The sequence below is a fragment of the Myxocyprinus asiaticus genome, chromosome 47 (genome assembly GCF_019703515.2).
Source record: "Myxocyprinus asiaticus isolate MX2 ecotype Aquarium Trade chromosome 47, UBuf_Myxa_2, whole genome shotgun sequence".
Lineage (NCBI taxonomy): Eukaryota > Metazoa > Chordata > Actinopteri > Cypriniformes > Catostomidae > Myxocyprinus > Myxocyprinus asiaticus.
Genome location: NC_059390.1, coordinates 10,216,371 through 10,288,459, shown reverse-complemented (window position 1 = coordinate 10,288,459; position 72,089 = coordinate 10,216,371). Strand labels below are relative to the sequence as shown.

Below are 72,089 nucleotides of genomic sequence, written 5' to 3'. Positions count from 1 at the left end.
ATGGTAAAGTTTCAATATGAACCATATTATTATTATTATTATTATTATTATTATTATTATTATTATTATTATTAAATAATAATAAAAATAACAAAAGTGTTTTTTATTATTAATAATAATAATAATGACATTTAAGTTTTATTATGATGTTCATATAACAAAGAGAGTTCTGTTTGAAAAAGATAATCAGTTGTATTAATAAAAATCAACCCCTGAGACATAAACGTTCCCGATGTTGAAGAAACACCCTATTGTTGTACAGTATCTAGACAAGATGTTTTCTCTTTAATTCTCCTAATGATAGTGATCGGCACCTGAGGGCCTGAGTTTCAAGGCAAGACTGATACTAGATCTTTAAAACGATGATATCCCATCTTACTCTGTCGGAATAATGATATGTGTTATGTGTATTGTTTATATAGAAAGGTACAAGTTAAATTGTATACTGGTAAGGTGTAAAAAAGTGGTTTGTTTTTGTCAAGGTTGTGTGTTTATCCACACCCAGGACACTTGATAAGAAACTGCCATCTTGCTCAACCAGTTTTGGAAAGTTAAACAAAGCGGCAACATTTTCTTGACATTGGATCAAAAAGCTATCTAATGCTAACGGACGACACTTAATGGTCACGGCATTTGAATGAAGTTTCACACTGTTCACAGGAATTACTTAATGTGATCAAAGTAGTCATTTAATGGAGACCTTCCAAAACGTTTACAGGGACAATCCCACTGGAGGTAGCTGAAGTTAAGTGTCTTGCTCAGTGCTGTTAACTCATTGCTCGCTCCTTATGGGGCTCGAACCAACAACCTTACGGTTCCAGTTCCAAGCTTTATGTATTACTCCACATAGTGGGCAGAGTTCCATGACTAGACCCCTCAAGCCCCAGATCTAGACCAAGTCCTAACCCAAGACCGAAGTCTGGACCAAGATCTGTTGGTCTAAGAACCAAGCAATCCAATTTAATTAACTGGCATATGCCAGTAGGATAATATGTTTCACAGGTCTCAAAATGGGAAAAAATGTATCTCGCATTTAGACATAAACCGTTGAATATCTACTTCAAACTACAGGCCCCTACACTTATCAAATGATCATTACCTGCAATAAAAAGTCTTGTGATGTGTTAGTAGTGTGGGGGCATTTAAAAAATTTGAATGAGTCATGAAGGACATTCTCTCTCTATTGCTGGTTCGGTGTCCATGGCAACATGTTGTTATTGTTTTTATTCTACCAGTACAGGGTAAAGTGTTGCACCCATCAAGGACAGTGGGAGGCCCAGTATGGCACTGTTTAAGCTTGAGATTCCTGAAACTCTGATAAGTTTGAACATACACAGACTCATGCATTGTTCTGCATAGAGAGAGAGAGAGAGAGTGAGAGAGAGAGAGAGAGATGTGATCTGAACCAGGTCTTGTTGTTTTATCTTTTTTTTTTTTTTTTTAATCCTAAGTAATGTTTCATATGCTGTTTACAATTATAGTCCCCCAATACAAAATGGGTTAAGAGCCTTGCACAAAGGCACGGTTCTAATAGTGCAGGATTGTGATTCTAGTAAATTGGTCTAAAACCTGCAACTTTTGACTGATTTATTTGTACATGACATATACTTTTTATATTGTAAAGCATGTCTTGTGGAGGCTGGTATGTTGTGTGTTGCCCATAATATGTCCATAATGTATATTGTATATTAAGTGTGTAGTTTTCATAGTAAGTATATTATATATTCATGACATTTTATGCATTTGGCAGAAGCTTTTATCCAAAGTGACTTACAGTGCATTCAAGGAATACATTTAATCAGTTTGTGTGTTCAAACCCACGATCTTAGCATTGCTAGCGCCATGTTCTACAGGAACCCTATTCTGTATACCTTGTTATTTTCTTATATCTACATAACTGCAATGTTGGTATACCATGCATCCAAGATTTTCACTCAGTGCTACACTTATGTATATGATGTAGTGACAAAATAGTTTGATCTGATCCTAGAACCCTTTGGTTCACAGCCCAACCTAACTATTAATTTTCTTGTTTTTACAGACTGTCACATTCCTTCAGTATTTTCATTTAGTTTTAAGAGAGTAAAGTACAGAAGCTAATCTGAACGTAGTCTAAATATCAATTTGCACACAGGAAAAGAGTGGCAGATCTGTTATCGGCACATGGCTCAGGATGTAATCAGTACTGTTAAAGCCAAACAGCCTTTCAATATTTCAAACGTTGTTGCTATTTTGGGTTTGTTGCTGCTCTAAATGAAATGTCCAATTATAGAATGACCAAAAGGTTTATTTTCATTTCAGAGATAAGGATGTCTCCTTAAACACAATGACTTTTGTAACTACTTTGTTTCACCCTATGTATTTGGTCTTTATGATATTTCTCAGAAAATCTTTTTTCACATCAGAATTTTTCAGTCAAAATATCAGACCCTCATGGACTTGTGTTGACGAAAAAGTTGTTTGTGAGATCTTGCAGATGTTGCATTGTGAAGACATGGAGGTCACTTCAGCTGAAGTTGAGCAATCATGCTTTAAATTGAGAGCAGAAAAACTAGGTCACAGCATCCCCTGCCTATTCACTGCAATGGGGAGTAAAACCCTCTTAGCACGCAGGGCAAAAGTCCCTTCAGCTGAAATTACACCTGGCCACCCTTACAGGTGGGAATATTTCCCTTAGGATGCACCATTGTGGTTACTGTTATGTTGAGAGTTTAACTGCGTGTCCTGTTCATACAACTTGCATTATATAACTAGCTATATATTCATACCATTAGAACAGGCATTTCAACGTAAAATAAGGTAATCTGATGGTGGAGTGAGACTGTGAATTGCCTATTGTGTGTTTGTGCATTTTACACACAGAACAATAACAATTTGAGACTGTCCTCTGGTTATGGGTCATAAAACGGATAAAAAACTAGATTATACTAGTTTAGTTATACTATATTTAGGATAAATATACTGAATAACTATACTAGAGATAGAGAATAGCAGTTAGCAGGCCCATAACTTGTGGAAGTTTGGTCAAATCTAAGTGACTCTACAGCTGTGCAATGTTGTTTAACTTGTAGGGGTGAAACTAGAAGCAAATATGTGACTCGCCTAAAATAAAAGTGTAATCAGATGCAATTGCCATATTTTTAAGTAATTGACCCAAGCAATAATAACAAACATTAAAAAGTGTTTCTTTAAAGCAAATGAAGAAAATCTACCAAACTCATTGCGTGGTACGTAGATTTTCAAATAAAGGGAATTTGTATACCTAGTCAAATACTTAAGTTGCAAGTCCAAAGAAACATGAGGCTTTGAATTGAAGTTTCAAAATCAGATAGATTTATTATTAAAATGCACATGTGATTGAAATCAAAAGGTGTACATGACACACACACACACACACACAAAAAGTGTGCAGATCCCCATTTTGGTGTTCATTTTGATTATACACACCCAGGTACCACTACCGGTTAAGTTTATTTTTGTCTTTTTGGATGCACAGACCATTAATTTAACACAATTTTTAAAATAAATTGCTAAATAAACCAGTAAACTTTACAATAAATTTCTATGCTTTAACATGAGTTATTGCATTAGGCATTATGAAGAGCAATGACTTTTACACCATTTGTATAGGGTCATGTTCATTTATAATATTATTTCTATTGTTCATTGTTAGCTCAAATGAGTTTTGTTAACATACACAACTTTTGATGTTAAAAATAAATGTTGCAATTAACATTTACCAAAATTAATTAATATTGTAAAAGTATTGATCATTGGTAGATCAAGTTAACTATTGTGGAAGCTATTGTTAATACATACAACCAAAGTGTTACCATTTAAATCCATCTTTCAAATGACCAAAAGTGATCAGAAACTGATCCCCAGGTGACATGCCAATAACATGGTGGAAATGTCTTCACAAACATGTTTGTCTCCAGAACAGCACAGATGGAAAACGGTAGCTTTCCAGACTGTTTTGGCTGCTGGCTTAAATCTGAAGGTTGCTGAGAAGGTCTCCGTCTTATTATTGGAAAGCCAGACAATGGGGAGGACATTGTTTTTGTAGGAGCACTGAGGAGCTGTTAGATAACATGATCTGCTGTTAGTTTACACTTCACATTGCACTACTGTGTGGACAGATGCTGAAGTGTTTAGGTGAATTGTTTGTATACGTGGGCGACGTGTGCACGTAGGAGAAGTGTTGAAAGTGTTATGCAATGTTATCAAATGGTCTTAAAGAGATGGTTCACTCAAAAATGAGTTTCAGATGAGTTTTAAAAGGAGATATTGGGCAGAATGATAGTCTCAGTCACCATTCACTTTCATTGTATGGAAAAATAAAAGATGCAGTTGGAGTGAATAGTGACATTCTGCCTAATATCTTATTGTGTTCCACGAAGAAAGATACAAACAGGTTTTGGAACAACATGATGGGGAGTAAACGATGACATTATTTTCCTTTTTGGGTGAACTGCCCCTTAAAACAGTTTTGCTGTGGTAATCGTGCAACAGCACCTGTTCTCTCTGTGCTGTTTCTGGGGCCATATATCGCTTTTCTTTTCACAATCACTCTTTCAGCTCTCACACTGTTTTTGTGGTCATTCGCTCACTCTCTCTCTTTGTCTCTGTCTCTATTTTTCTTTGTTTGTCTTTTGTCTGGAGTCAGTGTGAAGTGAAATTGGAGATTACGAGTGACTGGCTGACTCAACAGGTGAGTAAGGTAGAATTGTGCTCCGAGCCATGGCAGTGGTCCAGTGAGGTGAACCTTTCACACGCAACCCTCCATAGCCATACTGGGTGCCAAGCAATGTAATACACCTTGCATTTACCCAATTTAATGCAAAACAATTCAGTAATAATGGTTTTGTGAATGATTTACATAGAATTTTTTGGGGGGGTTGCACGTTCACATCCATTCTGAATTGGAGTTGGAACTATTTGTTTTATAAATCTATTTGCGAACATACAGTATATGATATTACTTAGAAAAGCTAATTTCCAATTTAATAACAGATCTATTAAATCCCTTGTAATTCACTGATGCTTTTTACCTCTCTTAAATCTCCTCTACTTATCCTACTTGATAAAGCTTTTTCTCAGTTGTTCTGTCTCTCTCTCTTTTGGTTTTCTTTGAGTGTCTTAGTGATATTTCACCATTCTCACACAGCTCTGATGTGTTCATTGATGCAGCAACAGAAATCATGGATCTAATCTGTTTTCCCAGCTCTGAAGAGGCATGATGGGAGGTTTTCTGGGAATCAATGCTGTAGGCCGAACTTTTCAGAGCATAGCAGATGAGTCTGCAGTTCAGCTCAATGACTGCTGACCACACAGACACAAACACAACAGCGGATGAGTCCACACCTCACCACATTGACAGCTCAACGTTACCTCTCGCTCTCTCTCTCTCTCGCTCTGTGTTTTGTCTTTTTTTCACACTCGCACCTATACAGAGGAAATAAGCTAGATGCACAATGTTCTGGCCAACTAGATCACAGATACATAACCGTATTGTCACACAAAAGCATTATATTACTGTCGCATTGACCAGGTAGCAAATATCTTGCCAGATGACCTTGCTGTTACTTTATGATCACACTTCCAAATGCATGTGCCTAGCGACCTAACAGGACCATGAACAGTTGGTCCTGTGAACGGTGAAGGGGTCATGGCACCATTTTTTTTTTTTTTTTTTTTGGAGGGAGGAGAGAAATATAGACAGATTTGGACAGTGTGATTAATGATTGAACAGAATACTAGAAAAAGGGAAAAATATTAAGAGAAGAGAGAGAGAGAGAGACTTAATTATACAGACACACCAGAGCCAAAACATTTGAGACAGCTGAGTAACTGCTAAGACAGCTGAGAGTCATTCAGTCTTGTCTTTGTTCGTACTGCAGTCACGTCAGGAACACATAATTTGAGCTTCAGGACTAATTCTTCTCTCTTTGATGTTTTCTGAGAGACAGGGATTGAGAGCATTGACCTGGAAGAGGCTTACGACCACTTGTGTAACACACCTTTCAATCCTTAACAGGAGTACAGGGAGCTTTGAGAGAGATTCCTTTGAGGTTCCTATCTGTCTTGCTGGGAAAAATTCCCTGACTGTGTATAAGGGTGTGTCTATGGGCACACATGTCCCGGGGGTTGATTTTTATTAAAACAGATTTTTTTTTTCTTTTGTTTTTTTTTTTTTCTTTTTTGTTATATTAAGGTCACATAAATGTCTTTCTAATTGTTTTTTTGTTGTTGTTGTTGTTGTTGTTGTTTGTTTTTTTAAGTTGTCCAAGGTGAAAATTTTGAAATCTTTAAAAAAAAAAAAAAAAATAGTAGTTTAAAACACGACAAGTTTGTAGAAATGTAATCTTTGTTTCCAATGAATACAATAAATAAATAAATAAAATATTCATAGTATTTTAAAAAAATTCTTTATTAGACAATTTCATCCTTAAATTCAAAAAAGTTTTTAAACATATTTTTCTTGGTAAAATATGGCTTTTTATTAAAATATGATATTTTTTTACATTTCACACACAGTCTTGAGAGTCTAAAGGGGGACTTTCTTTATTTTGTGGACAAAAGTTTTTTAAATATTACTTTTTTTAAACAAATTTGTTTCACTGCTTATTTTTCAAGAAATAATAATATTATTCTGCATGCACTACTCAGGCCAACATTGTAAAAAAAAAAAAAAAAAAAAAAAATAATATTTTAAGATTTTAATGAGACATAAATCCCAGAACAAATATCAAAATGAGTTTGAACTCAGTAATTGAAAACATTTTCATAACAGAAGACGTGTATTTAAGTAAGTGTTTTATGTGAGTTTATTTTGTATTTAATGTAATGTACATAATGTATTTTCGATTAACTTAATAGATCCGGAATTTAAAATGAGCGTCACATTGTTGACCCATGACCCTTGTCCCAGACCCATACTTTCAATCTTAAAATATGAAAATCCATTATAAAGTATTAGTAACATTTTAAAAACTATTAGAATTTGATTGTGAAAGAAAGAAATCATAAATCATTTTAATAGTTATTGTGCGAAAATTATTAACATGAATTACACCAATAACAACTGTCCAGTTATTAATATTTTTATTAAGTGCCATTTCCAATTTACCTTTGTGTCAAATAATTCAGAATGTGAGAAAATATTGTTTAAATGTGAGTGTTTAAGATTCATAAAATGCTTGCTACAAAATTGTGAGAACAGACTAACATATACTGTGGGCTCTAATTTAAAATGTGGTGGAAATGACATTGTGTTGTTCATGACATTTCAGAAAAATGAGAGATTCTCCTGTGATGCATGTATATGCATGAAGTTTTAGTGGATAAATTAAATAGGGAGAGTGTGAGTGTTTTTAAGAGTGCTTATTTTCTAAAAGTGTACAGGTCCAAAAGTGCCCATAGTTGAAGAAACACTGAGATTTCTCTCCATTTTCCTGGATTTTGCAGGCCCTCTGGGCACTCAGGGCAGACAGATTGGAGTCGGTAGAAGCTGAGGTCACAGGAGAACAATAGACCAGGGTCTTCATCACTTTCTAAAGCTCTAAATCTGTTTCAACAGGAAGCTAGAATGATTCTCTTACTGGAGAAACTGACCCCCCAGTGTGGTGCATGTTCGATTTGGACCTGGTTCACTCACCAGCTATCTCTACTGTCCAACAACTCCACCCAGTCCCTTGTTCCCTCACCTCTCCACCCACAGGGTGAATTATCTAAACTGTCTACTTTTGGCATTTTAAAGAGCCGATTCAGGTGTCTGGATCACAGTGGTTACCGTACAATCCCAGTAAAGTATGCAAGATTATAGTAGATTGCTGTATCCTCCAAAACCTAGCACTCAGAACTGGCCAGTAAAAATAAGGGATTATGGCATGCAAAATTTCTTTCAGTGTTACTATTACCTGATTTGAATAATTCCTTGAATCAGGCGGTAAAATACAGCAGACAGTGCATGCAATTAACAACGTTATCAACCAGTGCAATTCATTCTTGGTGAATTCCCCCAAAACTGACAATCTGAGGCGTGCCATCTCGGCGTTCTAATTTGACTCTTTATTTTTGTCTTTCAAAAAAGCATTTCATTCCATGACAGTATTTTAAGAACTGATAATTACGGAATACTCTGAAATTTGGATGTGTGGTCTGGCAATTATCAGAGTTATCACATGCAAACTTTTATAGAGTAAACATGAAGTTACTGGAAGCTTTTTGGCCTGTCTAGGGTGTTTTAAGAGCCGTGTGTATTGGTGTATGTGTATATATGTGTTTTTGTGCCAGCAGTGCATTTAAGAGGAGCAAAATGTCTACAGCTGTAAATGGGAGGCACATTGCTTTCTTGTTTATGAAGTGAGGCATTCAGTCCTGACCTTACATTTACACAGTCATGAAACTGACACACACTGTTCACATAAAATATCCCAACATGCATACACGCCTGTGGGTAGATGTTGTTTGCTGTCCAGTGCCCTACCGGTGCAAGTAACTGTATACAGGAGCAAGGCATCACTTGAATTCATAGGGCATGTGACTTGGTGGGCCATGAGGTGTCCATCCCTTTCTCCATCAGTAAGTGTGTGTGCTTAAACTGTGTTTACCAAGGTCATCAAGTGGTTGTCTCCAAAAACCATTCGACTGATTTTCACTTGCACACGCCAACACTATCTTGTTTAGCGTCTTATTTGTTCAAATGAGCCTACCAAATTACATTTAGTTCTCATGCCGAAGTATATTTTTATTTAACTCTGACCAAAATTACAACAGTAGATAAGGGCCTACACATACACAAAGCCTCGCATGCCAGTGCACAGGAAACTAGCGAGCAAACGCAGTCAAAATATAAGCAGAATTTTACATAAGGCAAAGCTAACATTCAGAGGCAGATAGAGTGCACTTGGCTACGTGCACTTTCTGATATTCTAGATAGAGACTGTCAGTCAGAGTGTAAGTGTATGGGCATAGAGTGATTTAGCTGTGTAACTGATGGTAGATAAAACAAATCCTTGGTACAAAACCTTAGAACAACCTCAAAACTAGAGCTGTATCTTTACATTTTCTTGAGACTTCAGGCCTTTGGGAAGAAAATGAAAGCATTGTATTCTCTGGTTGCTTTTGTAATAAAAAGCATAATTCACTCGACAGAAGCCACGGAATATTGTGTTTTGCGCAATAGCATGCACAGGGTGATGAATTGCCATCTAAAAATGCTATCCTTTCTCATAATGGAGTCATACCAAGTGATGTCATACTACTAAATTTTGTTGGAACAGGCACAAGTTAGAGCTGATTTTACTTAACTAAAGGAAAACAAAAGGCTAATACTATATAAATAAGCTACATCAGAATGTTTCAATAAATCTTACCTAACGTGAAATGTATGTGGACTGGAAAGAATAGCAGCTAAGCCTACTGGCACTTTATGTGGTATGTTAATGGAATTGTATTTTATGAGTGTCCATGTTCTGTTCTTTCCTATCTGAAATCAATTATCCTGAAGGAGTGGAAATCTACATTTATAAGTTGATTTTTTTTTTTTTTTTTTTTTTTTTTTTTCCCCATAGATAAACTTCCATGAAACATATTGCTTCCTTGTGTATGTTTACATATATCTCAGTTGGAACCCTCTGGAGAACCTGTAGGCCTCTATGGAAAAAAGGACAGTTCTTTTAGGAACTTACCCAAAGGTTCTTGCAAAAACTCTAAAGATTGTCAATGGTTCCTCCAGTTTTCCCATCATATGGGAAGGGTTTTGTAAATGGAGGATCCATTGAATTGATATAAAAATAACTGCATTGCTCTAATTTAAATGAGCATAAATAGATTAGCAAGCACAACTCTGTCTTCAACAGGTCAACCAGCCCATAAACTGCTCAGTTCCACACCATTACCAATCAAGTACATATATTTTGGTCATTGTTTCAGGCAGCCATTGTGCAGGCTGTTTAACCGAGAGTAGCTAGCATCTTGGCAAGCTAAAATGCACATTTACTGGTAGGTGTGGCTGAATTACGCTGACTGTTAATTACATAACAATGGCATCATTCATTTATTTATTCAAGTTGCAAGTACATTTGGTGTGGTCCTGTTGTGTTGTAAGAATGTGTTGCATGGAACAGCATTGCATGGTAGCTCACAGTAAAAAAATAAATGAATTAATGTAATAATCTAAAAGGCTTTAACATGGAAATTAAACCAATTTATCCTGATGCCATTTGTCATATGTTGCAATCACTTTAAAGAAAGGGAGAACTGAAAATGGGAGATTCCCTGGAATTGTGACAACAGTGTCAGCCTCGCTGACAGAATTGACTCACGCTTTGGCCATAACATCTCTTGTCAGGAATGAATCCTCTTGCATAAGCTGAAAAATTCATGAATGTTAGAACTTCCAATCTCTTTTACGGTCACCATGGCCTGTAAACAAATTTCACATTTCTGCAATAGGTGAAAGTTGGGAACAACTTTTTCAGATGGTAGAAATCTCAATTTAATCTCTTAAATTAACTTTTTTAACATCTCTCAGTCTTCGATAACCTTCATTGTATGATTGACAAGCATGGCATATTTTTCAAGTTTGGATTACAGAAGGGTGAGGCAGGTCAGTGTATTAACTATGTTCATTTGGGAATGAGGGCTGACAAGTTTAATCCAATACAAGCTCTTCTCCAGATTTATTTAAAGATTTAAAACTTTTTTTTTTCCTCTCTGTGTGTCACTATTACAAATGACCCAGCAATGTTCTTTACATTTTTGTTATTATTTTGATAAAATATCAATGAATGAAGGTACCTCATAAGGAAACTGGTTTCAGACCAGCTTATAAGGCACCCATACTTCATAACTTATGATCTAGAACAAAATCAAGTGAGCTTTAAAGAAAACCAAACAAATATTAATTGATTACAATGCTTTTTCTCAGTAGAAATTGAATCATAAGCTGAACAAATTGACTGGAATGAATTTAGTTGAATTAATAGATGGAATGTTACACAAACATTGAATTTGGACTTGCCTTAATGCCTTCCAACCTGTGGATACTGCCTGCTATATTCATTTAATTGATTAATCAGGCATTGTCCTTGTACTGTGACTTTTGGTTGACAAGGAGATTCTCTTTTATACAAGCAATTTTAGCACTTTGAACTAATGATCTGATGCTGATTCTTCTCAAAATTGTGACTTGTTTAGAGCATAATTTCTTCATCTTTCATAAATGTCATCTTCATGTTTTTCATGAAATCACACCCTTCCTAGACCTTGAATGCATGATGTACACCAAAGATCTATTTCGCCAAAGGTTCGTGTTATTCTGTCACTACCTACAACAATTTGGGATGCTCCCTGCCTAATGGCTCTAAATTGCAAGAGTAAATGTTGTAAAGTTTTTGTCAAACATTACATAACCCCAGTCATTTAAGAAGTAAGCAGTGAAGGCACATTCTGTTATATAATCACAATGATTTAGTAGTTTCTATAGTTTAGAGCCAAGAGTGCTTACACTTATTTACAGATGCAGGGGGGTACAGTGCTAAATTCAGCAAATGTTTGAACAGTTATTTAGAAAACATATAACTCTCTGCAGGGTAGGGCTCAACAAAAAGGATTTTTAATGTTGGCCCAATATACTGGAAATATGAGTATATTCGAGTATATCCAGGAGGAAATATTTCAGATTTCCTCCTACCCCGCCACAAATAATAGCAAAATATTTTTTGCACAATATTTTTTTGCACGTGCTAGAAAAAAGGTGTGTGTGTGTGTGTGTGTGTGTGTGTGTGTGTGTGTGTGTGTGTGTATATATATATATATATATATATATATATATATATATATATATATATATATATATATATATATAGATACATATATATATACAGTTATAAGCAAAATCAAAAGTTTGCATACCCTGGCAGAAATTGTGAAATTTTGGCATTGATTTTGAAAATATGACTTTTATTTAAGGATAGTGATCATATGAAGCCATTTATTATCACATATTTGTTTGGCTCCTTTTTAAATCATAATGGTAACAGAAATCACCCAAATGGCCCTGATCAAAAGTTTACATACCCTTGAATGTTTGGCCTTGTTACAGACACACAAGGTGACGCACACAGGTTTAAATGGCAATTAAAGGTTAATTTCCCACACCTGTGGCTTTTTAGTCAATAAGTTTGTTAGCTCTCACGTGGATGCACTGAGCCATGGGGAGCAGAAAAGAAATGTCAAAAGACCTGCGTAACAAGGTAATGGAACTTTATAAAGTTGGAAAAGGATATAAAAAGATATCCAAAGCCTTGAAAATGCCAGTCAGTACTGTCAACCACAGAACAGATCGGCCCCAATGCAGAACAGCGCTCATAGCCAGCAAGCTGAAGTGATACAGAGTGGATATAGCTGCACTCAGTGAAACTAGGCTGCTTGAAGAAGGCTCAATTAATGAGGCTGGTGAAGGTTATAGCTTCTTTTGGAGAGGGTACCCACAGACTGGACAACACCAACTGTTGGTGTTGGCTTTGCAGTGAGAAACAGCATCATGCCCAAACTCATTGAGACACTGGTCGGCGTTAATGAGCACCTAATGACACTCCAAATCCCTCTTGCTAAATGTCGTTATGTCACTCTGATCAGTGCTTATGCACCAACCCTGCTATCTGACTGTGAGGACAAAGATCGGTTATACCAGTCGCTGGATCAGGCATTTAATCAGATCCCAAAGCAGGACAAAATCTTGCTGGGTGACTTTAACACAAGAGTAGGGAGGAATATGCAAACTTGGAAAGGAGTGATTGGACATCATGGCATTGGGCAAGTAAACAACAATGGCCTAAGGCTTCTTACCCTATGTGCAGAGCACAATCTCAATATTACCTATACCCTCTTTCAACAGAAATACAAATATAAGACATCATGGATGCACCCTAGGTCCAAACACTGGCACCTTATAGACTACATCATAGTCAGGCAGGCAGATCTCAAGGATGGTTTGCTTACTCATGCAATGAGCGGAGCAGAATGCTGGACAGACCATTGCTTGGTGCTGGCAAAAGTTATGGCACTTTTCCACTGCACTTTACAGTTCGACTCGACTCTGCTCGCTTTATATTTCTGAGCTTGCTTTTCCACTGCAGTTTAATGCCGCCTCAATGTGGATGGGATTATAGGCTGATCGTCATAGTTGCGCCGCCTCTACTGCCGTGACATCATCTTAAACGCGACACAAACATTACAGACCAAAAACAATAGCAGGACCGCTAGCTGTTTTTAAGCAGTTGTTGCATGGTGATTTTGCCTGGTTGTTTTAGAAGCAAGCTTTCCAGTAGCTGATCAACTAAATAAAGTGAAGATTTCAAGCAGAATATAGAGTTAACATAACAAAATGTACCATCCTCCATCGTGGACTCCAACAATGCCGAGTCCAGGGCACTCTCCCTCCCATTGCTTGCCGGTCTATTGCCAAGATAGCGTCCATTTGGTCAAACCACTTCCACTTTCTTTTGTTTGAACCACTCCGGCTGTTGTGGTCCTTGATGGTTCTGTAGTCGCATTTAAGTTTTTTTAACTTTTCCCTACACTGTTGGTAGGTCAGGTGGTAGCCGTGTGCGGCCAACAGCTGAGACACTTCCTGAAAGACTTTTTCGTTTCACGTCGTTTTGTTCGTCGCTAACGAGAGGAACGCCTGCACCTCGTTTATTGACCACGGCGTGGTTTTGCACACAGCCATTTCTTTTTACAATTCGAAAGTCGCGTGAACAAATGATATTACTGTCGCTGTTGCTAACTTTAAAACTAGTGGGATGATGTCCCGTGTCACAAATCCAGTGATGCTGGTAGTGACGATTCTCTCTGACCAATCAGTGATCTGCAGGGTTTTGACATCACATTTAATATCGGCTCAGCTCGCTTGGAACCTCGACCGAGGTGGTACTAAAAAAAGTACCAGGTACCAGGTACTATCCACAGTGGAAAACCCCCAAAAAGCGAGCAGAGTTGAGTCGAGCTGTACCGTGCAGTTGAAAAGCCCCATTAGACTGCAAGTGCGCCCCTTAAGAAATTAAGAAATTAAACTGCCACAAACTAGACAACGTCAACATCGTGAATGACTTCCGTCATTCTGTAGCAGAAAAACTGGACACCTCAGATGACAATACGACATCAGGGGTTGGCATTGATGAATTATGGTCCACACTTAGCTCAGCTCTCTGCCGATGCCATCGGCTCCCTCCTTGACAAACATAAAGCTTATAGAGCAGCCCTTAAAAATCCACACTGACAAGCACTGAAAAAGCAGTGGCAGGGTCTAAGAAATAATGTACAAACTACCCTTCGAGACCTGCAAAATGAATGGTGGATTGCAAAAGCACATGAAATTCAAATGTTTGCAGATAGAAATGACATGCACAATTTCTATGATGCACTAAAGACATTCTATGGCTCCAGGAATTGCTCAATGTCCCCTGTTAGGTCAACGGATGGCTCAACCCTCATTAAAGACCAGACTTTAATAGAGGAGCGCTGGAAGGAACACTTCAATCAATTGCTAAACCACCCTAGTGAAGTGGACCCGGAAGTTATGCAGGAATTTCAGGGATTACCCACAATCGGCCATCTTGATAAACCACCAACGTTCAGTGAAGTCAGAGCTGCCATCAAAACCTTAAACAAGAAGTCATCTGGTCCTGACAGTATTCCAACAGAGATCCTTATAGAGGGTGGTTACCTCTGCACAAGAGTACTGCACCAGTACATCACAGAGACCTGGGACCAGGAATGCATTCCCCAATGCTGGAAGGATGCTAACATAGTGACCATCTACAAAAACAAGGGAGATAAATCCATCTGCTCCAACAGTAGGGGAATTTCACTTCTATCCATTGCTGGAAAAGTTTTGGCTAAGATCATACTCAAAAGACTGATTCAGTCTGTGTCCGAACACATCATGCCGGAGTCACAGTGTGGACTTTGGAATGACCGAGGTACTGTTGACATGATTTTTGTCACCAGGCAACTTAAAGAGAAATGTAGGGAACAACATCAAGACCTGTTTATTGCATTTGTAGATCTGTCAAAGGCATTTGACACCATAAACCGAGAACTACTTTGGGAGGTACTTCGGAAATTTGGTTGCCTACCTAAATTCCTTGCACTCCTCCGCTAGTTCCACACAGGAATGATGGCCCGTGTCGCAGTTGGGGACAGAGGTCAGAGACTATCACTGTGAAGTCTGGAGTCAGGCAGGGTTGTGTGCTGGCTCTTGTTCTATTTAATATCTTCCTTGCCTGCGTGACCACATTGTTGCATAGGGAGATTGAGGGGAAGGCAAGAGTCACCATTAATTTCCATCTTGATGGCATCATCTTTAACATTAGAAGACTGCAGGCTGTGACTAAGCTCAGATCTGAGGAAATAGTTGAACTGCAGTATGCTGATGACTGTGCCCTGGTGGCGAACACCCCAGAGGCCCTTCAAGCCACCATCTGAACTGCTGTCACTGCATACCAACGAATGGGTCTGGCAGTCAATGTTCAGAAAAATATTGTCATCTGTCAATGGCACACTGCACCACCATTCCTCACCTGCACACAACTGCACACTAGATGAGGAAATTCAAAATCGCCTCAAACAAGCATCTGCATCCTTTGGTAAGTTCAGAAAAAGAGTTTTGAAAACCTCAACCTCCATACCAAGGTGCTTGTATATCATGCAGTCTGCATTTCTACCCTCCTGTATGGGTGCGAAACATGGACTACATACAGTGCCTCCAGAAGATCCTTTCAGTCACATGGAATGTATACAGAAATTCTTTGTCACACTAACAGCACCAGCATCGAATACATACTACACCAACACCAGCTTAGATGGCTTGGACACATCATATGCATGCCTGATAGCCATCTTCCCTGTAGAATCCTGTATGGCCCGTTACACCATGGTCAGCACTTGCCTGGGGGACAGAAAAAGAGATTTAAATACCAGCTCAAGACCACACTGAAGCGGTGCAACATCAAACCATCTGCAGTAGAAGACCTTGCTGTCTGTCGTTTGCTCTGGCGATCTGAATGCATAAAGGGCATTGAAAAAATGGAGGAAAATCATAACCAACACCTCCAAGAGAGATGGGCACAAACATTTTCTTTCCTTAAAAACACTAAAAAACAATGATAAAGTAGCTATATAGCTGACAGCTATAGGTATATTCATAAACTTTGATGGACAACAATATCATACAGTTAAAAGCATTACCGATTTGTTCTGACTGAAATGGGCAGCTGAATAATACTACCTGATATTAATATTATGATACTGTTAATTATGCTGATTTAAAACTAACAATGTTCAATACATAACAGAAATCCAAATGTTTTTCATTTGCAAGCCACAAAAAAAAACTTGTAAGTGATCATTGGAAGTAGGATAGTAGTGATAACACAGCAAATGGCCTTAAACTCTCTCACACTAACTATACTAATTATTGAGCCCTGCATGATCCTTGTTGCTGTAATGTGTACTGTTTTTAGAAACAAAATGAGATCCAAAAATATATTGTTATATTGGAGATACTTCTATAAAAATGTTGTACTCTCCCAAGCCCCATAAAATGCAATCAGTGACTGGTAAATATTAAGACCATTTGCAGTTGTAAAATGACCATCAACATCATTGTTTGACTTCCTCCCAGTCAACTCCTGTACAGCGAGGAACAATACCTAGAGTGTTGCCTCACAATACAAACCCCCTTTATGATGACCCAACTTGCTTGTAAATGCTTGTGTCCATTGATTGACTCTGGAGAGGATTTGCTTGTCAACATGACCTCTTTATTACAGTTTATTAAGGTAAATCGGCAACAGCAGCCAGGCTCCCCGGGCAAAATGAGCGAATGTCCGGAGAATTCAGTTATCCCTAAAAGGTAGACATGAGGCAATTTATCCATAAAACCTGAACCCCCTAAAAAGTTGCCTTGCCAAGCACAGAAAGGCCAATTTGGCCTACAGGGAGCCAGAACTATTAAAACAATGGCTCGTTGCATGCGAAATCAGTCCAGCTTATGAAGCTCTAAAAAGAACTGATCACATTCTTTGGAATAATCGTCAGTTTTTAAACAAACTTCTGATTGATTGTGAGATGCAAACAAAGCAATCGTGTGTCATATGAATGCAGACTCTAAAGCACGTCAGTGAACGTGCTAAGTGACTCTTGACAGGCCATTCGATTTGTGGCCTCCCACTAAAGAGATTACCCGAAGTAAATACCATCAGCGAGGGGGTTTGCGGAGATAAATGAAGGTATTTGTTTAATAGACTTTGGTTCTTTATACAGCTGCCAAGTTCTAGAAGAAACGGAGAGGGGTTTAGGGCAGTACAGGTGGATAAGACAGATTTAGAGTAAAATCAGCTAAATACTAAAAATGGGAGATGTTTTGGGCACGTTGCCCACGTGGAGATTTGTTACAAGCATACTTGAATGATTCATTGTTAACAAACAAAAACACCAAAGCACTTCATGTAAATTAGAACTAATTGACTTGAAATTGTGTTTCCGTCTTTTTATTGAGCATCTGTCTACCTGGAATTTATGGAATCAGAATTGAGGCTCCAGCTTTCTGATAATTAGGTATGTGTTATACATTTAGATTTTGTTACCATTTAGATGCCATACTGCAGCCAAATACTACTATTCTGTGTGCTTAATCCTGTTTTGTCCACAAAAGTTTGGTTATTAACAGGAGTAACAACCACAATCTATAACGATTTTAACTCCTGAAAAATTCAGGTAGTGAAAACTGCATTTACAGCACGCTGTTTAAAAGCATCAGCATAAACAAAACACATTGGCGCTTGCTGATTAAATTTTTTTAAAAGATGCAGAATGTTAACATCTCTGGCCACTTTCTTTCATTAACTTGGTTTAACTGGTCATTAACTGTCCAGGGTTTAACTGTCTGAATGAATGAATCTAGTTTGCAATTTTGAGATGCCGAAACGTTGCTATGGATGTCACTGTCATCTCAATTTAAGTAGTGAATCTAGGGATTCACACCCAAACCTTTGCAATGTTGTTTTTGGAAGACTTCTGATGTTTTGTTTTTTTACTGGTGTATTTATACTTTTTAGAACAGGAATTCAAATCAAAAAGAAAGAGAAGAAACCTGTTTGTCAGATGCAAATCTTACACAGACCTTTATTGTTCATTTAATAGTTTTTTTGTACCACATACATACAGGAACTGCAGTCCATCTCAATAATGTACAATTCATTCTGCCTCCTTTACAAACTTATTTTTTACAAACTTACACATTATGAAGTGGTCATGACATTCTTTAACCTTCAACAATTTCTCCTCTTCAACATACTTTTCATCTTTCTTTTTCAAAAACATTCACATTGGCTTTATAGCAGTGTGTCAAACCTTCCCACTTAATGAAGACACCACAAAAATGAAATAACAGCAAAGCAAAATGTATGAATGGTTGCTCATTTCTAGTAGTGCCAATCATCAAGTCCATCTAGTCTTATCCAACTCAACTCCAAAGTTTCTTTCTTGTTTCACATCAACATTTCTCAAGCCCTCATTCAACATACGACTATTCTTCTACGTGATGGTCCTTTCTACGTAAACTTCTGCTTTGACAAGCATGTACATGCACTGGGCCCTCATGATAATGCAGGCAGACTCAACAAGTAAAGCTCCATGCAAGATGCAACATTTGAATATTCATCCATTTCATTTTTTGGTAGGGTAAAAAAAAAAAAAAACATGGCTCAGGTTCGATTTTGTATGAGTACGAATTTTCCATTTGGACATTTGAAATCATATTGCTATTGAACGTAGCTAGTTTTTCTATTTTCTTTAGAGAAAAATAATGCCATCTGATTTAAATATAAAATGGAGCTGATAAAATGGGAATGTACTTGTAAGACTTGCCTTCCAGTAAAGCAATGAATCAGACTTTTTTTTACAAAGTATTCAGTGCCTTGGATATTTCATCTTATTTCTCAGTGGGTGTTTGTCCCTTCTGTCATATTTCTTCAGCTAAAAGCTTACCACAGTGCTTTTAATAAAAACAAAAAAGAGCTACAGTAAATGCCTTGATGTTTTAAAAGAAGTAAAACTTTTAATTACATAAATTTATATTTATAATAAAATAACAAAATTTACCAAACTAACAGTAAACAAGACTATATGTGCGATCTTACGTATTCACACAAATCAACATTGACTGTGATTTAAAGTGTGCGGGATGTGTCTTCCATCTTTGATCCCTTGAGATCCACACATTCACCTCACAAATACTGTCTTTCTGGTATTGGTTTAGCCCATGTGGACCAGGGAAGGATTTGGGTTGGGCCATGGTAAAGATAGCTGCCATTGTGGACAGTAACACAAAAACACTGCTGTAGAAGCACAAAGTACATACACACACATAAATACAAGTCCGCCGCATGATACAACTCCATCTACACCACTGCACCCTGGGATAGCACAGTCCTCTTATGAGTCTGCCTTTTACACCATAGTCTCCTTCCTCTTGCCCAATGAGCAGAGTGAGCGCTTGTCCTTTTTGGATTTGCGGGGCAGGAAGGGGGCGGAAGACGAGGATGATGAAGAGGAAGATGAGAGGGTGGAGGATGTGGAAGGTGTGGGGCTGGGAGGTGACTCGGAGCCGGGGGACGAGGGGGCAGAGTCTGCACCCTGTGGGCAGTTCTCATCCGATTCTTCCATATGCATGATGGTGAATATGGAGGATGAGCGGCGTTTGATGCACACGTCTGCAGTGGTGGGGGTGGATGGGGAGTCATTCTCTGGGATTGCTGAGTCTTTCTGGGAGGACATAGCGGTGCGGAGACAGTTGAGCCACTGCTGCTTGTGGAAGACGTCATTGACCTGGAGTGTGTGGGACTGACCCTGAGCTGGGTCCTGGAAGCGCACTCGGAAGATGTTTTTGGCTAGAGAAGGGAAATGAGAATGTTAAAATTAGCAAATGACTGAAAGAAACAGAAGATAAAATATAAATAAAAATTAACTCATGGTACATTTCAAAACATAGGCCCTGTCTCAAATGGCGATTCTGATGTGGACTTGTGGTCTCTGGGCCTTCACTTGCAAAACTACAAAACTAAGTGAAAATAATTTTGCAAATTGAAATGATAAAATAAAAATAATGGAAAATAATAATCATAAAAAAATGCTTCTGAATCTAAAATTAAAATGACCACAAATGTTAGTTTTATAAAATAAAAACAGTATAAAATTTAAAAAAACGTTTACAATTCGCTATCAGTTAACGCATAAAATTTAGTTAGTATACTTAAAATACTGAAACTAAACACTAAATGTACTGTAAAACTACATGGAAAAAAAATAAGAATAAACAAAGTCATAGAGTGAAAACTAACAAAAACATAACTAATTAAAGTGCATATTGAATAAATAAATAAAAAACTAAATAAAAAGACCATGCTGCAAAGTGTAGACTATGCAGACGACCGCGGGGGCTTATGGTTGCCATTTGGGACAGGACCAAAGAAGGGTGCCAATCTTACCTTTATCTGCGTTACTAAAGGCCCCTCTAAATGAACCGCCCATGCGCACGTCTCCATCCTGCAGATCTTCCATTACAAGATCCTGCACTGGAATTGGCTGGCGGTACACCTGGTAGCAATGGCGATCATTCCGTGTTACTGGCCGCGTCAAGACTAGAACCTCTGTGAAGAGGAACACATGCAGCTTCTGCAAGAAAAATGGATATTGGTGTTTTTTGTGATTATATTCCAGACAAAAAACCCAAGTCACTTGCCCCTGGCGGTTTTGCCTGCCATGAGGGTGTGTGCGTTAATGTGGGAGACAAACTTACCGTGCCGCTTTTATTGCGGAGTTCCCCATGGCATAGTAGACTCTTGCACTGCTCTATGCGTGGGTCTTTCTGTCTATCATCCAGATATTCCAGCTTATCGATATAGTATTGGCACTCAGACTCTCCTTTCTTCATGTTTATGTCAGCCAACACAGCTTGAATGATGCTTATCTGGAGATGAGGAACAAAAATGCCATTAGCACCAAATGCCTTCTCTAAATGGCTAACACCAAACAAACTCCTTGCTTTGAAAGCCTAGATGTGAGTTGGTTCTTACTGCTTGCTCGAGGCTGGCTGTGTCTGGGTGATCTGGTGGTGTATGTCTGAGAATCTCTTTCAGAAGAAGTGGGTATTTGACCAGTCGTGAGCGAGGGATGTCCAGGAAGCTCCACAGGTCCAGTTTCCTGCTGAAAGGCGACTCTAGACAGCGTTGTAGGAAGTCCTGCACCCTTGGGTCTTGTTTCTTCTGGTCTAGCAAGGCTTTGGCAGCCAACTGGTTACTGCAATATGCCCTGTACGCATTTAACCTTGGCAGCTGTGGATGAGAGAGTCTTAAAAGAACTGTAGAACTATCTTTTATAATAGCAAGACTAAAGTGAAAATTTATGATGCTCACCCAGTCCACAACAATCTTGCCGATCTGTCCCACTGTACCATCCTGGCCTGTAGCTTTGGCCAGCTGAGCGAGAATATCTGATTGGATAGAGCACAAGTTAGCACTGCTGATCATCAAATACACCAGGTTAAAGAAGATGTGTGTGCGCTATATTCACCTTCATGAAGAGGAATATAAGCATCTAAGTCTCCAAAGATGGCTGTCAACTCCTCCTCAGACATGATAGAAAGTTTCAGCATTGGGTCATGGTACGCCTGGACACACCAAACGAGAAGAATAGGAAATAGGTACAGCTATTAATATTCCAGAGGGAGGAAGCAGGCAAGCCAATGCGTTCGACTGAAAACACAGCCAAGAACTATCCGGCTGTTAAGTTTGAATGTACTATTAAAAAATGGACAAACCTTTCGAGCAAGCTTCAGGTCTTCAATCAAGTCCTGTTCTCCTCGAGACAGCTCAAAAATTGCCTTGAGAAAAAATATTTAAAATGTCACATCAGAACTCTTTGTAACTGTTGTTAATAAGCAAAGGAAATCATTGAGAAAATTTGAGTCCCCATGAATCAGTCTGCATTCTCTCTTTGGTGGGAAATGTTTGAGGGGTTCAGAGTTAGTTGTAATGTCTGATTAGAAGGGGCGGTTGTGAATGAGAGTGAGAGGCTTGTGCGTCAGACCAGCCTGTCTGTGTAAGCACTGTGTCTGACTCTGAGACTCCAAAATGTAGTTGAATTCTCTACACCATTCCACTATGTGCCAAGAAACTATGCCAAATAAACCCAGCCAGACCCAGAGAGGTAGAGCGAGAGAAAATAATAACTGAGTAAGAGGAGGAACAGTTTCTAAGCCTCGGGCCCGTTAGGTTTAATAAGTCACACAGGCCTGATTCAGTAGCGTCTGGCAGGGGGACTGGGAGAGGATTTAATAGTCTAGCTTTTTCAATTCTGTCTGGATTCTGTAGCTCCAGCAGTACTCACTTCCTGTCTCTTTATCTCCTTGGAGGAAAAGGTTCCTTTCTGGTGGACATCCAGGGTCTCGGACCAGAGTGTGCTGTTGCGCCGTTTTGGTGGTGTAGGGGCCGCTGCCTTGCTGCAGGGCTTCTGCTGGGGCACGCCCGGAGACCGTCCATCACCCCGGAAAGAGGCCTGGAGAGTCTGGCCGAAGCGTCGGACGGCCCCATTCTTCACGGGAGAGATAAGGTTCGCCAGCGAGGTCACTCGGCCCAGCGGCCGCACACGCTTAGTACAGGGTTCCTATGAAACACATAGAAATAAACATTAAAATTTAACCACCCCACATACCCCCTACTGACCACAATAGATTCCTTTGAGCTTCATTAACTGCATAACTGCCAAGAAAATTAAGTTAAAGTTCAGAATAGACAACTCTCAAGTTGCTGTCTAGCATAAACAGAGGCTATCGCACGAGACACTGCATACATAAACTCTCCAGTGTATGATTGGAGCGGGTGTGAAGGGGTCAACCGGAGGTCAGGTTGATTGGTGTTTCTTGGGCTACAGACATCCAGGCAGAAGCTCCAGCCTCTGGAGTCACCAGCTGTTATGTCCATCACATGAGAGTGACCATCTCAGAAAAATTACATACACATGCAAACACGGACAAAGACCCCTCTCTGACTGCGACCCTAGAGACCAAGGGTTTCAAGAGGCATGACTGGAATGTAAGAGACTCCTCTGTCAGCTGTCTCACGCTGATGACCCACACACAAATACACACACTTGGCATAATAGCCCAACTATAGCAAACAGACCCTGTAATCAGAGGTTGTTCAGTCACTTAGCTGAGATAAATTCACTCTCTTAAGGGGATGTTTGAAAGTCTTTGGCCGTGTGTATTTATGTGTCAAATGGACCACCACAGTGAGTTACAAATCTGACCCAGGCCTTGTAAACAGGGAGTCCTCTACTCCTCTCTACCCTTCTCCTCTCTCTCCTTTACTCCATTAAGAGCTGTTTATGGCTTCGTGTTGAGGCAGGCCCTGTAGCCCTCGCGTGAGAGACGGGCACACCTGAACCCCCTAGAAGAGGGGGAGGCAAACACTCTCAAACCCTACATCCATAATGACTGGGCCTGTAGCCAAAAATATCAAAGACAAGAGATCTGAGAGGTTGATCCTACAATCTTGAGATCAGACTGAAAAACGTTTCCAACCAAGCCAAGAACAATGTGATCTTTGTCGTCAGCAAAAGCGATTGTAACTTTCAAGCGGTTGGAACAAAAACCACTATGTGCTTACACTTTTTAAAATGCGTATTACAACTGGTTTTCCAGCACAGGATGATTTTCCAGCTGCCGACAGTATGTAAAAAGAGACGTGTTGTTCTCGTCTTGGCAGAATGAAATGGAGGAACTGTTCCACCATTGCAGACAGCTGCCTAACAGATCTGCAACTTCAGTTTAAGCAGGAACAGCAACTGTGGCTCAACTGGACATGGCCACCCAGACCTGCCAAACGGTCTTGCCCTTCCTCTGCTGTACCATATCATGCAAGTAAACACCAAGACCACATCTGAACCTTCTCCAATGGTGGCCAAAAACACAAGATGTGTCTGAAGAATGACCGCAGCGGAAGCAGTCTGCATGAAAAGCTCCAGTGTGTAGCTTAACGGAATTCAAATGACCATATTAATACAGCAGAACCCGTGGAAGCCTTTGCTGACTTTAAGCAAATAATCGCAGAGTTACTGCTGCCCATTGTGTTCTACCTGCAGTTTAGGAAAGCCCTGCAATAACACTTTATTTTATTTTTTTCATTGTAGATATCTAGTGGAAAGAGCAACATGAAAGCAGACAGATAGGCTTATGGAGCAACTATTTCTGGCTGTGTTGATTTCACGGAACCCCTGGGAGAATAGCATTGGGAGAACTTAGCAAGGGAAAGCCTCCCCCACAGGAACTAGAGTTTAGACTACTGCTGTGTAACTTGGCAATAATTTGAGCACAAGTTTGTCCCCAGAAGATCTGACAAAACTTCCCTTTAGGGGCGTCCTCAAAATGAAATTGTTATTCTGTTTTTATTTTAAGAATGCAAAAAGCTTCCTTTTAGGGGTAGTGTTTAGATTGCCGTTAGTCTATTGTATTTTAAAAAGTAAATTGGTTTTATATACAAATAAAGTCAATTGCATTTCTTCATTTAGACCTTTAAGCTATTATTCCTTTTATTAAAATCCCTCTGATGGAGCACTAACTCTGAGACCTTACCAACAAAAATAACAAAATTACCTGGCTATCAAATAATTAAGTGGTAGTAAACTCATAAAAATGTATTGGGGAAGCATATAAACAATTGTTGTGGCTAAGGCATTACCCAGCAGCCTTTAGCAACAGGTTCCTTAAAACTCCCGATTCATTCATTATTTGCTACTTCTGCATTAACCTTCCCGACATCTAAACCATTTCTCTGCCCACTTCCGAATCAAAGCAGAAACCACAAAGAGGAATAGCAGCCAGTTTAAGAGAAGTAAGATTAAAGCCTATTCCTGTAGCTCCGTACATTTCTAAATGCCCTCAACAGGACCCAAACATGCTCTTCATCTCTGCATGTTCTCACACCTCAGAACAGCCCAGAGGGGATGCTCAGGCCATTAATCTACTTCTAAAACTCCTGCTCAGGTGTGCAGCCAAACAGACAAAGCTTTAAACTTCTAGACAGAATGTCAAAACACTGGAAAACAGTTAAAATGTAATCCAGTAACTCAATGAATACTTAAGACCTTTACCCTGTTTGACTTGCTGAGCATTCACACACTCATTTCTCACCCTTGAGAAACACACATGTGGCTCTGATTCCTTTAAAGAGCACTGAGCATACAAGATAACAACAGGGCAAGGTTCTGACATGGCTGACAAAGATTCAAATAAGCTTTTATTACTCAAAACAGAGAGGCAAAGAAACAACAGTGCAGAACAGTGTGATTATTTGCTTTGGAGTCTCACCTCTAGTTCTTTGTATGTCTGGTTCAGGTAGTCTATCTTCTGTAAAGTCCGTTTGATAGGTACCACACAAGGTTCATCGTAAGCCACCATTTCTTTCAATAAAATCCACTGGTTGGTTTCTGTTATTTCCAAAGGTCAGCAATAATCCACAAAATGATTCTTAAATAAATGTGTGTCGTAACATAGCCTAACTTAACATCTCCTGTAACTCATGACTCTCCGCCTGAGCAGAGCTTTCAAATATTTAACACACACTCTTGGTGTGCACTCTAACAAGCTCTAACTTTGTTCTGGGGATGAGATGCAGGGAGTGCTCATATACAGAGTTTTGAAAAGGCGGAGTCAGAGTGTAAACCCACCAATGGCATGAAGCCGAAGGAGGGGATATGCAAATTACTCGAGCAGACTGTCTGAGAAAACCTAGTGGCCCTTATGTCTGTTGCCACAGATCAACACAGTAAAATTTAGTCTACTAGGTATCACTGAATTGTACACATGGTCAAAACAAAGCATTTTACTGTCCACAAGCATGAGAACCATTCAATTTATTTATAAAAAAATAAAAGACTTTCTGTTAGAGCTTGTATAAAAAAATTAAAAAAAAGGTCTGTACAAACTACTTTTCTGCCTTTAAAACTTTAGCAATAAGATTTGAACCTAAGAGTAATTTTAGACTTCAAGTCTATGAAGGACAACATAAAAAAGCTAAAGTAACATGTAAAGTTTGCATTACAAGTTAGATAAGTGAAAAGCCCAGTTTTGTGGTGGGTGACAGCAAGTCTGTTTCTATGTGCAATGTGGATTGGTTTATGTGTCTCTTTGAGTTGAATGAAGGGTGCAAAGTGCAGGCATATTTGCTTTCAGATCTGCCTAATGAAGAACTGGGTCGTTATCACCCTCTGATCAGCAGGGGAGGGGTATGATCAATTACAATAACAATCAGGGCTGAGGGGGTCACACACACATACAAGGTTGGTGGGAGTGGGAGTGTATAGGGAGGTATGGGGGTCTGATGAGTCACAAAAAGTTTCACTGTTCAGAACCAGAAACTGACCCGGACCACACCGTAAACAAATGCTACTGCTTAACAAAAGCTACTCTCTCTTTGTCTATTTTTCTCAGTGTACACAAAACTGCACAGGCAGTTTAACTTTACGTTAGCAAAATGGGCACTATGGACCCTAATTTTTTATACTGCTACATTCCTAAGCTGTCAGCAGCACCATTACTAACTTAGGCTGTGCAAATGGAACAGCACATTGCCAGTGTGTTTAAAAAACTAAAAGTGTGAAAAGGGGTCTGGGTGTGTGCTAAGCAAATGGAGACACACAATGTGCAGGCTGTAAGCTCACTTACCCTGCGTCAAAACAACAGTTTAAAACAGGCCATATGAATTAGTGTGTTTGGATCAGTGTTCAGTTAACAGTTTAATTATTTTAGCATCCAGTTTACTTATTTTACTCTAAAATGATATTATTCAGCACATTACATTACAGGATATTCAATTGTGTTTGGTATTTTTTTCTTTTCTTTTTTTTTCCTAAGCATATGATTCTATCTCTATTTGACATGTTGAAACAGTTTAGGAAAAATGCTCTCATTAATGTAAAAAATGTCCCTGAATGTCAATCCCAGAGGGCAAATAATCTCTGATAATTTTATTTGAATTTTCTTGCCTTTGTGCAGGGGCATCGTTAGGATTTTTGGGCCCCCTGACAACTTTGCACTCTGGGCCCTACTTTATCGCAATCCGTATAACTTTTATTTCATGAAAAGTTATCATTATTGATAAACGTGATGATTGCACATTTAATAAGAGACACTTAAAGGTGCAATTTTACTCCTAAATACATTAATTGTAATTTTGAAACATATGTATTAAATCATGACCACTCGAGATGAGGACTCTATTCATATCAGTAACCTTTTAAAAGCTGTTTTATTCTACATGGAGAGGGTCCCCTCATGGGGGCTGCCATATTAGAATCAAATGACCAGCTTAATACTACTCAATCTCAGTAACTATCTTTTTATTGGACACTTTCACTCTTGGATTAAATTAATAATGGCTGATTGTGAATACTGAATTTCTACAATGGCATCTGTAACTGAAAACTATTGATTTTGGATGATGCTGCATCCACACGGCTAGGTGTCACTGTAAGTCCAAGATGACACAAGCAAAAAGTTGAGTGCACCTTTAAAAAGAAATCTGAGTTTAAAAAATGCATTTAAATAAATTAATGCATTTAATAGAAATAACTATACAATACATTAATGAATATTACAATGTTTGATCATACCATTTGGAGATGGGACTATGTTTCTTTTTTTATGTTTTAAATATTGATTTAAATCATATCTTAATATAAAGAGAATATGCTTAATTGAAAGCAAACAAAAACAGATTTCCCCCCCTACAAGAGCATTAGAATAATACAGATTTTATTCAAGTGAAAAATGGATAGCTTGGCCCATAATTTAAAGAGGTCCAGTCTTCAATAGCCTTGATTTAACTTTTTTCATACGAAAGAATTACCACAGGTTTGACCATGGATGGCTAATTTCTGAGTAGGTCAATGTAACTACTATATGGTTTACAGTATATAAAACAAACTATAGCATTTTGTTATGGAAAAAACTTTTAAAACCTGTCTTTGTTATAATAAAACCAAGTAGACTTCTCCTTCCCTTTTATAGTTTTAATATGAATCTATAACATTTATTTCCAATCATACCTTTTACTAAGGTGGTGATGTAATATGGCACACACAATGTTTTCTCGTGTTCTCGTCAGTGCTGTTTAGAATGTGGGAGCTGTCTGGCCTTATGAGATGTCTGACATTCTCCATAGTGTTCAAAGTAGAAAATTATCGCTTTAATTCAGGTTTTGTGGCCTGCACTGTTTAGCGCTCCGCATGATCCAGTCAAGCCTGATTTATGATGCGTCCAGTGCGAGGATGCAATATGGCTACCACACCTCTCGTACTGTACAAATGGCAAGCGTATTTAACGCTTAGAAAGTGCTTTTGGGATAAACTACTGAATGTCTCAAGGGGGAATCCCACACACTTGATCATCTTTTATCATCAAGTAAGAGCAGTCATCATTTAAGCTAACCAATGCGAAGTGGCCATTTATCACGAAATCATTCAGGAAAAGATTTGAGGGTTCTGCAGGATGCCGTGTCAGTCCAGGGCCCTTGGAATCGTCCTTACCTTTATGGCATCCCTGCCTTTGTGTCATGATGCTTCAGTATGAATGATCTTAACTTGTGAATTCTCATTATCATCCATCCATCCAGCCATCTATCATTAGCCTTTTGTCCAATTTGTTTTCTATTTTGGTGCAATCTTTGACAGAAATATGTTAAACATATGGTAAAGCAGTGGTAATATAGAATTTAATAATTTAATTGTCCCTAATTAGCATGAATCGAAAGCGAGAATGACTGTGGCTGAAAATCAATTTTAGTTTGTGCAAAGGTGTGTTCAATCAATAACATGGCTTTCGTTCATTACTCATGCCATGGGGAGACACTATCTTACTGTTCTCGTTGTGTTTTTGACAAGAGGTGTGGCAGCCATATTGCATGAGAGCCTGAACCCTCTGCGGGCTAACACCTCGACACACATGACAGCTGGACAGCTGGGTGTGAAGCACAAACACAGCACTCCTACTTTAGTGTTAAACACAATCACACAAGAGTGACTCACTTCATGTTGGCCTTGTGTGAGCTTGCCTGACAGGGAAAAAGTGAGCTAACTTGATTTCTGATCTGATATGAGGAATGGTGTGGAACACAGTGCTGCCCCCTGGTGTATGATGCATTGATACTGCAGTCAAGGTGACTGTCATGCAAGGACATAAATTAACAAGGTCTTGCGGGAAAAATGCCACAGAATGTGACAAATGGCCTAAATATTTAAAATATGAGGCCAAAACGTGCCCTTAGTGAATTTCTCATAGTGAATTTCTCTATTAGATATTTGATATTTCTACTCAATATCACCCTCCCAAACTTTTTTTAATGCTTAGGATAAAACATTTCTCTCATACAGGTAAAAAATGTCCCTGAAAATCAATTCCAGGGGGGAATATTACTGCTTAATACAAAAAATTAAAATACTTATATTTCTCACACTGCTGTCATCGTATTTGAATTTGTATGCCTTTGTGGCTGAATGCTTCAGGCTGAATAATGTTTACTTGTGATTTCGGATTAGCAGTATAAATAGAGTCTCCTATTAATAAGGAGTAAAGTTCAAATCTCCGAAAACAAAACAAAAACGCAACTGGCAAGACAAAACCGTCCAGTAACCGACTTCCGCTCGAGAGCACCAGTTTTCTTCAATGGTGGATGAATTTGTAAATGTGCCAAGAGTTCATCCCCTGTAACAAAGATGAGATTACAAGACAAGCCTGTACAGGGTATAACGTGTGTGTGTGCATCATCACTGGAAGACAAACTTAGTGTTTATCTTAAAATTCACTTTGTGTCATAGCTATCTCCATTTCCTGGCCCATCCCACATTTAGCCATAGTTCTAGTTTAGTTTAGCCTTAGGATTTTCTGTCTCTATCTTTCCATCATATATTATCCAGTCATATCTGTTCAATGTTAACAAACTGTTACTTACAGTATATGCAAAATAACATACAAATGGAGTTTACTGGACAAAAATAAATAAGTAATTTATAACTTTAATGGGTTTCTAAAATGTTTTTGCTCTTCTTAAGTGCAATTTCTATTAAATGTTTCCTAACAGTCATGGAAATTCAATAGTCAAAAGGTAGCCACAGAAATATTTTAGAGCTGAGCCTAACTAGACAAATTTATGTTAACAAAAAAATGTCCATGATTTCTTAAGATTTAGTTCATTTCCATGACTTTTCCAGGTCTGGAAATCACAATTTTTAAAATTCCCTGACATTTTCAGGTTTTTAATGACCATGGGAATCCCTGAAATTGAGTTTATTTGATACAACATTAAAAATGCAACATAAAAAATCTGAATTATGACTTAAGGCCTTAACAGTCATGACACCGTTGCGGTGGGAAGGTGAATTTGCTAACATTCAATTCTTTGAAAATGCTTTTCAATTCCCTAGAACTCACATTCGCAACATCCTCTTAAAAAGTATGAAACTGAAAACAGCTGATCATGCAAAAAGTTAACTTACAGGCCAATTAGCTATAACTTGTGTTTGTAAGACATTATGACTTTTTGTGAAACATTACTTGTGGCACACTTAACTAGTAGAATTCTAAACCAAAAAGGCAACATTTGCTTGAAGTGTTTCATTGTTTCTCTCTCTGGTGTGGTACCAAAACTACAGATACCATACATCAACAACTGCAGGAAAAAGATAAAATCCCACACATCCCACAAGTATATTTAACTTAAGTCAACGCACTGTCAACAGAGACGGTTGCCACCAAACAGACCAGGTAACTAATAACACACCCCTCCAATCAGACACATTTCAGACTGTACGCTTCCCACAAATGTATGGTCTCTTTCTCACACATTTTCCTGATAAATCGTAATCAAATCTAAAGTGTTTGGTCAGTCTTCTAGCTACATAGTTTAAATGAGTCATTCCATTTGGAGGACCTCAACTGTGACCATTTAGGAAAATATTACAGCCTGATAGTGCAACATTTCTAAAACGTATGCAGAATCTGCTCAGAGACTGTTTCCTCCGATGTGGTTTTTTTGATCACGGAGTGTAAAACTGAGGTATCTTTTTGACTAGTGAAGACCATGTCATTTCATCAGAACAAGGCCCTGGGGGAAGTGAAGGGGGTACTTGCAGGAAAGGTGATTTTACAAAGCTACCCTACCCCCAGAATGCATTCTCAGAGATGTGCTGTGAGGAAGGGGGTTGGGGCTGTTTTTTCAACATGGTCTACTGAAACAAGTTTCATCTCAGAACAGTCTGAGTTAAAGTGGACAGGCAACTGAAGAATTTCAGATGTTAACTGAAGCCTTTTTCTGGGTTAAATACAAGCAAACCAGTCTTCAACATTTTAATTATAATTTAGTTAGTACAATTCATCAGTTATAAAAATATCTATCTGTCTATCTATCTATCCTATAAACTTTCAGGCAAGACATCAGGCATTTAATCTGGAATATTCCTTTTCAAGTTTTCAAATTAGAAGCTACACCAAGTGCAATTAAGTAGTCTACACTAACAGTTTGAGCATTCAAACAATATAGTATTAAATTTTTTTTTTAATTTGTTGCTGCTAAACTGGACAGGTATAGACAACTTAAACCTAAGGATGGGCATTATCAAATATTTAGTCGAGTCCTCTATAGCCACTAAAAAATAGTAACCGATTACTCGTAAATTAAAATGTCACTTAAAATATCAGGTATGACACGAGCATAAAAATTATATATTTTTTGTGCAAAAACGTTACCAAGAACACTTCAAAATAAGCTAACTTCATTAAATTGTGTATGTTTTGGAAAAAAATAAGTTCACATTACACTGCATTACAATTCTCAGTGCAGTTATTAATCTCAATTGCAGCTGCAAGATTTGAGAGATTCAGAGGGAAAGTACAGTATAATTCAGCATTGCGTACAGAAGGCTAATGCACAAAGGAAAATTAATTTGCGAAATTATTCTAGTAGTATTTTTTAATAGTCGATTAGTTAGTGCTGAACGAGTACTTGATTAGTTGATAACCTGTGCACATCACTATTTAAAACCACAACATTTCAAAGAAATACACTGCAGGGATGATCATTTGTGTGTGTGTGTGTGTGTGAAAACATTGACCAGTTTTTTTCCATTCCTTAATGCATTTGTAGTGAATCAGAGCTGTCTCATCTCTTAAGCGCAAGACTGTTAAAAGTAATTCTGCTGTTGTATTGTTCGCTTGTCTAAGTAATGAAGAACTTGGCGTGCTCAGTGCGACCTTAACTGTAATAACATGTTGGTTGCCATGGAAGTGTATTAATAAGACAATAGTTCTCTGTAAGATGGAGAAAAATACCAAAAAAAAAACGAGGAGTTGAGGTCAGTGTGGCGTAAAATGACAACTACGCCACTTCTGTTAGTTTACACATTTACATATTTAGCAGACGCTTTTATCCAAAGTGACTTACAGTGCACTTATTACAGGGACAATCCCCCGGAGCAACCTGGAGTTAAGTGCCTTGCTCAAGGACACAATGGTAGTGGCTGTGGGGATCGAACCAGCAACCAGCTACGTGCTTTAGCCCACTATGCCACCACCACACATATTCAAAATAATCCGCCATAGTCATATGTCTCAATTAAGTCCATTACAAGATAACTTTCCGAGGATAATTACTGGGGGTAATTATATAGAGTTTACGATTTTGGAGAGATGACCTTCTGGATTATCAGTGGAAAGTTTTTGATTAAATTCCACAAGCTCATGTTTATAATGATTGGCTTTGATTTCTGCCACAAACACACATGACTTCATCTAGGATTCTTGAGTATGTTTTTTATGGTGGATTATTTTGAATTAGCTGACAAACAGCGGGGGACAGTTTGTATTTTGTTCTTTCTCGAGGTTATAACGAAGCTTTAATGTTGTTTTGAAGCATGATGTGGATAGATTTACTGCAGGGAGTAGTCTGAAAGCAAGATCTCTTGATTTGTACATTGATAAGGCTGTTGTGCCAAGTCTCCTGTAGTGAAACCATTTGTTTTGCTTGTTTCCTTACCTTAAAGTCAAAGCTGCACAGGCTGACTGCATCTGCATCATCCTTCTCTCTGCGCTTGCGTTTCTGCAGAAGGAAAACAATCTTTTAGAATCTAAAGCATGAATATACATCTAATCTAAACGGGACAATTTTTTTAAATCAGGCAGTACAACAAATACTATGATGATGTATACATTTTAAAATGTAGCAATGCAAAATTGAGTTTTAACAGTCCAAAAAAGGCTTCATTTTCTTTAAAGATGTGTTCTTGACGGGATGATTCACCGACACAGTGCACTTATCTACTACACACTTCTTACTAGTTCTTTCAGACCAGTTCTGGCTTTGAGAGAGGAACCATGGGAGACAGTGCAAAGCTTCTTTTGTTGGCATTTCTACACATTTCCTTTGCATACTCTCTGCTCTTTAGGAAACCAAAGTACTGCCCCAAAAGTTGGTATTATTGCAGGTTACAATGGCCCGTAATGAGGCCCAGTCAGAATCAGGAAGGACATCATTATCCCTGGGGCCTTTTAGCACCTGTGTGTGTGTGTGTGTGTGTGTGTGTAGAGAGAGAGAGAGAGAGAATCAGGGGCTGGTGGGGCATCTGCTAGTGAACATTTTACCTGTGGAGTGTGTAGGGTGTGAAGGGGTCATAAAAATGTTTGCACAACTGTGGCGGCCACAGAGAGCCCTCAGGGTCTTTATTATTGGGGTGTATGTTCTGTACTTGGGTTTTTTCACAAGAAACCACTCCACGAAAGCGGTCTAAAGAAAGTTTAGGTGGTGGTTGAATTATAGCTTCGTGAACCTCCAAGCAGACATCTGTTTCTCCATAGAACTAGGCCCTCAGTTATTTTTTTTCCTCACATTTTTTTGCAATTTCAATTATAAAACTAGATTATAAATTTCTTTGAAAAAAATTGTAAGTTATGATGGGCTGAACAATGGTCGTTGCTATAATACTAGGGTGTTGCCAGCACATTGCAATTTGGTTGCTATGGTGTTTTGAGAGATTTTTCAAATGGTTGCTTATTGGCTCATATCAAATGAGCCCACCCCCAAGTCTCAATGATATTCTGGGGCTGTATGATGGAAATTACTTATCTTAAAGGGATAGTTCACCCAAAAATGAAAATTCTCTCTTGCCATCCCAGATGTGTATAGAGGTGGGTAAAAATATTGATTTTCCAATGCATCACAATCTTCATTTGAACAATCTCTATATCGATTCTTAATCTTAAATCCCAAGATCGGTCTTTTAATGCGCAACCCTCTAGTACAATGCAAGGAAATAACTCGCATTTGCAACCAAATTTCACACTACGCAACTAAACATGTATATTTGGCATCTGGCTGGTAAATTTTTAGATTTCACTCATCAGTAAATTAATTGAGTTACAGTGGTGGAGTATTCAACAGCGAGATCCTTTCACTGCGTATAAAAGTTGTTCTGTGTAATGTGTCCAAAGACGAGATTCAGGTAACAATTTGTCATTGAATACAGTCTCTTTTAATAACCTTTCTGTTCTTTACAGTCAGTTGTTGATCAAAAACAACTACACATTTTTTTAAATTCTAATTACGCATTGCAGGGATGAGAAAGCCATTCAAGTCCTCTCTATTTAACATGCGCTAATTTACAGACACTCTTTAGAGCAATGCTGACTTCCTTAAAGAGCCAGTACTGGTTTTTAGCAAGTGCTCAACAAATCAATGTAAATGCTTATAAATAGTTCAAATTATGCAATTAGACAATGTATCAAAATACAATATTCAATATAATATCATATTTAGCTAAAATGTGACCAAAAAGATGAAAAACTAATAAAATATAATTAGTAAAATAAATATTTTCATAATGTACCTTGTTCAAAGTTCCCCTGTATAATTAGCAGCATTAGCTGGGGGAGAATTTCTATCATATCTAAGCAAAATGGACATTATAACTGAAATATACCCATATGAATTAATATCAAATCAAAATCGGAAATGAATTGAGAGTTTGTGAATGGAAATCAAATTGGGAAATCTGTATCAATACCCAGCCCTAGATGTGTATGACATCTGATATGAGGGTAAGTAAATTATGATAATTTTTTGGGTAAACTATCCCTTTAAGAAATTATATTCTAACTGAAATCACAATGGTTACTAAACAGATAAGACAGGATTCGCGAATAATACAGCCCCTTTTCCCTGGCTCAGGTCCCTCCCTTTAAAATACATCTAGGAGCTTTTTTGTCCGCCTGGTTAAATTTGTATGTCTGATATGAGGGTTCATGCCAAAGGTTAATTCTTAGGGTTTTGTTCATATCCCTGACTCCAAGTATGAGCAATAGACTAAATATTTCATAAACAAACACACAAGTCCAGGGTGGTCTATAGAAGTATGTTAATGAGGAGCGTTCAAGTTGTTAAGTTTTTCGCTAATGAAAACTCAACCAGAATGAACTCCGAATACTGCACAAGTAGGCTACATATTTAAAAAAGGGTGGTAATTTTAACACTTATGTTCCCATAATCTGCCTAGTACCTCATTTGCAGCAATCCCTGACATGGCTGATAGACAAAAAGGGCAGTTTGTTGGTCAGTTAAGGCTTTTTTTATGATGTAAGACTAGTATCAATTAAAAACACTTGACGTCGACGCCGCTAATAGAACTAATGGGCTTTTGTTTCTTATAGGGTGAAAGCACAAGTGAGGCTACTATGTGATCAAAATCAAACACTGCAAGCCAGCACACATTGAGTCTGATTGAAGCAATGAGTAGATTAGGCTAAATTAACAACACACCCATTCACAGCGAACAAGTAGGCAAACAGAGTACAACAATAACTGATGAGCTATCATTTAGCAAATCCCCATTCAGAGACAATGGGAGAAAAAAAATCAAGACACTGATTGGAGGGTTTAAGCTGACAGTAACGGAAGATCAACTGCCAAGCTACTGAGTAAATCACAGGTCACTCATGGTGTTAGGTTTTGAACGTTTTAATGGATAATGCAGACAAGAGCTGCTCGTATTATCTGAGAGTGGGGAAAAGCACATCGTGGTTTAGCCAACGGTCTGTGGTTTTACAAGTGGCAACGAGGTTTGCCGGTAGATTCTGATAAAATGTAAAAACAAAGGGGAAATCTAGTTGTTTATTTGCATGTGCTGTCTGCATTGTTTTAGCACCCGATTTACTAAAGGAATTATGCAAATAAAGAAACTGCATAAATGCACCAAAAAAAACAAAAAAAAATCTGCACAATTCCTCATCTTGCTGGTCTGTTCCGAGTCCTAGATTGTGGGGGATGCAAGTTAAAGATTTGAGGGCCAAACATTTACTCAAAAGATGGAAAATACAGTGGGGGTAGAATAATTGTTTCTGGGCATAGCTGAATGGATCTGACAGTTATAGAACATACAGGACCTAAAACTATATATTAAACAATAAACTATATATAAACTATATATAACTATATATTTACGAGAATAAGACTGAAGAACAGAGCGGAACCAGGAGAAGAGTGGGTCAAAGCGATAGATACAGGCCATGTGTGTTTTGGCTCAAGATTAGCAAAATGAATGCTCTTTTGGTGGATAAACCATAAATGGAAATTACTGCAAACTTATGAGACCAAACAGCTGCTGGCACTTGGGGAAAAAAAAAAAAAGATTATTAAAAACATGTTTGATCATGTTTTTTGGGACGGTAAGTTTTGGAGTGAGGAGTTGTGTGATTGTGGACCATTATGGCACGGACTGTGCTTTGCATATTTATTTGACAGATCTGGACAAAAATCAATATGCATAAAGTCCTTTTTTAGACAAAGAACACTGATTAGTGATCAGATCTTTGAAGTCCCAAAAATGTAACAAAAACTTACAAAGTTACATTTCTGCTGAATTGTTTAATTTCTGTGCCAGTAGTGGAACAAAACAAAATATAATGCAAACATAATGATTTTCCAAACACTCCCCCACAAACTATGGGGATATGCTCAAGTACACAGAAGGACACCTTTGATCGATCATGAAAACACATTATCCTAATTGCGCAACATTAATTTTTTTCCTGATTTAAAACAATTTACACTGATCAAAGTTCAGTAACAGCTACTGTATATGCAAATGTGCCAAAATGGGGCCCTTATTAAATATATTTATTTTTTTAGTTTTTTTGTTATGGTAGTATTCTATAGTATATATACATATATAGATAGTATACAGCGTATAGGTATTCTGCGGTCTGATTGGTTAAGGGAGGTATGGCAAATTGTGTCAAAATCCTACACTTGAGTTCAAAAACAGCTGGATGGAGCGCAACAGAATGCATGGGACTCGAGATGCATTTTTTTAAAAGTTGAAATATTTTTTGCTTTTTATAAAAATCAGTTTTACTGCCGCGAGATGTAAAAAAATAAAAGAAAATACTTGTTTTGAAAGCAGAACCACTTTGTATGCACACTATAGGAAGTAAACATAAAATGGAAAACGTATTAACCATCACATTAAACTAGGCAAGCAGAAAGAATTTTAACATAAAAAATAAAAATTAAACACAAAGATTTTCCTGTCTCCTCTGCAACCCCTCTTTAACTCACGTTGTGCTGCCAATTCCAGGCGCTACACTGGAAAGCACACTGTGGTTTGAGATGTGAACACCAAACCTGTGAATTTTCATAGGAACAGCTAATGACACATTACATACTGTGCTTAAATAGGCGATTTGTCATACTAACTTAATACTTTTAAAATTTAACAAGATAATGATGTGAAACAGAGACACAATTGAAACCTCAGGATTCCATGCAAAATTTCATAACAAATAATTTTGTTTGGAATTCACATGCTAGAAGACAATGGAACAGAAGTTTGAACATGCCAGAGACAGGCCTATTCAAGTCATCCTCACATGTTGATGCACAACACACTGCCAAAATCAAATCTGGCAGTATCTCTGAGGTCTGCATGCCATTTCCTGCACAACTATTGTTCTGCTAGTATGTGCACCACCATGATCACCCTGCGGCCATGCAGATGGCTTGAACTTGGGCAGAGGATGTACGTCTAGTTTGAAAACAAAAGGGGGAATTCACTAAGAATTATTTCTTTCATTATTTATATGAGCTTTTTGTGTGATTTTTAGCACCAGATCACTAAATGAATTATGCAAATCAGTTAACGGTGCAAACAAACCCAAAATTTAGTGTTGAAAGCAATTTGCATGGCACAATTCCAGTTCTTGCCAGCCGGTTTTTAGTTATAGGTTGTGGCAATGCAGCAGACTACAATAATCTTGCGTACTTACTGGGACTGTGCAATCCAGGGACCTGAATCAGCTCTCTGTTATGCAGAATGTGCAACTTTCATGGCTCGTCTGGATATAAGGATGTTTATAATGCTCTTCTCCATCAAATCAAAATCAAATCACTTTTATTGTCACACAACCATATACACAAGTGCAATAGTGTGTGAAATTCTTGGGTGCAGTTCCGAGCAACATAGTAGTCTTGACAGTGACGAGACATATACCAATTTAAAATAAACATCAGATTTACACAACACAATTTAAAATCTAATATACACATAATTACACATAACACAATATACAAATAATGACATACAATGTACAGTATACAATACACACAATATAGAATACACATTATACAATAAAAATAGTATATTAAAATGTACAGTAGGTTGTATTGTACTGTTTTGACATTCAGGCTGTCAGTTGATAGTCAGTTGCCAGTGTGTTGTTAAGATGAGAATATAATTTATGACAGTCCGGTGTGAGTTATAAGAGTAAGAGTAATAAAGTGCAGTGCTGATGTATTTTGATCGTGGGAGATCAAGAGTTCAAAAGTCTGATTGCTTGGGGGAAGAAGCTGTCATGTAGTCGGCTGGTGCGGGTCCTGATGCTGCGATACCGCCTGCCTGATGGTAGCAGTGAGAACAGCCCATGGCCCGAGTGGCTGGAGTCTCTGATGATCCTCCGAGATTTTTTTCACACACCGCCTGGTATGTATGTCCTGGAGGGAGGGAAGCTCACCTCCGATGATGTGTCTGGCAGTTCGCACCACACTTTGCAGGGCTTTGCGGTTGTGGGCTGTGCTATTGCCGTACCAGGCAGAGATGCAGCCAGTCAGGATGCTCCCTACAGTGCTGGTGTAGAACCGTGTGAGGATGTGGTGGTTCATTCCAAACTTCCTCAGCCGTCTCAGGAAGAAGAGGCGCTGATGAGCCTTCTTCACAACGGCCTCAGTGTGGACGGACCATGTGAGTTCCTCAGTGATGTGGACACCCAGGAACTTGAAGCTGCTGACTCTCTCCACTGGTGCTCCATTGATGGTGATGGGATCTCTTCTCCTGAAGTCCACCACAAGCTCTTTTGTCTTACTGACGTTGAGGGAGAGGTTGTGCTCCTGACACCAGCGTGTCAGAGTTTCATCATTGTCAGTGATCAGACCTACCACCGTCGTATCATCAGCAAACTTAATGATGGCATTGGAGCTGTGTGTTGCCACACAGTCATGTGTGTACAGAGAATACAGGAGTGGGCTGAGAACACAGCCCTGCGGGGCTCCAGTGTTGAGGGTCAGTGATGAGATGTTGCTGCCCATTCTAACCACCTGGCTTCTGCTTGACAGGAAATCCAGGATCCAGCTGCACAGTGAGCTCTTTAAGCCAAGAGCCCAGAGTTTCTCATCAAGCTTGGAGGGCACTATGGTGTTGAATGCTGAGCTGTAGTCTACAAACAACATTCTCACATAAGTGTTCTTTTTTTCCAGGTGGGAGAGAGTAGTGTGTATTGTAGATGCAATGACATCATCAGTGGAGCGGTTGTTGCGGTAAGCAAACTGCAATGGGTCCAGTGATGGAGGCAACACAGAGCAGATGTAATCTCTGATTAGTCTCTCAAAGCATTTGCTGATGATGGGGGTCAGAGCAACGGGACACCAGTCATTTAAGCAAGTGATTTTGGATTGCTTTGGAACAGGCACAATGGTGGACATTTTAAAGCATGTGGGGACTACAGACAAGGAGAGGGAAAGGTTGAAAATGTCCGTAAAAACACCAGCCAGTTGGTTCGCGCACGTTCTGATGACGCGGCCCGGAATGCTGTCTGGACCCGCGGCTTTGCGGACTATTCACCCGTCGGAAGGATTGGGTTACATCCGCTACAGAGACGGAGAGTGAACTAACCCCTGTAGGTTCAGCTGCGGGAGCTCTCTCCGTGAGGGTGGTGTTATTTCCCTTGAAACGAGCATAAAAAGTATTTAGCTCAGCTGGGAGAGAGGCAGCGGTGTTCACGGCCAGTTTTTAAGTACGTGATGATGTTAATTCCCTGCCACATGCTTCTAGAATTGGTGGTGTTAAACTGTCCTTCAATCTTGTTCCTGTACTGATGTTTTGCTGTTCTAATATTTTTCGGATGGCATAACTGGCTTGTTTACGCTCCTCCGCGTTCCCGGAATTAAAAGCGGAGGTCCGCGCATCAAGCGCTATTAATCCAAGGTTTCTGGTTAGGGTAGATCCGTATTGTTTTGCGCGGAATATGTCCTCTACGCATTTTGATGAAACACGTTACGCTATCAGCGTAAAGCTCGATGTCGTCATCAGAGGCGGACCGGAACATCTCCCAGTCCGCGTGATCAAAACAGTCTTGTAGCATAGAGTCTGATTGGTCCAACCAGCACTGGATCGTTCTGAGGGTGGGTGCTTCCTGTTTCAGTTTCTGCCTGTAAGCGGGCAGAAGCAGAATGGAAGAGTGGTCCGATTTTCCAAATGGTGGGCAGGGGAGGGATTTGTAGCTGTCCCAGAAGAAAGAGTAGCAATGGTCCAAAACCTGGTCCCCTCGTGTGTTAAAACTAATGTGTTGGTGGTATTTTGGTGTGACTGATTTGAGATTGGCTTTGTTAAATCGACATAAAACAATGAACGGTCACAATGAACGCGGCCTCAGGGTGCGCGGTTTCCTGCTTGCTTATAATTCCATACAGTTCCTTGAGTGCCCGGTCTGTGTCGGCTTGTGGCGGGATGTACACAGCTGTGATAATGACCGCTGTGAATTCACTCGGTAGCCAGAATGGTCGACACAGAAGCATGAGAAATTCCAGATCAGGAGAGCAGAAAGACTTGATAGAATGTACGTTCCTCTGATCATACCAGGATTTGTTGATCATAAAACATATACCACCACCTCTGCTTTTACCCGAGAGGTCTTTCGCTCTGTCCGCTCGGTGCACGGAGAACCCCGCGGGTTCAGTGGCTGAGTCTGGAATCTACGCTGACATCCAAGTTTTTGTAAGACAGATAATGCAGCAGTCCCTCGTCTCTCATTGGAAAGAGATCCGCGCTCTCAGCTCGCAGAGCTTGTTGTCCAGAGACTGAACATTTGCCAGTAGAATACTGGGTAGCGGGGGTCGATTTGCGCGACGTCTTACTCTGATGAGAACGCTGGCTCTGTTTCCCCTATTCCTTTTGCGTTTCAGCGGCCGGGCAGCCCAGACAAAGGGCTCCGCTGGTGTGTTCGTAAACAGCGGGTCGGCATTGGGGAATTAAGTCCGGTTTATGGTGTGTAATTGCAGAACCTATGTCCAAAAGTGTTTGTCTGTCGTAGACAATAAGGCAGATAACATCCAAGACAAATAACATAAGAACTGTAAACAAAACAAACAAAACACTACAATGTTGTGTCGGAGCTCGCAACGCAGCAGCCATACTCGGCACCATGAGTTCACGGCCTTTGATGACCCCATCACTGACTGTCATGATCAATAGAAAATAAACACAATAGTACTGGACAATATATATATATATATATAAAATAAATCTTGGTATCCATTAAGGCTGCATGCTTCATTGAATTAAGATTGAAATCATAACATGGCCTTGTGCAATTACTAAACCACAAAAGGCTGCATTTTAAGCCCAGAGTATCCTCCTGTTGTTACGCTAGCATATGTGTGCAGGGTGCATGACTTAAATTTCGTCATCAGTTAGGGTGCACTAGCACTGTACATGTGCAGCCCAATTTTTCATTGTGCGTACTCTACACAGAGAAATAATCTGGTACTGAAACAATCTGGTAAAGAAACAAATTTGGTACTGCAGTAAACAAAACATCAGTGCGTCGCTAAAACTATAGCACTCAAAAGTAGCTCAACTGTTTAGTGAATTTTCCCGAAAGATTTCTATTCTTCATGTTCCATGACATTAAGCGATAAGAAGAGGGAGTAATACTCTTCCACCTCGGTGGGGCTTTTAAAGGTGAGATAATGGAGCACGAGCTAGAAGCTTAATGAGCCCCATGTGCCTGCTCGATGAGCTAATGTGTGTGTATTCATGAAAAATATTACATATCAAAGGAACTCTTTGGCACAGGATAAAGCGGCCCGTCTTCTTTCCTGTCTTTGCATCCCCCACCCCCATTTTCCTTAGATGAACGATGGATTGATTTTCACTTGGCCTTCATAAACTGTGGAAGGCTCTGGGCCTTTCTAATCGGGCTTTCTGTTTTCAGTCACAATCAAGTTGTTTGCATTTACTGCAAACAGCACTTAAGTAATCCACTGGGAATGGGCACTATGTTGGGTCCAGTATCATGGAATTTTAGGGGGAGAATGGCAATCTTGGGGTATTATTAGGGTGGCGGTTTTTGCATAAGCTGGAACAGAGGCATGCAATGTCATGAGAGCACATATGAGAGGATTAAGATGACCCGTTTATGTCATCAGATTGCAACAGCATGATGGTCAGGTGGAAAACAATAAATGCCAATGGTTTCGTAAAGGGCAAGGGGAAAGTTATCTTATGGAGAGGAAAAGGATGAAGGGTTTAACAAAGCTGACATTATGGCTATAGTATTAAGAGTTTTTGAAGCATGAAAAGTCATGAACCGTAACAAAGCACAGTTAATGAGGTAGCCTTTGCGTCATATAAAAAGGTCAGTTATATTACTGATAGATTTTTTTTTTTGGTGGCTTAATGCTGTGAGAGTGCAACAGAACACTAGAAAATGCCCTGTGTGAACAGCCCCTTAGAATGTGGCTGCCGATGTAGACAGTGAAGCAGCTCACTAGCTTTTGTGACAAAGCTATTGTGTATTTCTGTATGCCTGAGTGAGAGTTACACATATTGACGTCATAATCTACTCACCAAAGTGAAGTCCCACTGGGGTCCAGGTGTCAAAAAGGTGAAAGAACTTCCTCTTCTCAAAGATGGCCTATAGAGAGAAAGAGAAATATGAAATTGATTCCCATAAAGAAATATGATTCCCAGTTCTATTTAAAAGACTGAACTTATCTAGTAAGACACACCTTGAAACCACTAAGTCATTTTTATTTGTATAGCTCCTTTCATAACACACATCGTTTCAAAGCAGCTTTTCAGAAAATCATGCATTAACAGAAAATGAAACTGTAATATCTATAAATTTAATAATATAATTTAATTATAATATTTCTAATTTAAAATAAAAGAAAAAAGTCCCCTCTTTATACAGACAACAGGATTAATACTAAACATCCAACCTTCTCTGAGCTCTGGTTGTGCAGTAAGGATGTAGAAAGTGCAGCCAAACCCTGTATTTTTATGCTTACAACACCAAACCAAACAGAACACATTTGTTAGATTTACATATCTATATTGACAGCCGCTTTTATCCAAAGTGACTTACAGTCCATTCAATGCATGCATTTTGTCAGTTTGGGAATGGAACCCATGACCTTGGCATTGCCAGCATCATGATTTACCAGTTGAGCTACAGGAACAACCCAGCCACAAGAAAACAACATAAATGTAGAGTCCTCCCTATACACACACATTTCCCACATACATCCTGTACATACCACACACAAGGCCTGGTGTAGCTCTGACTCCTGTGACGATGCATCTTCCTCTGCAAAACCAATCCAGAGAGAGAGATATAGAGAGAGAGAGCGTCACTTAGCCCCGATCGCTCTAACTCACACCAAGACACTTGTTTCTGCTTTGTCTTTCACCCATGTGCCTCTCCTTCAGTCTCTATCCATCATGTCCTCTTTAACTCACATGCTTACAAATGTACTGCCCCTATTTGTTGGCTAGATCCTTATTTGGGAACTGGTAACAACTGTCTTTTTGAGACTGTGTTTGCAGAGATACCCAGGATCCTTTTGAAGAAGAGCTGATTCTTTTTTCAGCCATGCTCTTACAGCGGCTCCGCCAAATCTTGTTTAGAAAGCCTTTGAAAATTTCTCACATTCATTTATCTTTTAATCTATCTGTGATTGCATCATCATTAGAAACCACATAAAAATCTAAACTGATCCTATTTCCTTAATAAATGTTCCTGGTCTTATTGTGCGTGATTCATCAGTGCATGCTGTTGTTTTCATAAGTTTGTTTTTATGATATTTTATAAATGTTATAACTTTCTTTGCCTCTGAAATTATTTTTTTATTTTATTTATGTAAGGCCGTGTTGGTGGGGAAAACAATCGAGATTTTGACATTATTCATTCACATTAAAACAAAGTTACATTGTAAAGTTTCAACATAACTCATCAGATCTTTGTTTTGCTGGACAAGAAAAAACTAGCTTCATATAACATTTGGTTTTCAACCACTGAAAATGGGTAAAATTTTACAGTTTATGGATGGAGCGAAAATGATGATCAATAGTTAATCTTTCTTCAGAAAAAGTATTACAGAAAAATATATTTATATATATACACACACACGGTTGTGCTCAAAAGTTTGCATACCCTGGCAGAAAATGTGAAATTTTGGCATTGATTTGGAAAATATGATTGATCATGCAAAAAAACTTTTATTTAAGGATAGTGATCATATGAAGCCATTTATTAAGACAGTTTTTGTTGCATGATCAGTCCTATTTTCAAAATCAATGCCACAATTTCTGCCAGGGTATGCAAACTTTTGAGCACAACTGTATATATACACACACTATATGGCCAAAGGTTTGTGGACACCCCCTTCTAATTAACATATTTGGTTACTCCATTAAATCCAGTAAAGAAAAATCTTAATGTTTCTTTATGTAAAGGCTTTGGCTTTGTGTGCTTCCAAATTTGTGGCAACTGTTTGGGGATAGCCCTTTTCTGTTCCAGCATGACAATGCCCCTGTGAACAAAGTGAGGTCCATAAAGAAATGGTTTACTGTGTCTAGTGTAGAAGAAATTGACTGGCCTGCACAAAGCCCAGACATGAACCCCACTGATCACTTTTGGGGTGAACTGTAAGTCAGGTCCAATCGACCAACATCAGTTCCTGACCTCACTGATAGCCTTGTGTCTGAATGAGAGCAAATCCCTGCAGCCATGCTACTACATACAGTATAGTGGAAAGCCTTCCCAAAAGAGTGGAAGCTGTTATTACAGCAAAGGGGGAAATTGTTGCCTAAGATTTCGAAATCAAATGTTCATCAAGCACATATGGTGTCCACAAACTTCTGGCCATATAGTGTATACACACACACACACACACACACACACACACACACACACACACACACACACTCTGATCAGCCACAACATTATAACCACTGACAGGTGAAGTGAATAACATTTATTATCTCAATACAATGGCATCTGTCAAGGGGTGGGATATATTAGGCAGCAAGTGAACAGTCAGTTCTAGAACTTTATGTGTCTCAAGCAGGAAAAACGGGCAAGCGTAAGGATCTGAGCGACTTTGTCAAGGGCCAAATTGTGATGGCTAGACGACTGGGTCAGAGCATCTCCAAAACGGCAGGTCTTGTGGGGTGTTCCCGGTATGCAGTGGTTAGTACCTACTGAAAGTGGTCCAAGGAAGGACAACCGGTGAACCGGCGACAGGGTTATGGGCGCCCAAAGCTCATTGATGCGTGTGGGGAGTGAAGGCTAGCCCATCTGGTCCTATCCCAAAGAAGAGCTACTGCAGCACAAATTGCTGAAAAATGTAATGCTGGCCATGACAGAAAGGTGTCAGAACACACAGTGCATTCCAGCATTTTGCGTATGGGGCTGCGTAGCCGCAGACCGGTCAGAGTGCCAATGCTGACCCCTGTCCACCACCGAAAGCACCTACAATTGGCATGTGAGTGTCAGAACTGGACCATGGAGCAATGAAAGATGGCCTGGTCTGATGAATCACATTTTCTTTTAGATCATGTGGACGGCCGGGTGCGTGGTTTACCCGGGGAAGAGATGGCAGCAGGATGCACCATGGGAAAATGGCAGGCCGGCGGAGGCAGTGTGATGCTCTGGGCAATGTTCTGCTGGGAAACCTTGGGTCCTGGCATTCATATGGAAGTTACTTTGACACATACCACCTACCTAAAGATTGTTGTAGACCATGTACACCCCTTCATGGCAACGGTATTCCCTGATGGCAGTGGACTCCTTCAGCAGGATAATGCACCCTGCCACACTACACAAATTGGTCAGGAATGGTTTCAGGAACATGACAAAGAGTTCAAGGTGTTGACTTGGCCTCCAAATTCCCCAGATCTCAATCCGATTGAGCATCTATGGGATGTGCTGGACCAACAAGTCCGATCCATGGAGGCCCCACCTCGCAACTTACAGGACTTAAAGGATCTGCTGCTAACGTCTTGGTGTCACATACAACAGGACACCTTCAGAGGTCTTGTGGAGTCCATGCTTCGACGGGTCACAAGTGCTGTTTTGGTGGCACAAGTGGGACCTACACTATATCAGGCAGGTGGCTTTAATGTTGTGGCTGATTGGTGTATATATACAGCTCTGGGAAAAATGAAGAGACAACTGCAAAATTATCAGTTTCTCTGGATTTACTATTTATAGGTATGTGTTTGAGTAAATGACAATTTTGTTTCATTCTATAAAAGTACTGACAACATTTCTCCCAAATTTCAAATAAAAATACTGTCATTTAGAGCATTTATTTGCAGAAAACGAAAACTGGTCAAAATAACAAAAAAGGTGTAGTGTTGTCAGACCTTGAATAATGCAAAGAAAACAAGTTTGTATTCATTTTTAAACACAATACTGATGTTTTAACATAGGAAGAGTCCAGAAACCAATATTTAGTGGAATAACCCTGATTTTTAATCACAACTTTCATGCGTCTTGACATGCTCTCGACCAGTCTTTCACACTGCTGTTGGGTGACTTTATGCCACTCTGGCACAAATATTCAAGCAGCTCGGCTTTGTTCGATGGCTTGTGGCCATTCATTTTCCTCTTGATCACATTCCAGAGGTTTTCATTGGGGTTCAGATCTAGAGATTGGGCTGGCCATGACAGTCTTGATCCGGTTGTCCTCCATCCACACCTTAATTGACCTGGCTGTGTGGCATGGAGCATTGTCCTGCTGGAAAAAACAATCCTCAGAGTTAGGGAACATTGTCAGAGCAGAAGCACCCCCAGATCATCACCGATCCTCCACCAAATTTCACGTTGGGTATGAGACACTGTGGCTTGAAGGCCTCTCCAGGCCTCCGTCTAACCACGAGATGACCAGGTGGAGGATCGGTGATGATCTGGGGGTGCTTCAGCAAGGCTGAAATCAGGCAGATTCATCTTTGTGAAGAACGCATGAATCAAGCCACGTAAAAGGTTATCCTGGAAGAAAACTTGCTTCCTTCTGTTCTGGCAATGTTCCCCAACTCTGAGGATTGATTTTTCCAGCAGGACAATCATGCCATGGTCCAAATTACTGAGATCAATATTTTTCCCCATTCTGATGGTTGATGTGAACATTAACTGAAGCTCCTGACCCGTATCTGAATGATTTTATGAACTGCTGCCACACGACTGGCTGATTAGTTAATCGCATGGATGATTGTTGGTGCCAGACGGGCTGGTTTGAGTATTTCTGTAACTGCTGATCTTATGGGATTTTCACACACAACAGTCTCTAGAATTTACTCCGAATGGTGCCAAAAACAAAAAAGGTTTTTGACAGAAATGCCTTGTTGATGAGAGAGGTCAACAGAGAATGGCCAGACTGGTTCGAACTGACAAAGTCTACGGTAACTCAGATAACTGCTCTGTACAACTGAGGTGAGAAGAATACCATCTCAGAATGCTATTCTGAGATGCGTTGGCGCTGTTTTGGCAGCACAAGGGGTACCTACACAATCTAATGTTGTGGCAGATCAGTGTGTATGTGTATATATATGTATATGTGTGTGTGTGTGTGTGTGTGTGTGTGTAATATATATATATATATATATTATAGCCAAAGTTTTTGAAATAACCCAATAACTTTCGCCGCCTCTGAAATAACTTTTCTGATGAAGCAATCAAGACCATGTTGGCAGTGAAAAACATTAACTAATAATGTAATGGCCTAACATACACAATCCAATCAAATTCAGATGGATAAAATCAAGTACCACCCTACATAATAATTATCCTTCAAAATATTATTTTTTATTCTGAAATATGTCACATCAGTTAAAAGCATTGCAAATTCTGTTTCATGCTATCTTTAAATGACTGAAGTTCTGACAACCTTCATTTATGATAACAGGTGCAAATCTATGTTGTTAGAGAAGGAAAGGCTTTAAAACAAAATTCCAAGAACAGTGGTAAATAAAATTGTGAACATAAGGATGAAATAAAGACATGCAATTTTTCTGGATGCTGCCCTTTCTAGCTTTACCATTATAACAAAAATGTATTTGACAAAATAAATTGATTATTCCCCATTATATTGTCATTGCTATTAATAGAACTTACATTAAAAAAGTTTATTTGTGTGGGTCAACACAAATGGGTTTTCTGCAGAGGTCTTTTCGTCACTGTGACTTCTCTCTCTTTCACACTCATCCATTTATTATTCCGTCACTTGGGAATGAGCGCAGGTGGTATATAGTGGAGGGCATGAAAGAAGGAATGCACTCAGTGGTATGTGTCTGTTCGTATGTGGTCTGAGACTGTCTGTGGGTCAAATAATGGGTAATTAGAGTTAAAGAAATATATAGAGAAAGAATGTACTTGGGAAGTGAACGAAGGTAAGTGGGAGGACTCTCAAAGGCTATTTCAAATGTGAGTCATTTAATTAAATTTGTGTGCAAGAATGCTGCAGGCAAATTATAGGCCTACAGGTTTATCTGATCTAAAGAACAATACAATGTAATGAAATGCGATGAAATTGTGGGAAGAACACTTCAGCTAGGCTGTCATTGTTGGTGTGACCTTATACCAGCACGTACAAAGTATAGAATGAATATCAGTTTCTATTGGAAACCAAAAATAAAAGACCATACTGTGGGTGGTCTCAACAGCTAAAGACAACAAGGGCCTAAATATCTAGGTTTAATGACGCTGCCAATACCATGATGGTCTCATCCCACACTGATGGGAAATAGACCTCACTCAGAGTAGACGGCAGATTTAATTTGATATGGATGAAAACGAGCCTGGCTGTTCCCAATTTCATACTTTCAACTTTGCCCTAAAAGGATGTACTTCGCTGTTGATGGGAAAGTGCATACTTTTGGGTGTGTAAAAAAATAGTGCACATATGTCCTTTGATAATCAAATTTCCAATGTTTGTAGAAGAGCATTCTTCCACCTGAGAAATATTGCTAAATTATGACACATGCTCTCTGTTGCTGAAGCCGAAAAATGAATTAATGCATTCATAACCTCAAGACTAGAGTATTGAAATGCATTACTGGGAGGATGTTCAGCAAGTTCAATAAATACACTTCAGTTGGTTCAAAATGCAGCTGCCAGAGTGCTGACTAGAACCAAGAAATATTATCATATTAGCCCCATTTTATCATCATTACATTAGCTACCTGTTAAATTTCATATTAATTTAAAAATTGTTAACTACATAAAAAGCTTTGAATGGTCTAGCTCCACAGTACTTAAGTGACCTTCTGACACGCTGTATTCCATTACGTTCATTACGATCACAAAATTCTGGCTTGTTAATTCCAAGATTATCAAAATCCACAAAAGAAGCGTAGATCCATTTCCTATTTGGCTCTGTAACTATGGAATAGTCTCCCTAACACTGTTCTGGACGCAGACACACTCACTGAGTTTAAGTCTAGACTAAAGACTCATCTATTTAGCCAGGCATATACTTAATTTATCCATCAACTCACAATTAGGCTGCTTTAGTTATGTCTGCTGGAACCAGTAACATCTATCATGATCTATAACTCTACATAAAATTGAATGGCATCTACACTAATATTATTCTATTTGTTTCCATGTCTCAACTCGAGGTTACCAGAGCCTGCCAGATCCAGCTCCGTTCCTGCTTGATGTCAGACTCCACTGCTACGTGTCGCTGAGGGATGACGACAAACAACAGCTGGTGCTAGCCAGACATCACTTCAGTCTTTTGACTTCAGAGGATGAACTGATGGCAACAACAACTGTAAGACATGGGATACTTCATATGCCACTGCCTGAACCTTGGATTTAGGATGGACCCCACCGAAATGACCTGAAGGTTAAACTGTGATGCACCTCAATTTCTGCCTGCATCACCTTTGTCTATTGATGGACTACACTCTTGAAATGGAATACATAGACTATAAATTAATTTCCAACAAAAGCCTTCATCAGCCAACTAACAAAAGACAATGCATCTATGTGAACTTCTGCAGTTAATCCAGGATGAACTTCAAAGACATTAGTCATTAATCTTACAGTTCATACAAAATCTTTTTTTCAAAAAAAGTTTTTATAGTCTATGTATTCCACTGCATCGCAATTCAACTTGCAGGTCATTTCGGTGAGGTTCGGTGGGGTCCATCCTAAATCCAAGGTTCAAGCAGTGGCATATGAAGTATCCCATGTCTTACAGTTGTAGTTGGCATCAGTTCATCCTCTGAAGTCAAAAGACTGAACTGCTCCTTAACGCTTACTTGATTTACAAATTTAAAACCATGACTTGCACTGCACACAAATAACTAATATTGACATTATATTCATGTTGTTTAGCCAGAGGGGAACTGGCCCCCACAGTGAGCCTGGTTTCTCCCAAGGTTATTTTTCTCCATTAACCAACATCTTATGGAGTTTTGTGTTCCTTGCCACAGTCACCTTTATCTTGCTCACAGGGGTTCTAAATACAATTATTATTTAATTTCTATACACCTTTTACAATCATATTTAATCAAACTACACAATGATCACAGTAAGACATTATAGATATTACAGTTTCATTTTTTTGTTTTGGTTAATGCATGATTTCCTGTAAAACTGCTTTGAAACTATGTGTGTTGTGAAAAGCGCTATACAAATAAAAATGACTTGACATATTTGTAGATCTTTATTAGGGCTGAACAATTTGGACAAAACAAATCTACTTGTGATTATTTTTTAAAACTATTACGATTTGAACTGCGATTCGATAAGCATAAAAAAAAAAAAAGTGTGATTGCTTTTAACCAAAATTAAACAGTGTTTTGCCCATGCTCTACAGCCAACCGGAAATAGCCTACTGTTCTAGAAACGGTATTCACACTTGAGTCCTTTTAAAAAGAACCAAACTAAATTAATTTAATTAATTTAGTATAATAATAATAATGTTAGGAAATTATTATAAAAATGTTATCATTGTATCACAAAAATAATAATACGTTTTATTATTATTCAATAGTTATAATTTATTTTAAGAATTTCTTAACTTGGGGGCCTGGGTAGCTCAGCGAGTAAAGACGCTGACTACCCTGGAGTCACAAGTTCAAATCCAGGGCGTGCTGAGTGATTCCAGCCAGGTCTCCTAAGCAATCAAATTGGCCCAGCTGCTAGGGAGGGTAGAGTTACATGGGATAACCGCCTCGTGATTGCTATAATGTGGTTCTCGCTCTCACTGGGGCATGTGGTGAGGTATGTGTGGATGCCGCAGAGAACAGCGTGAAGCCTCCACATGCACTAGGTCTCCGCAGTAACACGCTCAACAAGCCACGTAATAAGATGCATGGACTGACAGTCTCAGACGCGGAGGCAACTGAGATTCGTCCACTGCCGCCCGGAATTGGGCATTCCAAATTGGGGAGAACAAAAAAAAAAAAAAAAAAAAAAGAATTTCTTAACTTGCTTGTGGCATTGCTAAGCAGCCCGGTTAAACCCCTTAAGCCTTTATTTTGGAAGAAGCTTTTACTTTGGTGAAAACTATAGGAACTGACATAAAGAATGTGCTCATCTCCCTTTCTGTCGACAACCCGGTGTCATGGGGTTATTTTAGATTTGTACTGTAAATTGTAGCACCCAAACATATGGTGAAATTACGCAAATGTACAATTGAAGTGAATCTGAAGCGCCTTAAATATATGCTCTTAGTGCACAATAGCAATCTAACCCATATCAAAGCACTTCTGTCACTCAGGGCACCAGTCACAAAATAGAATTTCTGTGCATTGATCAAAGAACAGCTATGAAACCACTGAAAACATGTGTAATATGCTGACCCCCGTTTCCATGTATTTAAGAAAGCACTCATATACACATTACAGACAAAACAGCTTCGCACATATGTGCAGCACAGCGGGCAGCCCGTTCCGACTTTTTATGAATGAATGCACATTTCAAAAATCCTATTGTGAATCAAGCAGAAAGTTTGTGAGAGAACCTTTTCTGCAAACATAAGAAAAAACACTTGTATACAATTAGAAGAGAATGAGACCCATTGTCTTTGTAAAAGATAAAATGTGATCAGAATGGTTGTGGTAATGGACTTAAGACATAATAACACACCTCTGTCCTGTAACCATGTTGTGTAAAAATGTCCTACAGGCAGCAGCCTTTCTGTGAGTGTGTATTATACAGGATTGGGTGATGTCTGACGTGTACTGCATTTAAACTTGTCCGGAATGCTGAGGTGTTGGCTGAGACTCTGGACACTGGTATGGCAAATATGGACCACAACAGTCAGTGTGCTCTCAGGACATTCACATACCTCATGATGGTTACATCAGCACACACACCTAGGGCTGGGATATACACTATATTGCCAAAAGTATTCGCTCACCCATCCAAATAATTGAATTCAGGTGTTCCAATCACTTCCATGGCCACAGGTGTATAAAATGAAGCACCTAGGCATGCAGACTGCTTCTACAAACATTTGTGAAAGAATGGGCCGCTCTCAGGAGCTCAGTGAATTCCAGCATGGTACTGTGATAGGATGCCACCTGTGCAACAAGTCCAGTCATGAAATTTCCTCGCTACTAAATATTCTACAGTCAACTGTCAGTGGTATTATAACAAAGTGGAAGCGATTGGGAATGACAGCAACTCAGCCACGAAGTGGTAGGCCACGTAAAATGACAGAGCGGGGTCAGCGGATGCTGAGGCGCATAGTGCGCAGAGGTCGCCAACTTTCTGCAGAGTCAATCGCTACAGACCTCCAAAGTTCATGTGGCCTTCAGATTAGCTCAAGAACAGTGCATAGAGAGCTTCATGGAATGGGTTTCCATGGCCGAGCAGCTGCATCCAAGCCATACATCACCAAGTGCAATGCAAAGCGTTGGATGCAGTGGTGTAAAGCACGCCGCCACTGGACTCTAGAGCAGTGGAGATGAGTTCTCTGGAGTGACGAATCATGCTTCTCCATCTGGCAATCTGATGGACGAGTCTGGGTTTGGCAGTTGCCAGGAGAATGGTACTTGTCTGACTGCATTGTGCCAACTGTGAAGTTTGGTGGAGGGGGGATTATGGTGTGGGGTGGTTTTTCAGGAGCTGGGCTTGGCCCCTTAGTTCCAGTGAAAGGAACTCTGAATGCTTCAGCATACCAAGAGATTTTGGACAATTCCATGCTCCCAACTTTGTGGGAACAGTTTGGGGATGGCCCCTTCCTGTTCCAACATGACTGCGCACCAGTGCACAAAGCAAGGTCCATAAAGACATGGATAAGCGAGTTTGGTGTGGAAGAACTTGACTGGCCTGCACAGAGTCCTGACCTCAACCCGACAGAGCACCTTTGGGATGAATTAGAGCGAAGACTGTGAGCCAGGCCTTCTCGTCCAACATCAGTGTCTGACCTCACAAATGCGCTTCTGGAAGAATGGTCAAAAATTCCCATAAACACACTCCTAAACCTTGTGGAAAGCCTTCCCAGAAGAGCTGAAGCTGTTATAGCTGCAAAGGGTGGGCCGACGTCATATTAAACCCTATGGATTAAGAATGGGATGTCACTTAAGTTCATATGCATCTAAAGGCAGATGAGCGAATACTTTTGGCAATATAGTGTATCTATCGAAGATTCACTACTATGTGATGATTTTGCTGGCACTATAAAACTAAGCAAATGTGTGTGTGAGGGAGCGGGTGATTTGTAGTGTACTTTTACTCTACATATACACTTTTACTTTCTGTAAAAGTATGGCTTCATAATAAAGTTGACCCTCAAAGGAATAGTTCACCCAAAAATGAAAATGATCTCATCATTTACTCACCCTAATGCCATCCCAGATGTGTATGACTTTCTTTTTCCAGAACTCAAATGAAGATTTTTAGAAGAATATCTCAGCTCTGTAGGCCCATACAATTCAAATAAATGGTGACCAAAGCTTTGAAGCTTCAAAAAGCACAAAGGCAGCATAAAAGTAATCCGTAAGACTACAGTGGTTTAATCCATGTCTTCTGAAGCGATCTAATCGGTTTTGGGTTAGAACAGACCAAAATAAAAATATTTTTTTCACAGTACGTATAGACGCGCATAAAAAAAACACGGCAATTCTGTCGACGGCAGCTAACTAATCATTGCCAGATGATGATATGTCTTTTGTGGATAATCTGTTCTCTCAAAAACAGCAAACACAAAAGGGGTTAAACTGGTGGCATTCATGTTCCTTTCAGAAGCTGAAGCATTGCTACGGGCATCACTTGTCAATCACTGCAATTGCGGGACTCAGTCTTGTATTCCGTACATACATGAAATGAAAATTTAGGGGATTCACTTCGGCATTTAAATGTGGTTGTCACTCCCGAAACTGTAGTGTGTAAGTAGCCTGAGATAAAGCCCTTGTGACAGCTAGCACCATTCTCCCCTACTCTGTTTTGCAATTATTGTGGAATATAAATAAAATAACTACATATCATAATTCCTTGTATTTATATAGTAGAAAACCTGTGTGGAAACAATGCCTTGATTATTTTTTAACTACATTTACACTGTACTTGGCAACAATGGCTGTTCGGTCAAAATGATAATTCCTCTGATTGAAAACAAAAATCTCCATATACTTTACATAAATATCAGGGCCCAGTTGCATGAAACCCCTTAAGTTATGAAAACCCTTAGTTATAATTGCCACTAAGGGTTTTCTTAACTTAAAGTGCTTTTTTGCAACTGGTTAAGACATTTCATATAATACTGAAATTGAGAATTGTTTTTAGCTATTTTGCCCAGCCCCACACAGACCAGATCCAAGTCTCACAGGCAATGCACAGACTACACAAATACACTAAGAATGAGGCCTGCCCTCTATTAAGAACTCTGGTAGGATGTAACATCAACATTTTTAGCATTTTCATAGCTCTTATTAAACTGTTCCTTTGAAAGAGATGGAGTGTCATCGAACCAGTTCCAATATCGCTCTGAGCGTGGGAACGCTTCCTTCTGAACATTCCGTAAGATGCTACTTTGCCTTTTCAAAGGGTGACGTCATTACTGCACTGGTCCTTTTGATGTGTATGATGATGTGTGGTGCTAGGGGCATAAATTTAAATTAAAAAAAATCACACTTCCTGTGTATGGTTTTTCTAACTTAAGTTTTGGCTATCGGCCTGTTAAGTCTTCCTACGCTGTTAAAGTGCACGATACACAAAATGCTCTCCTTATGTTATGAAAATGTTCACAGTTGGTTCCAACTTCTATCCATGAGAGCAATCCCGGCTGACATTATCATGGGAAAACACTAGAGGGGATGTGGGTTAAGCCAACGTGGATTGGTTTCACCACGTATTACATGGAAAACAAAGGAGAGACTTTAGAGAAATTATGTCACTTACTCATCCAGATCACTCTGCAAGGACTTCAAAAGCTCTCTTTGTTGTGGGTTCCACTGTCAAATATGACGTATCATAACCTGTAAAAGGCCATGCACTGCATCACAAAAGGGCTTCCGTTTCAAAACAGCTCAGCTAATAGCTAATCTGAAATTGGATAACGGCTGCATTAAACACCTATGAAACCCCACTATGTCTGAAGGCATTGCGTTGTGCTCTTATCTCAACTTTATCTGGCTTACGACTGTTGAGTGAGTTTAAAATGAAACAAGTTGTTGTCAACTAAATCCACAAGGATTATTGACCAAAACCTGTTTGGCTGCACTGAACAAAACAAGACGTTAAAAAAGGGTTTCACTTTTTTCTTTTTTTACTTTTCCATAACACATCACTATGTCAAAATTTATGGCGGGCTATATTTGGGTTGAGTTTTCCATGACTTTCTTTTAGGCTGGTTTTCCTTATAAAACCAGAGATGAACGGGGTCACATATTCCCTGGTGTTCCAATCTGGCAACAGAGGGCATAAGGCTTGGCGCTAAAAAAAGTAAACGGGCCCATTTTGCCAAAGTAAACACTGTTGTTGTTGTTGTTTTAGTCTGTGATAAAAGCACATTTTGATGATCACCATCTGCCTGGCTTCTTTCTCAGGGCTTATTTTGGGATACTTGTTGGATATATTTGGCATGACCTATTTAGATGAGGTACTTTTGACACAAATTATCAGATGTCCTCAATACATCAAGGAATGTTATTAGTGCAATGTTTATGTACCAGAATTTCACAGAAAATGTTGAATCATTATCATTCCATCCAAAAGAATGGATGATAAAGGAATCATATTTAAATCTTAAACGTGATAGTTCATATAAGACACAAGCAGTGCAGAAGTAAGTCTTTATGATAAGTTGGGTAATCCGTGCTATCTGTAGGGACATGTTCTATAGAAACAAACAACTTCTTTAACACAGAATGCACTCTGCTACACAAGATAAGACAGCACTTGAGGTCACTAATGCCTTGGGAGGCAGCATAGAAACACCACAGGTGCCATCCAGTCGTGGACATCTACCCTCCTGCAGAATTTACTTTCAAATCAAACACATTACTTGCTAATCAAGGTATTTGTGCCAACTAAAGGTAGGCATGTTTGAGCACACTTTATATATATTCAGGGCTCAACAAAAAGGATGGCCAGACATCCCAGCACCAAAGTGACAGTTCAGGCCAGTGCAGAGTTATCACTACATCTTGCATTCACTGATCATGTATATGTATTTTGATGGTTTGCAGACTTATTTGGATTTTTTGGATGTATTACACTTTATTGTTGCAAACTGAGCTGTTTAAATGTCACAAAGATCTCCTTATCTAGTCAAATCAGTGCACCGTATGCCATTATTTCACAGTAAACGTATATGAATTTCTAGCTGTCATGAATGAAGTTACACTATAGCTTATTTTGTAAAGATCATTTTGTAATTTTTTTAATGAAAAATATTATTTATTGTTTTCAGCTAAAATAGCTATTCGATTATGATGTGGCCAGTGAAAATTTCTGAGCCCCAACATTACTCATGGTTCATGCTGTTCTTGTTTTGTAAGACAGTAGCGCCACCGTGCGGTAGGATAAAGTATTGCATATGTGCTCTCTTGCTGTCATGCCTTTGTTTTCATGCGTAGACATATTGCGGAAGTTCGTGTAGAGTTTATAAAGAGCTTCTCTATATAACTTCAACCGTACAGTCTTACATTACAAACAAAGTCCTTACTTGTAACCATAATGAAATGGTAAAACCCCCACATATAGTACCATTTAATGCATAAAATACCCTTTTATTACCAGGGTTAAATTCATAATTTTAAACCCAATGGGCAGGATATTCTGAAAAGAGTTACGGAGACCACAACCGTGCGATCTGCAAAAATCAAAAATAAAATAAAAAATGTAATAAAGAAAAGTGTTTATTACACACTCTTCCTCACCGTTTGAAATTGCGCTCCGGGGACGCGTCCATATCCGCCACCGACGACTTTCTCTTATTTCTCTTCGGTCTTTCATTCGTCGTCTCTGGCATCTGGACTTGACATCCGTCGGTTTCCTCCATTGAAAACAGTGGACTATTGCAAAATGTATAAATAAAACGTAACAAATTTAAAGCTTGTTATTATCTGGGGGAGTAGAAATGGAGGAAGTGAGCGGGACCGAGTTTGAATATGGCGGAAATCTGAAATCCGGGCCAATCAGGAGTGAGCAGGGGGCACGGTTGCTTGGATACGAGAGAGCATGGGAGGGATTTTGGTGACGAAACTCTGACTGCGTCACCGCCCACTCTGTCTAATAATTCGTCGTACAGTATGGCAGTTTTGACAATCAGAAAAGTAACATTTTACATCACATAATACTAAAGCAAACTTGTGTACATTTTTTTTTTTTTTTTTTACATATTTTTTACTAAAGACAAAAAGCAAATCATAAGTCAAAAATAAATAAATAAATAAACACTGGGTCAAAAGACACTGGAGAAAAAAACAGCAACCAAAAAAAACAACAAACCCCCCCCCCTTGTGTCCAGTTTTTAAGGCAAACAAAATTAGCTAAATCAACCCCAAATTTTTAAGTAAGGGTCATGTAAAGAAAAAAGGGTCTACTGACTTAAATTGCCATTTAAATTTAAATAATTCCCAAATTTAGACATTATGTCATTATGATATATTTTATGTAAGATCTGAAGGTGTACTTCTATTTATTGGGAATAAATAATTTGTATGGTAGAAGATGCCTTTTTCCCAATTAATATTTTCTATTATTAGATTAATAACATTATTCTACTATTAAACAATTCAAGAACACTTGCAAATGTTTACTGTCCATGACCACGTAGACATGTCATTATTTTACAAAACATAGCAAAGTTGGCAAAATAAACGGACCAAATGGAGTTAATGAAGACAGATCACAAATAGAGGACGTTATACCGTTGAAATTATTCTTTTATGTGGTATGTGTGACGCTCAGCAGACCTTCGTAAAGTGGAGCTGTTGGTTTTGAAGTATTGTGGATGATCAGTCTGGAGGCTGATTGACCTAATTAGTGCCCAAACCAATTATTTTACTTGTTTACTTCAAACAAAGGATGGCTGTGCTTTATGGTTATTCAGATGTGTCAGTTTGAGTGCCCCTTCTTCAACTGTCTAAATATGAGTCAACAAGTAAACTAAAGGTTTCACTATTTATTTATTTATTTATTTATGTATTTATGAAGATTACCAAAAATACTCATTAAAAAATGTAGACATAATGAACACATTTTGGGGGGTGCAGTTGCATTGTTATTCATTTTTATGTTAAGTGTATAATATAGAATTATTCCTTAGATAATAAGGAATAACCATTTAATTGTTTCTTAACTTAATTTATTAGTAGCATATTTATAAGCAGCATAACACTTTTCAATCCCATGGCATTCCTCCAAATTAATATGACGTTGAAAAACTAAATGAAGTTGACTGAATCCGTCACTTCTCATCTTTATAAAATATCATTTAAATTTTAAAAAAAAATAGCATGATGCTTCGGAGTAATATTATGGCTTTATTCAATATTTTTGAATGCTTAAAGGTGCACTCAGTAAGTTTTGTCTTTGTGTCATCTTGGACTTAACACTGACACCTAGCGGCTTGGATGTGGCATCATTCAAAATCAATCGTTTTCAGTTTCAGATGCCATTGTAGAAATGTAGTATTCACAGTCAGTCATGATAACTTTAATCAATCAGTGAAAGTGACAAATAACAGGATGGTTACTGAGATTAAGCAAGAAGTATTCGGCTAGTCGTGTGATTCTAATATGGCAGCCCCCATGTGTGGACCCTCTCCATGTAGATTTAAACAGCTTCTGGTTACTGATATGACTGGAGTCTTCATTTTAATGATTTCCTACATATATTGCATAATTACAATTAATGTCTTTAGGAGTTAACTTTTTAGTGGAGAAAAAATTACTGAGTGCCCCTTTAAATTATAAATTGACATGGCCACCTTTTGAAGTTGGATTCACCTGTGAAGGCCAATATGGCATAGATCAACCTGATGTAGGCCTTTTTAATAGCCACTGCCATGGATGATGTGCAGTACTAAATTGTTTAGCTGTTTGATGAGCAAGTTCATTGCCATTATACAATTTTAACTGTCTGAATAGTTTTCATTTAGAACCTTTGGTTCAGCTGTGTGAGATATGTGTTGATATGTTTTAGTATTCATGCCAACATTTCATAACATCAAGGTGAATTTGGTTGTAATTTCTTAAGTGTACACCAGTTTATGATGGAGGGACACTGATTATAGATGTTTGAGTCGCAGTAACCTAACATGTTTTATGCCCTCTTTTATTAGTTACAGTGAGGCACTTACAATGGAAGTGAATGGGGCTTATTTTTTTAATTGTTTCAAAAGTCATCACAGCAAAAAAAAAAAAAATAAAAAAAAAAAAGAGAGAGAGAGATCAGTAGATCAAGATTGGAGCTTTGATACAGCTTTTCCTTAGTTACATGTTCAAACAAAATAATTTCCACTGATTCAAATGCTATCTATTTAGCTGTTTTTGGTTATATTCAACAATTAACTACAATTATTAACTACATATTAACTATTCACTACAAACTATGAAGCTTCCAAAATAGAGCTTATCATGTAGTGCATTCTTTAACCAACAGAGGACAGAATTTAACAACAGAGACCAAGTCAGTCTTGGAGTATGTATTCTCTTTTGGGGAGCTGATTAGAACCTCCTCATTCATTTGGAGGCAATACATAGTTAGGATGCTTAAAAATAGAAATCCAAACTCACTCATATTCAGCAGAAGAAATTAAGTTGTTTTATTAACATTTTTATTCACATAAACACAGTATCCTCTTCAAAGACCTGAAGCTGAGCACATACACAGTACATACATGCGAAAAGGGCACTGATGGTTCTTTGAGCACAATAGGATGCTGAAGAATTGATCCCCAATCATTATAACCGATTTCATATGGTGCTAGATGACAGAAGGGACTCTAAGCACCAAAGGAAATCAGTCATCCTTTGGTGGGGAGAGATGGGGACAGGACCAGCCAGAGAGGGAGAAAGAGCAAGGGAGTATACAGTCTCTCTTTACTAACCCTCTCAAGCAATGTTAATAGTTCAAATGAGGGAAGGAAAAACAACACAAACACACCTCAAATAAACACAAAAAAAGTATAGACTTGTTTCAAAATCTAAACACAGAAAACCCAAACATTCACACAATAATATAGTCCATCAACTATGTGAATAGTATTGTCCTGTTACATTTTACATATGACTCATCAAGTCTTCACATGTCAACCTACTTTCTGTGCATTTGCGTGTTGTCCTCTGTCTTTACTTGCTGTATTTGACCATGCTGCATTCAGAACTAGCACATAAATGTAAATACTTCATGTAGAAGTATAGTCATGAAAATATTGCGACATCACTTTTGTCTATACTTCCATAATTCTGCATCCCTCCAGGGTGTGACGGCATCATTCAAACACATGATAACATCAAAAAGATAACTTAGGCCTTCGAAACAAGGTAAAAACGTTACCAGAGCAACGTTTTGATGGTAAGTGGATAAACCTTGCTACAGCAACATTTCCTCTATGAGACTGGGCTGGCTCGTTCACTATGCGTTCAGTTGACTTTCAGTATGCCTGATTCAGTTTAACAAGTTTTTAAGGCAAGTAAATGAATGGAATCAGGTCCTCATATGCTGCAACATCCAGTCTCCATCTCAAATTTAAGAGATGTCTTTTCACACACCTCTAAAAAAAACTAACCCAACCACTAAGACAAAGTCTTTTAACTTTTTTTTTTACTTAATCCAGTTGGAATTTCCTCCCCAAGAACACTGATTTCAAATGGTGCTAGACACTGAACACATCTAAACCACCATATGAAACCAGCATCTGGAGGAAGCATCCAGAAGTGACTTATGGAAGCGGCTCCATCAGCAGTCCTCATGTCAGTGGCTAGGTTGATGATTCACACAACAGTAAAGGCAAAAGGTTGAAATAGCAGTGGGCATAACAAATGGCATGGCCATGGCATTGGGGTTTTGAATAGTGATGTCCACTTTCCTCCACTGATACCAGACTCTGTTTTCAAAGCTGTGGTTGATTGATAGGGGAGAATGGAAATACAAAGAAGTGACCAAATCTTATTACATAACAGACAATGTATTTTAACATATTGTGTGTTTATCGGTGTATAAATAGACCCTGATTGCCTAGAAAGAATCCCTGCATCAATTGCGGCCGTGGGACGGTGACGTCAACCCTTATTCAAAGGAGAACTGGCTGGAGATAGAAAACATGAGTCACTAGGAACTCCCTAAACAATCATTCAAAGTAGATTTTCTAACATGAACAAATTTGGTCACTCACCTGTACCTGGGCCACTGGGGGTCCTTAAGGCTAGCCAACTCACATACTTACCACCAACACAGCACAGCACTGATGTGGAGTTGTATCAGGTCCACTTGCAAATAATCGCATTTAGTCATGATGCGCCATCATAACTGCTGTAATTTCTTAGGGCACACTTCCCTCATGTGGTATGCTTTCAGCTCTGTAATAATGTACCACACCTCTCCGTCGATCCTCCCCTTTTTCTTCATGTCACCCTATGGTTGATCTCAGTAGTGATGTCATCCCTAGGTCCCTTAAAACCTATTAAATCCTTATCTCCCATATGAGGGAGGCCTCACAGACAGTGTGGATTAATGGTAAAGTTAGTTTGGCCATACCAGAAATTAACCACCTATCCAAGCTTATCAAGAATAGGGACCTTCATTGGGTGAACAGTTCACTTAAAAATGAAAATTCCCACCCTCATGTCTTTCCAAACCCACATGACTTTTTCGTCTGTGTAACACAACAGGAGAAATTCTGAAGAATGTCCACGTTGCTTTTTGGATGCTGCCGAGCTCCAATGACAACAAAGAAGTACCGTAAAAGTATAATAAAAGTAGTACATATGACTTGCATGCTGTATTCCAAGTCTTTTGAATCCATATGATAGATTTCAGTGAGGAACAGGTGAAATGTAAACCACTATTCACTGAAAATCTTCTCATTTGCACTGAAGTATATTCAAGCAGGTTCATTGTCATTGGTTTCGAATCATATGGCAACCAAGATGTTTGGCCCCATTGACATCAAACCTGAAACAATGCATCTTCTCGTTCAATATTTGAGTATATGCAAAGACAAATTCGATTTTGAAGCTATGGAGGAGTGCAAGATTTTCAGAAAATAATGGCTTAAATTTTAGTCTGTTCGGCAAACAAAGCTATCGTCTGGCATCGGAAGACTTGTATTGTGAAGAAGTCCTATGGATGACTTTTATCGCCTATGGACGACCTTTTTTTTTTCATTTCAGGAGCTCGACAGTCCCCTTCCACATTTTGTTTCATTTTATGTAAAAGAGAAGTGTGAACTAAATGCTCCTTTTGCATTCCACGTAAGAAAGACAATCACACAGGCTGATTTGAATGAGAGTGAGTAAATTATGACAATTTTCATTTTGGGTGAACTATTCATTTCAAAGCTTACAAGGGGTTAATGGCTATATTTGTTGAATATGTTGCTGACTGTTTGTGCTATAGAGCTGTTTTAAGAGTAAATTTTCCACTTGACATAATTTCCCTATAATTTCTTACTAAGAACAATCAAGATGGTCTGCAGCAGTATTCAGTACACCACTGTCATTCTTTTGCCAGCTGTGTAAGTTCTGCTCTGAATGCTGAAATGCTCACATGGATCCGGCTTACCATGTGTTATTACACACCTTATTATCTGCTTCTCGCACCTTGGTACACAATCCCACCACGTACAAGCAGGAGAGGAGAGAGTGCTGTGAGCAGGTGTCTAATTTAATGGTCACCTGGCGCTGCCTGTTGTATAAGGAGAAAAATGCAGCCTTGATTTTCACACCGAGTGACAGTTAATGTTAACTGTTAATCCTTCAAGGTTAGCTTTGGCAAGTACTGTATAAGGTGTTTGATTTGTCAGTTCAATTAGATAGAAAACATCAACAAATTGGAGCACACAACAATGAAATAGAGCAGAGGTTCCCAACCTGGGGTCCGCCAGAGTTCACAGTAACTAAACTTGGCACAGTCCTTCAGCCTGTTCTGACTCAGGATGCTATATCTTTTCTAACTGACTGGACTCACTGTTTTTTCAAATATCATGAAAAATCCCACAGACTTACATTGACAGAACGTTCAACAGGCCAAGACTATTCAAACTCCAATTGTCAAAAAATAAATAAATCCAAATGTAAACACACACACACACACACACACACACACAAACACACATACACACGTTGGTGCAGCTATCATTATGAGGACTCTCCATAGACATAATGATTTTTATACTGTACAAACTATAGAGTCTATCCTCTAACCCTAACCCTACCCCTAAACCTAACCCTCACAAAAAACGTTCTGCATTTTTACATATTCAATAAAACATCATTTAGTATGTTTTTTAAGCAATTTAAATTATGGGGACACTAGAAATGTCTTCATAAACCACATTTTTAGCATAATACCCTTGTAATTACCAGTTTATAACCTAAAAAAAGTCCTCGTAAACCATTAAAACCTGTCCACACACACACACACACAAGGCCTTTAATCTGCTTTATGTTGCTCTCTCTATCCACAGTATCTATCTATCTATGTATCTATCTATCTATCTATCTAACTATATATCTATCTGTCTGTCTGTCTGTCTGTCCATTCATCTGACGGTTTTTATGACTATCTATTTAACAATCTGTCTGACTATTTAGCAAGCTAGCTTTCTGTTTCTTACTGTAAAGTCTGTATATTCCTCAAACTTTTAAAACTAGTTTACACTTTCAAACTAGGCTTTGTCAAGCCAACATTAAATCTTGTCTTGACAAATCTTACCGTTCTAGTTTTGGAATGTCATGCATAAAATATTCCTCCTTAATCACAGGGGACAGTTGGCTAAGGTTTAGAAGGAATAGTTCAGCCAAAAATGAAAATCATTTTGGAGCTTTACAGCCCTAGACCCCTTTCACTTTCATTATATCGAAAAGTGAGGCAAGGGTATTCTTCAAAACCTTTTGTGTTCCACAGAAAAACGTAAGTCATCCTGGTTTGGAACATGGGGGTGATTAAATGATGACAGAATACATTTTTGGATAAATGATCCCTTTAAGGAAGTTTTTCTGAATGAGAGAGAAAAAAAGATCAGACATATGCAAAAGCATCCCTGAACAATTTGCCCTATCAGGCTGACTGTAATCATTGGTAATGCAAATGCAAACTCCACTTACCAGATCCGATTACACAACCAGTCACCGGACATTTCAGCAATTCTGAAAATGAACAGAAGAGGCCAGTATTTCAGTTGTAAATCTCATTTAGCCACTGCACCGAGACACATAAAGACACAAACAACCAGCTCAAACAGGGCAAAGCTGGAGGGACTCCTGCCAACTCTGTGAATACACAGACACACATGTGAGTTATGCTCTCTGTGTGTGTGTGAAAAGCCCATCACAGAGGTGTTGTTCTTTGCACCCTGTCACTCTAGTTCCTGCTCTATTCAATCCCAGGAAGTGACACGCAGAGGAAAGAAACTCATGCACACACATGCAAATATACACAAAAATGAATGGACTACACGATTGCTCGTCACAGTGATTACATCACCTCCTCCCTCCCGCTGCCTCCTCAGCCTGATTTTTAAAGAAAGTATTTATGTAACAACCTGCTTTGAGCACTCGCTCATCTCGGCTGCTCACTTGACCTATCTCTCGTGTTTTCTTTTCTTTTCTTTTAATGCTATCTGTTTAATTTTCCTGGCCAAGCCAAGCTGCCGAGATATTAGGGTAGGTAAATGTTTTCCAGTGTGGGCGAATAGAAACATTCACCTATCCTTTTTGGCAGCGTGGCTTGAGTTTTGTAATGACGTGGCCCAGCAGCGATTATTCTGTCCAGCCACGTGAGTGTTTTTTTTTTGCCTCTCTGTCTGTTAGAGGCAGTGTGATGCTTCTTTATTGTGATAATAGTATTAACGCTCAATATTTCTAACTGTACACACTGTAAAAAGTGCAGTTGGTACCCCAAGGAGCTGATGCTTAAATTCAATATGAAATAAAAAAAAAAAGACTCCATTTACTTTATTTACTTAATTTAAAGAAACCCTAAACCAAGTCTGTAATATAACAGTTTGTTGGCTTGTTTCCTGAACAGTCCTGCCCCAAACGCACATCATAGGTTGAGCCAGTGCTGCTCTGTCAGGCTGTTCGGGATCAGAGGTTGCACTGGAAAAAAAAAAAAAAAAAACGTTATCCGTCACTTTAGCGGACTGAGTTGTAAAATTTCCGTCATAGTCTATTTTATCCGTCGTTCTTGTTTTAACTTTATAAACAGCCTACTACTTTCAGGGGTGTATAGCATCCATTATCAGTGCACATAAATGACAATGTATAAACTTAAATTATAATATTTTTTGTCTCCCCAAGTGCAAGTTTGGTGAAACCAAGGAGTTCTTGGGTGAAAGTTATGCCTGTCAATCAACCACTGTGCTAAAACAAGATTTTTAAACTTTGCCAGTCATGAGCGGCTTAAAAAGGAAATAAACGTTCAAATGTCCAATTTGAAAATGCACATACATACATGCACAAGTTCATGGAACGTTTTCAGTGTGCCTGATATCACATTAAAGTGTCACAGATGAGAAGCATACACATCTCTGAAGCTCTAATTCAGGCACTCATCTAAAATAACTTACAATTCTGCTCTAAACGTCATGTTTGCGCTTAGATTAAATGCAGGTAATTGACAGAAACGATGCACCACTTTTATTTTGATATTATATTTTTTGGCGCTTTATTATAATAAAGTAACACACTAATCATGAAGTAACACACTAACGTAATGACTGATTTATGCAGTCATTCATTCAGAGACCCTCTCCTCGAAATCCGAACACAGCTGGTCAAAAGAGACGCATATTACCAGGTTTTAATGGTGATGGCGCCTGTTAATACATATCTTAATACCAGGCAATTAACAGGGCACACACACACACACAGCGGGAGTGTGTGAGAGATCAAAACTAATGCAACAGGTTCAAATATTTTTCTTATTTTTGTTTACCTGTCAAATCTGTCTTATAGCTGTCTCTGCATATTAAGCTGTATGAGAGGAAGTATTTTAACATGAAAAAAGACACACTTTACTTCTAATTTAGATGTTACCACATGTTTGTTGCACACGTTTTAGGTTACCTGACATTTGTATTAAAGAGACTGTGGTTTGAGAATACAAGGTTGATAGAAAAAAAGGCGAGCAGTAGGAGGGATGTAAACAGTCACTTTACTTTTATGTGCATCAAAGGGGCGGCATAGGATGGGAGACTGGAAGATCCAACACACTCTCAAGGCAAAATCGTCAGGATTTGTACGACTTTTCTAAATTTGGCTAATTCGTATGATATCGTGCGACTGCACTTGCTTGAATTCCTACGACTTTCACTACAGCCAATGACATCGCTGGACATCGTTTCCATCTAATACACGACAATTACTTGCTTCTGTCACACACAACAGCTTCCTATCATGTTTACACACTCTACTGATTGGTTAAGTTTAGATAAGGGGTTTGGGTAAGGGTATAATATTAATAAGAATGTCCTTGGTGGGCCTGGGTAGCTCAGCAAGTATTGAAGCTGACTACCACCCCTGCAGTCGCGAGTTCAAATCCAGGGCGTGCTGAGTGACTCCAGCCAGGTCTCCTAAGCAACCAAATTGGCCCGGTTGCTAGGGAGGGTAAAGTCCATGGGGTAACCTCCTCGTGGTCACTATATTGTGTGGTTCTCGCTCTCGGTGGGTCACATAGTGAGTTGTGTGTGGATGCCGCGGAGAACAGCGTGGGCCTCCACACGCACTATGTCTCAACGGTAACGCGCTCAACAAGCCACGTGACAAGATGCGTGGATTGACGGTCTCAGACGCAGAGGCAACTGAGATTCGTCCTCCGCCACCCGGATTGAGGCAAGTCACTACGCCACCACGAGGACTTAGAGCGCATTGGGAATTGGGCATTCCAAATTGGGGAGAAAAGGGGAGAAAAAAAGTATGTCCTTAATGCCTCGAGCGCGGAACTCACGCTTACTTCCGCATTAGACATCCGGGAATTTGCATGTGATGAAGTCATACCAGTTTACGCGAACAACATTGTGCGAGACCATACAAAATAGCCAACTTGTAAATTATGTATGAATTTTCATGAGATCGGGTTGGGAAGATCGCAAGAATCTGCCAACCTCTGAACAAGACTTATTCTCATATATAAATGTATAAGGCACACACATATACAATGGCAGTGTAGTTATTTCTCCATCAAACATTTAAAACCCAACTCTGCATGCTGCCCTACAGGATAGTGACTCATCACATCCACAGCTCATAGAAACTCATTTAACACTTCTATTAGACACGCTGAGCCCACCATAAATAAAGTGCTACACTTCACTGCTGTGACACTGTTCAATACTGTTCTCATAACACATACTGTCATACATCAACAAATGTTGTCCTTCCCCATTACGCCAGCCTCTATTTCCCTTACTCATTCCTTCCCGAGAGGTGATTTACCACTTTTAAAAATGTATTTATGTGACGTGGTGTTATAAGTGAAAGAGCATAAAGAAGGAGGGGGGAAATGAGGAAGGAGGTTTGTACAAATGAATATTTTACCTGATGAGTCAAATACGAATCATAAGAGGCAAGGTGTTTTATCTTAATCCTGTCAAACTGTGACCAAGTTCAGTTATGACACACAAAAAGCACTAATAACCCTTTACTGATATACCCTTTACTTTTCTGTTATATGTCCTATTATTTCTGTTATAAGTCCTATTATTTGTGTCTATTTATACTTTTACCTTGTTTTATATTCTGTGTCTCAGTGTTCTGTGTGCACTTGTTTCTCCTATCACCAAAAAAAATTCCTTGTGTACTTGAAAACACTGTCAGAATTATTTTGCTTTAATGTTATATTTTGGCCACTAGAGGCCCTCATTGTGTTTCATTTCAGTTTCCTGGCATTTATCATGTGTTATTGTTTTCACATGTGCCTCGTTCTGGGCTGTGTATTTAAGCTGATCACTTCCTTTTGTTTCTTTGCTTGGTTATTGATGTTCCTAGCCAGTTGATGCCGTAAGTCTGCACTAGTTCTAAGTACTAAACCTTGAAAGCCTTTTGGATTGTTTTTTCCCTGTGTTTATTTTTGCTATTTTTTGGTGTTTTTTCCCTGAGTTCTTTGGAGATTATTTTTTTCCTCCTTTTTGGATCCTTTTTGGACTAAAGATTTTTCTGTTTTGTGGTTGTCAGTAAGAAGTTGCTTTTTTGTACCCTTTTTCTGTTTTTGTTAATAAACTCTTCTGAGTTAATTTAAGATCGCGTCTGACTATTGGGTTCAACTCCCTTCTGTGGCACAGTGGTTGAAATGAAGACTCTTGTGCCAGAGACCCAAGTTTGAATCCTGGCTCTGACAGAATAACCAAGCCAAATTATGAACCTAGAGACGCCTAATGCTCAGGAACTCCTGGCCACAATTGCTTAGCAGGAGTCCACAATCCAATGCCATGAGTCAGCAGTAGTTCAGCAGGAGACTGTGATGGCTAAACACTCACAAGTGCTGTTTGATCTCAGGATTTCTGTCGGTCAGATCCTGGACTGGCCGCTCTCTACTTCAGCTACTGCTTCTCCTGCTGCCTTGGTACCCCTTCCGGATTCTCAAGTGCTCTCTCCTCTGAGTGAACCTCGCCTACCTCCACCACAACATTTCTCAGGTGATCCCAGTGCATGTGATGGGTTCCTGACTCAATGCTCTCTCACATTTGAACTACAACCTTTTTCCTTCCCCTCAGATCGGGCCAAGATTGCATATGTTATTACCCTCCTTTCTGGCAAGGCTCTTTCTTGGGCAACAGCGGTCTGGAAGGCACAGGCACCCTTCTGTTCCAGATTTTCTATGTTTGAAAAGGAGTTCAAGCGAGTCTTTGACCACCCCCTCAGTGGCCGGCAAGCCTCTAAGAGACTTCTCACCCTCCAACAAGGTAATGGCAGCGTGGCTGAATATGCCATACAGTTTCGGACCGTTGCAGCAGGGAGCGGCTGGAACGACGAGACCCTCATGGTGTGCTTCCTGAATGGTCTGTCTGGGGCAATCAAGGATGATATGGCTACCAGAGAACCTGCTCGTGATCTCGAGACCCTCATGGATCAAGCAATCCAGCTGGATAATCGCCTGAGGGAGAGAAGCCTGAACCGGCCATCTGTTTCCACATTGTCTGCTAGTCCAGCACTTGCTCCAATGCTACCAGTGCCCCACGAGTCCTCGGAACCCATGCAATTGGGAAGGACTAGGCTTTCCCCATCAGAACGAGACCATCGCATGAGAGAGCGCTGTTGTCTATATTGTGGAGCGTATGGTCATTTTCGCTCTGCCTGCCCCGAGCTTTCGGGAAACGCCCAGTCCCGTACAGGCAAGGAAGGACTGTAACGGGAGTTACACGCACAGCTTCACCTTCCAACTCTGGATTGTTCCTTCCCATCACACTCACTTGGGGAGATCAAAAACACCAACTCCAGGCATTGATTGATTCTGGTGCTGCCGGGAATTTCATGGATATTTCCCTTGCCAAGAGTCTCCAGATTCCTATTAATTCCCTTCCTGCCCCCCTAACTGCGACAGTCTTGGATTGAAGACCGTTAGCTCCAGGGAAAATAACCCACCTCACTTCTCTCCTTTGTCTCATCACTTACCAGCACCAGGAGAGAATGTGCTTTCACCTTATACAGACTCCAGAGTTCCCTATTATCCTCGGTCACCCCTGGCTCCTCCAGCATAACCCACACTTTGACTGGTCCACTGGCGCTGTTCTCAGTTGGGGTCCCACCTGTCAGACTACATGCTTGGCCCAGAACTCCCCTGATCTTGTTCCCGAGTCCCAAGAAGCACTAGATCTGTCTCAAGTCCCTGCTCAGTACCACCACCTCAAAACAGTGTTCAGCAAAAGGAAGGCCACCTCCTTACCTCCTCATCGCCCCTATGATTACGCCATTGAACTGCTCCCAGGAACCTGTCCCCCCAGAGGTCGTATATTCTCTCTGTCTCTCCCCGAACGAACTGCTATGGACAAATACATTAACGAATCCCTTGCGGCAGGTATCATCCAACCATCCATTTCCCCTGCTGGAGCTGGATTCTTTTTCGTTGGGAAGAAAGATGGCGGGCTCCGGCCATGTATTGATTACAGGCCTTAATAAGATCACTATTCGAAACCGCTATCCCTTGCCGCTATGACCACTGCTTTCGAAATTCTGCAAGGAGCCTCCATCTTCACTAAGCTTGACTTGTGCAATGCCTACCATCTCGTGCGCATCAGACAAGGAGATGAATGGAAGACCGCCTTCAACACGCCCACTGGGCACTATGAATATTTAGTTATGCCCTTCGGTCTCACTAATGCTCCTGCAGTATTTCAAGCTCTCATCAATGATGTTCTCAGAGACATGCTCAACCAATTTGTGTTTGTCTACTTAGACGATATCCTCATCTTCTCAAGTTCCCTCCAAGAGCATATAAAACACATCAGTAAGGTTCTCAGACATCTTCTTGATAACCATCTTTATGTTAAACCTGAGAAATGTGAGTTCCACGTGACCAAAGTTCAGTTCCTGGGATTCATTATCAAGCCTGGCCAGATACAAATGGACCCTCAAAAGGTTCAAGTAGTTGTGGATTGGCCCTCCCCCTCATCGGTAAAGGAAGTACAGCGTTTCCTTGGCTTCGCCAATTTTTATCGCAAGTTCATCCAGAACTTCAGTACTGTGGCAGCTCCTTTATCTGCTCTCACCAAGGGGAACACAACCAGCTTTAATTGGGG

The 72,089-nt window shown here is 39.3% G+C and overlaps 1 protein-coding gene across 3 annotated transcripts; it reads right to left on the bottom strand.

The window, feature by feature from the left end:
* Positions 1 to 18,172: 18,172 nt before the first annotated feature.
* On the bottom strand, positions 18,173 to 58,287 carry LOC127437056 (neuroepithelial cell-transforming gene 1 protein-like). 3 transcript variants are annotated; one of them, XM_051691703.1, is made up of 11 exons: positions 58,066 to 58,287; positions 43,288 to 43,354; positions 33,156 to 33,218; positions 22,459 to 22,734; positions 21,890 to 21,952; positions 21,643 to 21,739; positions 21,486 to 21,562; positions 21,147 to 21,404; positions 20,870 to 21,040; positions 20,559 to 20,745; positions 18,173 to 19,961 (listed from the first exon to the last, which is right to left on the bottom strand). In XM_051691703.1, the coding sequence occupies exons 1-11, from the start codon at positions 58,185 to 58,187 to the stop codon at positions 19,522 to 19,524; spliced, it is 1,821 nt and encodes a 606-aa protein (XP_051547663.1). In that variant the 5' UTR covers positions 58,188 to 58,287; the 3' UTR covers positions 18,173 to 19,521. The 3 variants fall into 3 exon arrangements, with proteins under 3 accessions (XP_051547663.1, XP_051547664.1, XP_051547665.1); XM_051691704.1 differs by lacking the exon at positions 58,066 to 58,287 and adding an exon at positions 43,980 to 44,038; XM_051691705.1 differs by lacking the exons at positions 33,156 to 33,218; positions 43,288 to 43,354; positions 58,066 to 58,287 and adding an exon at positions 25,439 to 25,739.
* Positions 58,288 to 72,089: the final 13,802 nt, after the last annotated feature.

Excerpts from the sequence above, each read along its gene's own strand:
- LOC127437056 (XM_051691703.1), bottom strand. The coding sequence starts at position 58,187 with ATGGAGGAAACCGACGGATGTCAAGTCCAGATGCCAGAGACGACGAAT. Across the intron at positions 21,563-21,642 it reads TTATATTCCTCTTCATGAAG|ATATTCTCGCTCAGCTGGCC; the intron begins GTGAATATAGCG and ends CTATCCAATCAG. Across the intron at positions 19,962-20,558 it reads CTTTAGTAACGCAGATAAAG|CCAAAAACATCTTCCGAGTG; the intron begins GTAAGATTGGCA and ends TCCCTTCTCTAG.